This window comes from Pectinophora gossypiella, chromosome 13 (genome assembly GCF_024362695.1).
Source record: "Pectinophora gossypiella chromosome 13, ilPecGoss1.1, whole genome shotgun sequence".
NCBI classification, from domain to species: domain Eukaryota; kingdom Metazoa; phylum Arthropoda; class Insecta; order Lepidoptera; family Gelechiidae; genus Pectinophora; species Pectinophora gossypiella.
Window position 1 is genome coordinate 7474460 of NC_065416.1, and position 72089 is coordinate 7546548.

At 37.5% G+C, this 72089-nt stretch overlaps 3 protein-coding genes across 8 annotated transcripts; 1 reads left to right on the forward strand and 2 right to left on the reverse strand.

Annotated features, from left to right (window-relative positions):
- Positions 1–637: 637 nt before the first annotated feature.
- LOC126372223 (tripartite motif-containing protein 3-like) lies at positions 638–13838 on the reverse strand. 3 transcript variants are annotated; one of them, XM_050017889.1, is made up of 13 exons: positions 13620–13838; positions 12741–12934; positions 11298–11407; positions 8242–8876; positions 7620–7860; positions 6948–7110; positions 6125–6301; positions 5342–5445; positions 4057–4142; positions 2782–2940; positions 2307–2439; positions 1527–1780; positions 638–1079 (listed from the first exon to the last, which is right to left on the reverse strand). In XM_050017889.1, the coding sequence occupies exons 3-12, from the start codon at positions 11386–11388 to the stop codon at positions 1530–1532; spliced, it is 2040 nt and encodes a 679-aa protein (XP_049873846.1). In that variant the 5' UTR covers positions 11389–11407; positions 12741–12934; positions 13620–13838; the 3' UTR covers positions 638–1079; positions 1527–1529. The 3 variants fall into 3 exon arrangements, with proteins under 3 accessions (XP_049873846.1, XP_049873845.1, XP_049873844.1); XM_050017888.1 differs by lacking the exon at positions 12741–12934 and having other exon boundaries at positions 638–1074; XM_050017887.1 differs by lacking the exon at positions 12741–12934.
- A 457-nt stretch (positions 13839–14295) lies between these two features.
- Positions 14296–21096, forward strand: LOC126372231 (cytochrome P450 CYP12A2-like). 3 transcript variants are annotated; one of them, XM_050017905.1, is made up of 9 exons: positions 14296–14383; positions 17721–17860; positions 18230–18366; positions 18648–18760; positions 18856–18972; positions 19367–19639; positions 19755–19914; positions 20146–20358; positions 20679–21096. In XM_050017905.1, exons 3-9 carry the CDS (start codon positions 18298–18300, stop codon positions 21003–21005), a joined length of 1272 nt encoding a protein of 423 aa, XP_049873862.1. In that variant the 5' UTR covers positions 14296–14383; positions 17721–17860; positions 18230–18297; the 3' UTR covers positions 21006–21096. The 3 variants fall into 3 exon arrangements, with proteins under 3 accessions (XP_049873862.1, XP_049873861.1, XP_049873860.1); XM_050017903.1 differs by lacking the exon at positions 14296–14383 and adding an exon at positions 15716–15924; XM_050017904.1 differs by lacking the exons at positions 14296–14383; positions 18230–18366 and adding an exon at positions 15714–15924 and having other exon boundaries at positions 17721–17856.
- Positions 20982–23577, reverse strand: LOC126372243 (methyltransferase-like protein). 2 transcript variants are annotated; one of them, XM_050017923.1, is made up of 4 exons: positions 23373–23577; positions 22891–23043; positions 21891–22298; positions 20982–21399 (listed from the first exon to the last, which is right to left on the reverse strand). In XM_050017923.1, exons 1-4 carry the CDS (start codon positions 23456–23458, stop codon positions 21087–21089), a joined length of 960 nt encoding a protein of 319 aa, XP_049873880.1. In that variant the 5' UTR covers positions 23459–23577; the 3' UTR covers positions 20982–21086. The 2 variants fall into 2 exon arrangements, with proteins under 2 accessions (XP_049873880.1, XP_049873879.1); XM_050017922.1 differs by having other exon boundaries at positions 23222–23549.
- Positions 23578–72089: the final 48512 nt, after the last annotated feature.

The following is a 72089-nucleotide window of genomic DNA, read 5'->3' on the forward strand; positions in this document are numbered from 1 at the left end:
AGCGGACAGCTTTTATCACATAACAGCCACTGGCTGTACTAATAAATTACGAGTAATGAGTGATTTGAAAGCGAGGCATCCGCTCTGATAATCACGCATGCAAAATGAAGTTAATTTATAGAATATTGTCAACGTCATTCATTCGTTCTTGCGCAGTTTGTGCCAATGGCAACACTATAAATGACTTGCATGTACAATAAGCAAAGCACACGCTGTGCGAAAATTTCCAACACAATAAATTCTCCGTGAAATTTTAAGTAAATATCGAGTAGTGATATAAATAAATGCCACTGTTGACGACTAGTCAATTTGAAATTGTAAACGCCAATAACAAATTTTGTGTAAATAGTGACGAAGTATTCGTATGGATCACATTTTAAATTATGGCGTCAAGTTATATACCACATGCAGACAAAGAAACGATACTTGACGAACTTGTACTATTGACTGTAGAACCAAATTTCTAGTATCAAAATAAATGTTTATTTGTAATTCGTTTCGAAAGCATATTAAATTCTAGAAATTTCGTACAAAAAATAACGATATGTTCATTATTCGCAAAATTTTCGTTTTTTAATCTGCACGTATGTATTATTATATGAGAAAATCAAAAATCAGTCGCGAAAAAATATACAATTGCCGAATTATTCAGCATCGATGCCGTAAAAAAATAACATATCTTAACCAACTTAATACGAAATAAATACTGTAAGTACTAAACATATCGTAAACGATATATCGCAGTGCTTGCGTACAGTCAGCAACAAAGGAAGCATTTGAAAATCATGAGTAACATTTTAAAAATCCCATTTTAATCAACAACCTCACGCATAGTATGTGCGTACAATACTTAACAAACGTTCATGAATATAAAATAGGAATTTACTTCAATTTGAGAAGCGTGACCTGTGCGGATGACTGTGCGCGTGCGCCTGCTGACTTTGGTACAAGTACCTCCCACTCGCAGTCCGAGATATGGCCAACATTCGATTCTCCGTTACAATACTGGACTAGCATGAAATTCGATTACAGTTTGCCTTGTGGCGTTTTCAGTTAACCATCCACCTTTCTCTTCTAATCTGAAACGAACGTTGACAAATATGTTAGCCGTTATAACTGCTGTTATTATTCGATACTTCAGCGTCTATCATAATATAGTCTGATCGCTCGCTTATATACCGCGCCTATCGGCAATAATGCCGTTCACGTGAGGGCCAGTCTGTATGTAAAGAGCATTATTGGTACTCTTTCCCTTTCCCCGGGCACATACGTCGCCTCTTAAGTCTCAGCTACAGACAGTTACACCCTGGACATTTCATACAAATCACCTCGTTTTACACAGACACTACACATTGACGTTATCGTACTCTCGTATCTGTGTGTGTGAAGTCTGACGCCCACTGATGTTCGAGGTAAACCTAGCTCTGCCGCAGGTGGTGAGCGGAGAGTTGCCGTTCTATTCGTAGTATTATTCCCTATTCTATGGTACAGCTCGCGATCAGACTATAGTACATTTACGAACTCACCATTCACCAGTAGGTGTGCAGCCTGAGACAGTCCCCGGCTAGATCGCACAGCAGTACTCTCTTGTCTGGCAGTAGCGTAAGTCCGGCCACGCGACGCGGTTTCTTGTCCGCCAGTTCACACGCCGCCAGTATGCGGCCACCCTCCTTCGCCTCCACCACCAGCAGCGCCGGCCGACCCCGCACCGAGCGAGCGCACACTATACGACGCCCGTTCTCAGAGTTCTCTAGGGCTATGCCACCGTAGCCGCCCCGACCTGTGTAATCAATAAAGAAGGTACAGCTGCTTGTTATTTGGCCAGTGTTAATGTAATAGGCTAGTTTCCAACTAGACAAATCAGTTACTTTTTACTAAACGTCAAAACACGAAATTACTTTAGTTTGTATGAAAAAGCACACTGTGATGTCATAGAAAAACGTTATAAAATATCGGACTTATTATTACTAAAACTCTTAAATAAGTTAAATAGAAAAAAAGAAAAAGTTTTTCGTTAGTTTCAGACCTGTCTTTATTTAGTAATTAGAATTTTGTTAATTTATTTTGAACCTAGTTCACGACTCAATTGCGTAGACATTGATCGTGACGCGAAATATACAAAGTAGACTTCAAGTTAGGGAAAATTGCTAGCTAATAATAAATAAGTACTCGTTAAAATCTCAAACACGATTGAACAAGTTAGTGTAGAATGTGCATATCGTTTTATCTCACAAATGATTTTCACACTTTCTCGATTCAATTCTCGAGTAGGTTATAACAGTAGTAAAATCCATAGGATAGATTACCTTTAGGTACGGGCGCCAACGTCGTCCGGAGGTTGCCTTCGGCGTCGTATATCCGCACGGCGACGTCCGCTATGACTATCATGTCCTCTGCCAGCGCCAGGCCACCCACTAACCCAAGGTCGCCGTTGCCGATCTGAGATCAAAATTATAGGACTTTTCAATAAAGCAATACATACAACACATGCAGCGTGCAATGTTAAGTAGACAAATATCACAGATATTATATTCAGACGCAATGTTTAGTCGCAATTCTTCTTCTATCGTGTGGGCTGTGAAGTGGTTATTATTGAGCCGCCAAAGTCGTACGTAAGTCGTAAGAGATGGGTTCTTATTGCCTAGCGCCCATACTAGATGAAATAAGATGTTGGACAGTGTTAAGCTATACTATTCCTTCATCCGACACAACATCACATCCGTATGTGATATTTCAAAAGGGCGCTTACGTGGTTTTCCGTATAAGGCGGCGGTATAGTACCTCTAGTTCAATATTCCCGGTGCTGTCGAACACGAAGACGGTCCGGGCCCCGTTGTCGGCCACGGCCAGGCGCCGCGAGCGCGCGTCCGCGGCCACGCACACCGGCTCCACCAGCCGCTCCGACCTGATCGTGCGCACCGTGCTGCCCTCGTTGTTCACCTGCACCATCACATAATACAGTATTTCGGTGTGTAAGTAAAGCCTTACTGGCACAATTGGGTATTTATTTATTTAAAAAAAGTACAACCACAACACACAAAAACAAGATGGGCGGATGTGGTCAAAAAGGACCTGTGTATGTGCAATGTCTCCGAGAACGACACGTCAGATAGAGCGAAGTGGAAGAGAAGTACGAAGAAGGCAGACCCCACCATCAGATGGGAATAATAAATGCCAAGGAGAGAGAGAGAGAGAGAGACAACCACAACACACATATTGAGCTTATTCCACAACTTTACTAGGTATTATTCTGACTGATATGTGTAACAATAACGGTGTACTCGCAATCAATAAACTAATTTACGAATTCAACAATAGCAGAAAGGTAATTAAAAGGTAATTAAACTCTAAACTAAATCAAAACATACAAATAAATTTTGGTGGTAGACTTAAAATGTTAACTCAAAAAGTGCCGAATAATTTTAGACCTGAAACTGTGTAACTTGTCATGAAATATATCCACATCAATTCCAGCATTAATATTATTATACTCCTTAAGCATCCTCACAGTTGGTGACTGTCGGCCCAAATTTGTTCTGCAAAAGGGCGTGTAAAATAACCTACCAATTTTATTCCGGGGATATCTTGAGGGAACAGAAAGGGGGGAACATTCCGGAAGACCACCGCACTGTATAATGACCATTAAGAATTTTATGCAAGAATGGGTAGTTTCCTAGGTCAAAGATATATTATGAAATTCTGATTACTAAATAAACACAGATCTAAAGGTGACAAAAACCGTTTTCTTTTTTCTATTCAACTTGTTTATGTATTTTAATAATGAAAAATGTAATAATAAGCGCGACATTTTATCTTGACCACTGGTTTTCTAACACATTAATGATTCTACAAAATGTCTTTGTACTAGTTTACTGTATTTGTATGCATGTTTGGTAAATAAATAATTGTTATTATTTATTACACATGCCACTTTCATAAGTATACATTAACTGTACTTGTCTTGCAAGTACTGTTTACTATTTTAGCTTGCAAATGTATCAACAATCTCATGCCATGCTGGTATGCAAGCTGTAAGAAAGTGTAAGAAAATAGCACCTCGGTAAGCGTCCGCGTCCGCCAGTTGACAGCAACTACTCCTTCCGAGGTGACGGCTATCCCTGTACAACTCCGACCCGCTAGACCTGTAAACATTATATTTTTTTATTTAATCATAACAATGACATGACAACGAGTCATTGTGCATTCCGGGTTTTGGATTTGCCGCGATACTGTAGCGCCTCTGGAATGTTCGCGGAGACATGAGTGGACGGTTTCCATGCAATCTTGTGTAAGCGAGTTGCTTCACTGTTGGAACGAGTGCGTGGCAGCTCCAACAGAATCCTGAACGCGATTGCCGATAAATGTGATCCTTATTATGTAAACTAACTATGTAAGTTTTTGTTACTAACCTTATGGATCGTATGTATTAAAATATAAAAAGTAAATGTAATAAGTACCTACCTATGTTAATGTAAAATGTAAAATTTAATGCATCCTTTTTGACTAACATATAAGTGCTTTGGCGTTAGCTGTAAGCTTAGGTATATTGTGAATTGGATAAATAAATAAATAAATGTCGTCCGAATAAACATTTTTTGAACTTGAATTTTGAATTGTCGTGCTAGGATGAGAACGTATTCATTGTATATATATCCACTAATAAATAATTTACGATACGGCTCACCACCTATCACGTTGGCATACCATACAGCACCGTGAGGTGCGGATCATCTTGAGAGGGTTGCACCTCTGACCCCAATACTTGTGAGCTTACATACTTATGTATGTTGTTATGTTACTATTAATTCTTATCTGTATATAAATTATATAATTCTTATCGTATGAAAATCTGCGGAGCAGTTCAATACCTAGTTGTCGCACAGCGCGAAGTATATCGCAGGCTTTCACCAATACATTTTTGAATCTACGTCATTTCGCAAGGTGTTATAGCCGAGGAGGTCAGGACGGTCCATCTAGTCCAAATATACTATAGTATCCTTTTAATACGACATTTCGGCCACCCTTAGGTTGCTATAAATCACATACCTACCCCGGGAAGAACGCTGTTTTGTTTTCGTTCTAAATCATGCTTGATTCAAAAATATTTTATAACAATTAAATACCTACACGTTGTCTACGTTTTTCATTGACTTGGCCGGGAATCGAATCGGCTCTCGATACAAGAGGCGAACGACCTTCTAGTATATTTCGGGGATTATCTCAATGCGATTAAAGAATGAAAGCAGGTACTTATTAAAAAAAATGTCTTACGACCTTTACTTATATCTATGGCATTCGCAGGCACTAAACAAAATAATTGATTATTACATAAACAGCTTACCTTCATTGACGATATGATTCTTGAATGCGAATGTCTCTTCATCCAGCACTTTCACCCTAGAATTCCCTGCGTCGAGCACATAGATCTCTCTTCGCTTGGGACACCTGAAAAATAACAATCCGAATGTTATGAAGAATTTTGCATGCATCAAACCGGTACCCTCGAAGGGGTAGGCAGAGGTGTATGGTATACATATCTCTTCGTCAGCTGGCGAGCCCATAGCCACAACTCTTAGAAACCACGTGATATCAATAATTTTGAAGTAACAAGTATACAGACAGTCTAGCCATTTATAAACTCATGCCCGTTTAATTCCTAACACTGTGAGCAGTGCCACAAGTAATCAGAAGATAATTTTTAGCTATTTTTGATACGAAGTCCTAACGTGGATCTGCAGGGCTAACATGCGCAACGTGATAAAATTATCGATCGATTTTTATCTTGTCGAAATCGATAAGTTTGTTTTTTTTGTCAATAACATGTATGCCACGTTATTTTGTTGGTATTTTGACAAAACAACAGAACTTATTTGGGTTCACATATTAGCACCAATCGACAAAACGACGCAATTATATCGTCAGAATCGATAAAATGACCGTGACAAAATTTTATCACTTGGCGCATGTTAGCCCTAATGATGTACCATATGGTGACAGGTGATCAGTACTTCATCTACGTTCGTTCGTGTTTCGCTCGTACTTACGCGTAAGACGGCATTCGGTAAGAATGAGATTTTTGTTCATATTAATAACCCGGGCGCTCCACAGTGGCAACGTAGTATACCTGGCGAGCGCGACGGGCTGGCTGAGCTGGTCCTTGCCGGTGCCGCGCGCGCCCCACAGCAGCAGCGGCGCGGCGGCGGGCGCCACGCTGGCGCGCAGCGGCGAGTCGCGCACGCCGCGCGAGAACACGCACACGCGCACGCACACCGCGCCCGCCGCCCACGGACGCATCGAGATCCTGCGCCGGAGTCCACGTCATTAACAAATCTTTTATCCGCGCACGCACACGCTCAATGTTTGTAGCATGAGCGTTTAACTACCTTACATGTATTGTCTTATTTGTCATAAGATATAAATGCTACACTATCGTATTAGGATGGTCCTATAATGATAGATGAGTTTTGATATGTTAATAAATTAATAAATTATGCGTCCCCATTACATGTAAACTCAATGAAACTTCTTCCACTATCGCGGGGGTTATTATGAGGTGGATTATCGACCTCATCAGCCCTGGTGTCAGGGTTATTATTGAGTCGCCGAAGACCCCTGACATAACTTATGTGACGACAACGTCAATGAAACTTATAACACATCTTCGCGAAGCGTGGGGGGTTCAAGATATTCAGTCAGTCAGTGGGACGAACATAGGCTATGTTTACACTTTACAACTACTAGACTAACCACGCTGGCTCCATGCTAGCGCCCCGCCACAGTATGGCAGACCTTCATATTCCGTAGACGCTCGGCGCAATGAACATTCGTTCGACACAATGGGCCTAACATAAAGATAAGAGGAATCTATGCATAGTTGCATATAGACGGCAGTTATATCTACAGATTTAGGCGGAGCGTCTCTTCAGGTTTTAGGTCGGACAGTTTACCTATATAGTCCGGAGTCCAAGTCGACCACGTTGCAGGGCAGCGGCTGGTCGTCGAGCGTGGCGGCGGCCGACACGGGGTCGCCTCCAGTGCTGCGAGCCTCGCCGTGGTAGTCCACTGTACGGAGAGTGACCACCACCTCCAACCCGCACACACACGCCGAATCTGGAATTCGGTAGAATACTGAGTAAAAAACAATCCCACTTATCTACGGTTTCATTAGGTAATTATTACCTAACACGAACTGTAACGTGTATGAAACTATTGATGAATGTGGAGGAAGCAAGAGAAGTGTCAGGATCGAAGCAAATGGAATCCCATAGGACTCTGGTTACCTCGGTAGGAAATCATCGTCATCAGATCTCATACATCTTTTCCAGATGACTTATACAATATTTAATAGGCATTTTTCTTCATGACTCTATAAGCCAAGGTCTACCACACGCTCTGCAGATGTAGTCAGTGGCAGGACGCCCAGTGCCACTTTCGTGTCGTCTGGCCTTTTTCTCTGCCAACAGATCAAACCAGGCATTATCGTGGATTTTTAGTCCATTTTGAACTCTCCTGCGTCAACTGCTTCGATCCTCGGACAGCTTCTCCTCTTACATTTGATGATGTTTCTTCTATACTAAGATGGTGACTACTGTTAAAGAAACAAAATTGCATGTACTTACCAAGCTGCAATGTGCACAGTCCAGGGAAGGTAGTGCTGGTTCGTACGCGTCCGAGTTCGGCGAGCGCCTCGGCGAACCTGTGTTGCGCGTCGTTGTGTGCGAAGTCCACCGCTAAGAAAGCGTTCTCCCGCGGCTCTGCCAACGCCGCAGCGTCGCCCAGCCGTGCACCCAGCGCTGCCGCGCGGCTACTCACCTCGCGGACTTCGACTTGCTGCTGCAGACCTGAACATTCTGCTTCCACCTGGAATGTTCTTGTCGTTATTTGTAGTTTAGTTGATAGGGGTCGTTGTATTTGTTCGGATAGTCTGCGTTAGGTGGGCAATAAAATATATAATTATGTTGTGAATAATACCGTATTTAGTCACCGTGGTAGGGTTTCACAAGCCTTAATTTATGTACGTAAAATAATATTAAACCCAGAATCACGTTTTAGACACCACAACCACAGGGTTTGTGTCTGGTATTAATTAAATGTGTTTATCGCTTTCTACTAATATTCATATATAGTTTATAATGGTGACTATCATTTAAAGATCGTTGTATTCTTAATAATAATAAACAATTTATTTTAGTACTTATTATATTATTATGGTAGTTTTTTTTTTGTTTAAGTACAACTCACTTTCGTTTTTTCCGCATCGATCAACTTCAATTGTTCCTCGAGCAGCTTTCGTTTGTGCGTGGCGGCGGCGGCGGCGGCCGATTTGAGCTCGCTGTGCCGCTTGTCGAGCGCCGCGCGCAGCTCCGCGAAATGCCGGTCGATGGCCTCGTCCGCCGCACTGGCCGCCGCTTCCAACCTTCGCAGCTCGCTCGCTACCGCCTCCCGGGCTGACCCCAACTTACTCAAACATTCATTCGCTCTATACAACAATATCTCCGACATCCTTTTCAGTGCTATCGAAAACGGCACGACGGTATGATCGCAAGGCGTATCGCTGTGCGGGTCCGCACAATGTCTGCAGAACACGCAGTCGCAAGTCTCGCAGAAGAGCAACTCTCTGCCGGGATGTGAGCTGCACTGTGGTATGACTTCCCTACGCTGGCGGGCCATGAGATCTAGCAGCTGGTTTACGAGGAATGAGGGCGGTAGGGCTGGTACTCCGCCGCGCGGTATTGTTATAAGTTCGCGGCATATCGGACATCGGAAGCTACCGGCGTCTCTGGTCTGTGAGGCGGCTATTCGGGTGAGACAATGCAGACAGACTGTATGCGAACACGGCAGGAGCTTCGGGGTGTGTTCTCCACCGTCATAAGTGCCTGCAACCGAACAAAGACGATTAAACTTTATATGGTATCGCATCGGCGCAGGAAATACTTGGCAGGAAAATGAATGAGGTTGTAACGAGTACACAGGTCACGTCGTTTTATTATTGCTGAAGCGACGCGTTTACTGTGTATGGGTGTTGAATGCTTTATGTGGATTTATGTTAAGTCGTAAAGACATTGGGACTGAATTAGTAACTTGGACAAACCGTTGTTACATTTACGTTCATTAACGTGTGAAGTTCTCTAAGGAAATATAATGATTATGTAGGTTCTAAAATAAGCAATTAATTAACAGTGTAAAAGAACACCGGTGCATGTGCACAAATCACGACAGGCTTATGTTACGATAGTAGAATTTGATAACAATGTACCTACTGTGTATTTACTTGTAACCTATAGTGGTGAATAAAACAATGAGTAATCGTTTATAATGTTGCAAATATGCCAGTGCTAATATTTTATAGTTACATCGTGACTTGAAATATGTTAATGTTAGTAATGACGCATTTGTAACTGATCTGTCTCTCCTCGATAGACACGGGTGAGAGCCTTCAGCGCTCCCCATTTGTCCGGCCAAGTAGTTAATGCCATCTGCGGCAAATCTACAATAAGTCACGTCAAAAAAAAAAAAAAAAAAAAAAAAAAAAAAAAAAAAAAAAAAAAAAAAAAAAAAACCTCGATAGACACACATAAATAAACTCACGCCATAATCCCTATTGGGGTAGGAACAGCTTCAAGTCGTGAAACTTGCATACACTTTTCGTATTTATGTTATAAAAACATATAGAAAGTATGAACTGTAACTGTCTTACTTTAAGTAAGAAGTTCGGAGGGCACGTTAAGCCATTGGTCCCGGCTATTGACCGTAAAACACATCCACCACCCTTAGTAGACCAGCGTGGTGTAGTATATATTCCCGGTTAACTGAGGGAAGGCCTTTGCCTAGCAATGGTCCGTATATAAACTGCTTATGTACATATGTAATGTAACTAACTGTCGTTGACTTCTGTCATACAGCGCATTGGTGTACACTGTAATGTTGTATGTACCTTTATAAACAAATAAATAAATAATAAATAAATAAATAACTATTCAGGATGATATGGTTCCTTTACATCCCTGATTATGCATGATCAGTGATGTAAAGGAATCCATGCGCCACGGAGGTGTTTAGTAGGCAAAATTAATAGAATTGATGAATCGTAAATAATCGTGTCATAGGTACTAGTCTACAACTCACACCACAATATTAATACGAGCAAGGATATTAAATATTGATGACTACACATTGACTTATATTGCATCATCATTACTGCGCCATTGGTAACATCATTAACAAATGATGATGATTGGTTCAACTTCAACTTTTTACTTTATGGAAACCTGTTGCTATGAATAACAAAAGAACGTAATTACCTACTTGTGACTAGTATTGGATAATAGGTATATCGTTTTCTGTTGGCCGTAGTACCTATGAGAGGTCAACCAGTTCATAGAATCCAAAGTTCAGGAACAAGATACTGTACGTACAAGTAATAATTTAAGTTATCATTGCTAAGGCACATATACATACATATGTATGTGTATATAGATACATTTATGTTTGATAAACGTTAGAATAACTAGTAGAAAAGACTCGACTGTGGTTTCCTATAATTACGTCTATAGTCATTTCTAGTCTTACCTAGACTAGAAATGACTATTAGTGGAATACCTATTAGAGTTCTTTAAATAGCTAAATGTTTAGTTGGAACCTTTAACTTCTTCTTCTATCGTGTGGGTTATGAAGCGATTTACCAACCTCACAAAATAGTGTTATTATTGAGCTTGCAAAGGCCCTAACGTAACTCATGTAACATCTTCGTAAGTACGTCTATAAGTAGTAAACGGGACCAACGGCTTAACGTGCCTTCGGAAGCACGGATCATTTTACTTTCGGACGAACGGGTGATCAGCCTGGGTTGTCCTAATCAAACCAGGGCCCACAAAGTGATTTGTGCGATATTTTCCCCTCGGGATTCGAATCCGGGACTTCCGGATCAGGGCCAACACTCAACCACTGGACCACGGAGGCCGGAGACCTTTAACTTATTTCAATAAACTTTGTTTCAGGGGAACCCAGCTAATTCTTTGAAAGACATCAAAAGGCTCAGTCATAAACTATAATTGTAAAATTTAGAGATTGCTACTTAGCAATAAGACCGCCTAGTGTACTCTTTCTAATTCTCTCCTGTTTTGTATTTCCTGTATGTGCAATAAAGTATTATGTTGTAATGTTATTAAATTCCGGCCAAAAGAATGCCATTCGAAACAAGTCTACGATCAAGCAATTTTAGAAAACTTAACATTAAAAGTAAAACTTACTATAGTAACATAAGCCTCACAATTATAAGTAAAGAATAGTGTACTAACAGAGACAGGTGCCGCAGGTGAGGAAGCTCTCGTTAAAGTCCTCGTAGTTGATGGAGACGGTCTCGACGAGCGTGGAGCTCATGCTCGCCATCCCGACGCCCAGCCGTGAGCTGTACGTACATTACACGTCATACTATATATACTTCTTGTGCTCTAGCATTGTGTATGACAGCAGGACAGAAATATAGAGTACAACTTAGTGCGAAAGAGACTAAGAAAATGTACTATTCTGACAGCTGTCCTATGCACCATGCTATAGTGCAAAAGGTATAATATTGTACAAGAATTATGCCTACCGCAGAAAGTGAAAAATACTACGTTAATTTACATATCTAAATACTCATGATACAAGGGAGTATGTAGGTAAGGTTCTCAACAAAATTAATGATGTTAATAAATTGTTATAATAAATCATTATTTCGTTAATACTTCTTGTGTGTAAGGGTGGGTTCTCACTGAAACAGAGCAGAATGGAGATGTGTGGAATGGGCCAATCACAGAGTGAGTGACAGAGAGAGTGAGAGAGAAGACACTTTGTTAGTCTTTCCTTACAACTCTGCTCTGGTTTGGTTTAGAGGAAACCCAATCTATTAAAAAATATTATTGTATCTTTACCATCTGCAAACTGATATAATACCTACACAATTATGTAGCTAAAACAGACCGACTGTGCTATTAAGAAAACCACAAATTGTAGGGAAATTTAGTATTTTGTAGACATGCCAATTTATTACCATTTTAAAAATAATTGGCTGGCAAAATAACAAAAATCTATGTTACATCCTGCTCTGTCATGTAGTGTGATCACACGAAAAGTATTAATCAATTTAATTGATTAGAAAAAAATTGCATTGTATAGAATAGACATTCAGAAACTAAAAAATATATTTTATACTAAGAAGCTATGTTTATGCTAAGGTTTATAAAATGTTCCTCACATTATGAAGAAACTATTAACATCAGAAATATTATTTAATAAAAAGGGCACTAATTCTCTAGTACGAAAAAATATTCCAGTAATGCACCAGATATACACTATACACAGACAATTAAGTATAATAATAAAATACATAAATAAAAGTTCTTAACTAAAAAGCATCACAGTACTGATTAAACTGACTGCACTACTTAATTAATTGAATCAATGATAAGCATGTAATTAATTAAATTATAAATAAAGAATGCACTAAGGTTTAAGAATAATAAAGCGTGGTTCAGATGCATTATGTGAAAAATGTATAAACAAGTATTCAAATTAATCAATTTAATTGATAAGGAGGTTAAGTTTATAAATAAATTGTGAAATTTTCCTCATAGTAAACATGCCTGCAGATAAACAATCACAATCAAAGAGTGTCAAAGTAGTAAATTAGTTGATTCAATAGTGTCGACATAATTAGTGTGTTACATTACGGTACTATTCATTAGAGTAATTATTCTAACCTGGTGTCCGTCTGCTAATAAGTGATAATATGCTGAGCACTGTCATGTGTGCCCGTGATTCACCACATGGACCAGCCCTGATTTATTTCATTGCCTCCAATTGGATGATACATTTAATTAGCTCATACCATACTTTGTAATGCTGTGTCGAATTGAAGTTGTGGGATGTTTTTTGTTTACTGCTGGTTAGCAAACTGATCAAACAAATAAGTTTGTTTATTTAAGAAGGGGAAATACAAATAATTATAAAATTCTTTTGCAAAAATGTAATAAGATTAAAATATACTTTTTTTATGGAAATATTATTTATACATATATGGTATTTTATCTGTACTTGCCGCTGACAGTAAATAAATATGTAATGAAACATTTTTATATAAAAAGGAATAATAATCACTCAGCAAAAACTACAGCACAAAATAAATAGCTCCTTTGCTATAAATACAAAAATGTAGTACACACCATGTTATCAAGCTTAGCAGTTACTGTAAGTTTGAGGTGCTTCAGAAACTTTGCTTACAGATTATAAGCAAGCCCTGAATATGGGACATAGATAAGATAGGATAAGCCTCATCCAAGATGCAGCTTAAAATTTGTCAGATACTTGTGCAAAGTTCAATGATCCTACACTGAACACATCTCAAATTGGAAGCTCCTTTAGCATTGCATAGTTTAACTAACGAGTCATAAACATACTATATTTAGATTTATGATCATGTAAATTATTTTGCATTCATATAAATGGGTATATGGCAATACAAAGGTGCTGTAAGAGGTGTATTTTATTATACAAAGTTGAATATGGTACGGTCAGCAATAGAAAACGGACAGAAACTTAAATTAAGCATTATTTTAGAGAGAAAACTTAAAAATACTCACAGAAAAGAACAACAATACATGGACGTGGCCTCAGGGACTAATGAGAGACACACCTCGTGTTGTTTATCTCATTTTAGACGTTGACTCAAGCTTGCGATGAGCTTTATTGCTCTTTTAAGTAAATGAACCCGTGAATAGACTCGAAATGAACTGTGAGCGTAAACAAATTAGGTATATTTAACACGTTAGCACTTTCAAACGTACGTCGCTCGCAACTGTACTGTACTATAAATGATTTACTAAATATAAACTGTACTATAAATGATTTACTGACGCAAACAACTACATTAGGCGGCTTTGAAATGCTTATTTACTCTTGATTTATAAAACAATGTAAAGAAAACGCTCTTTCGTAATCGATCGATAAGTTGTGGGAAAACTATTCTCATCACAAAGAAACATTATACATAACACTGTTTAGAATAGATTTTAAGAGATATTTTGGAGGATAAACATAACACTGGATTATTAAAGCCTTTGAACAATTTTATTTTTGATTCTCACATATTTGTATGACTTTCTGTCCTAATATTTATCAAAACTATTTTGTGTCGACCATTAACCTCACCAAAACAACAACTGTCAAAAGACAGTAGTGACAACTTGAAGAAACAATTAATAGATGCGTTCAAGAAAATATCAACAGCATGTAAGTGAGTGACGCAGTTGAATCGCATGGCTCTTCACTATTGAAAGGCGTGAAAAATATGGATGGAGTAAAGAAAAAGTTTTTCGTGTGACACGGACTAAAGAGGACAGGATAGGTATAACCACGGCGGACTAAGTACAGATTGCAATGTCGGTTGTAGATAGTTTTCTTTTATTAAGTCGGTGAATAGGAATCGTCTTTAGTTTATTAGTATATGAGCACGTATTTATCATAACCAAACAAATTGTTTTTTGTGATATGTCCGCACCGGGATTCGAATCCGGGACCTCTGGATTGTGAGCCCAACGCTCAACCACTTCACAATAGAGGCTATTCATTAAACTACATTTAAAAGTATATTTGCGCCTAGTATAAATATTTAGGCAATAGCGTATTTCGTCGTAAATATTGATTACATAGAGCAACAGGATTGATTCGAAATTCCTTACCACTACTTGTATATCAATGCGAAATTCCTATTAATTCTAATCCATAATTCCAGGCTACGTTCCCCAGAACAATATAGATAGCGTTGTACAGATTTCAAATACCTATTTTGTCATTGTTCGGGTACGTAATTGATAATTATTCATAAATAATAAATATAATGTGACAGAGGCATAACATGAAACTAATTGTTGCTTGATGCCTATTTGGCTCACATATGGTATATAATAATGTATTATTTTGATCAGAATAGATGTGTTTGTGCCTGGGTGTAATAACAAGGGTCATCATTTATACCCAAAAACAAAGACAAAAGAGGTAGGTAGGTGATAGGTGTATGTCTGGTTATTATCCATGAAATCAGAAAGTGAATCGAAGGCAACTCGGAACAGCGCGATCTATATTAACGAGGCTGGAAAATCCCTCATCATAGTGCAAAAAATAATACCTACCTTCCAAGATTTTTACCTATAATATTTTGTACCTACCTATTTATCAACGTTTGCGCGAAGACACGTACCTACCATACATACATAAGATCACGCCTATTTCCCTTTGGGGTAGGCAGACGATCCTGACACACCACTTTTGCTTCTGCCACTTTCAACAAAGTCTTCACGCATGCTCGCCGGTTTTGAAAGTGCCTACTCTTGCGTGTAGAACGAGGAAATGAATATAAATAAAAACTGAAGTTAGGTAATCACAGCAACTGAAATTACTCGGAGTTTAGGTTGGATGATGTACCTACCTACTTCTGTAGTAGGTCTGCTGCAATATGTATTGGATTTTATAAGGTCTGCCCACTCCGATGTGCGTCGTAGTTGGTATGTAGGTAAATAATGACCTAAGCATTTTAATACAAAAACAAAACGAGTATTTTTATTTGTTTATCAACAAAAGTGCCTACCTAACTATCTACTAAGCAGATAAGATATTCAAAAGGCTATCTGGCTTGGTACCTAGGTATCCAAGTAGGTATCTACATTTGTAGCCGGCCTGGGCCGAAACAAGGTCAAACAAATTGTTCAATCTATTTATGAGAACGATCGTATGCAGTAACCCCGAAACCGCGTGAATTGCGAGACGTGTGTTTATTTATTTTATTAATTTATTTTTTATAATTGACTTGTGATTAAAGGAATAAATAATGAAGGCCAACGTTGTAACAAGTCGTTACGTATTACCAGCTGTCCTACAAAATGTTTACCAGTAAGTGTATTGTTATTATTTTATTTTAACCGTCAAAAGACGCGGGCGCTCGATTCGCACATAAACATAACATACATAATGCCGGCCGGCAGCTTATACGTACCTAAGTCGGTATATGTGTACCAATTGTATATACACACATCCCTCAGAGGGGTATGGAGCGTCCTCCACTAAGAAGCTCCATTGGGTGTTACATTACCTACGTAAGTATTTTGCTCATGTCGGTGTAGCACTTTCCATCTGTAAGTATATAACTCTCCAAGTTAGGAAATATACAGCAGTGGTTTCCTAAAATATTCTACTCGCAAGGAGATTTAAGTGCTACTTTAAGCAACCTATAATATATATACTAGATCTACTAAGTACGTAAAACTTTGTGTCTAGAGTCTAGCTACATACAGATCCGTCAGTGGTGTCGATTCGAGCGAACACCAGCTTAATTTTATCTTAATTTGACAGGACTAAAACTAGGTGCATCATCTCTTTATTGTACATATTGTAAGTGAACGACGGCACTAATTTATTAGCTGTCAAATTAAAATTAACAATTAAATAATATTTTGAATCTTAAACATTACAAATAATTAAAACTTGACTACTAAAACTAAAAAAAAAACAAAGATAGGCTCAATCAAAAATGCTCCCTTTTACCACCTCTCGATGTGCTCATCACGCTCGCAGCGTTACCCCGTTGGATGGCGAGGGAAATATGGATAATTTTGTGTGCGCCCGAATAGGAAATCAGAATTATTTATTCAACGTTATTATCATGAATAAACTTGTGGAAGGTGAATGTAACATTTTTGAATTTAAGTACGTCATTTCGCAAGGTGTTATGGCTGAGAAGAAGAAATGACAAGAAACTGCAATAGTAACACATCTTTTAAAAATCAATGATGGTATACATTACAAGTTATTTAATAACTAGAGGAACATATTCAAGACATTTTTATAGGCACAAGTGTATTTCATAGGAAACCCTACGGATTACTCAGTAGCCTTCATTAGCACTGATGATACTTACTTATACTTGTATTGATAACGTGTATAATAACAACATTATGCAATAATATACTGCATAACAACTATGATCATTTGTGCTGTAACGATGACGGTGCATAGGTATTTACTGCTCCTGAGTAGGTATGATAACATACCTGCCTACTCATAATGACAGAGTAAGATTTAATTGTAACTACATAGTACTTACCATATTCAGAAAGCCTTCAGTGCAACTCGTAGTACTATCTGCGTGGCCCACATGGAAGTCTAAATAGGCTCCGGACACAGGTTGGCCGCTGCAAGAATAATCTCTGCAGGTGGGGATACCTGGTTGATGGTTGCGATGATTGCGAGTGGAGTATCATCACAAACTATGGCTCACCTTTTGTGCTGTCTTAAGTGCCCTAACACCTGCACTATTAAAGACCTTTACGAAGCCACTGACAATGCCGTAAGCGTGGCCAATTATTGGTCAGCATAAATTTAGTTTCGATCGCCATCGACTCGCAAAGAAGAAGATCTACCTGATCCCAGTCTTGACATTCCTGTATCATCTCTACTTTTTTATGACGTTACTTATTTTAAATTTGCCGTAAAGGGCATTATCTACTTGGCCGGATAAATGGAGCGCTGAGGGTGCCTAGTTGGGGGCGAATCTTGGCTCAGGGCTTCGTCTGAGGGTATAATATTTGAAAAATAATCATCTCTGGATTAACACTGGTTTTATATTAGCTACAGGGAGTTTTCAAATCCTGTCTATACCCATTCACAAATATGTTTTTTTTATTTTGCAGACGCCCATCTCTTCGGTTGTATACGTCGCCAGCAACGCAGGCTTCATCATCTTCGGTGCAAGCTAAACCGTTGTCAGAAATACCTGGTCTCTCTTCGTTGCCCATTATCGGACCATTACATCATTTTCTACCAGTCGTAGGTTCGTTTAGATTTATAAGAATATAATGCAATCCATAGGAGGTAGGTATATGTCGGTGATTTAACTAACTTACGTAGGTTCTTTGTTAAATGTGCAAATCAGTTCTGCGAAAAACCTACGTAGTTAGGTAAAACCAGCGTCAAAATGTAATATCATATAATCCAGGATGGAATTTTCCATCCTAAAGGTGATCCCTGACGTAACATTTATCTGTTGAGCATTCGGTTAAATTCTTTAGTAGAACCTTACAGATCCAAGCATTCATCAGTGAGACAGAACCAATACTCATAATATACCAAAAAGAAATAGGTAGTTCATAAATAGGTGCGTATATTTTATTTCTAATTCCATGTAACTTTAACTTTCCAGGTAAAATAGGTCCACCAGATAATTTTGTTTCATTGCTGGGTAAGTTCCACGAAGAATTCGGGCCCATAATGAAGTTGGACGGCATCTTCAGACGATCCTGCATGGTTATAATCTTTGAACCGGACTATTATCACCAGGTTATACCTGCATCCAACTTATATTATTAACGCGAAACTATTGCTATGAGATACGTCATTTTTGACGCGCTGGTAATTGGAGGGATGGAGAAATACGTATACCTATGTAATTCTATATCTGCCTATACCTAACGAAGTCGAGAGTAAAAAACATCTGATTGTGTTATAAAATGTCTTTTTGCTCTAGTCCATCGCGTGTCCCACTTTTGAACAAAGGTTTCCCCTCTCCTCTTCCACAGTAAAAATATACATACCTAAGCGTAATATTTCCTTGTTTTCAGGTTTACAGAGCTGAAGACCCTAACCCTTTACGTCCGGGATTTGAATCGATGGTAAATTATAAGACAAAAGACAACATGACCGTAGCTGACGGGGTTTTTGGATTGACTATTTTGTAAGATAAAGTATATGATATCATTGATATGATATTTTACCCTGAACAGAACAGTGTAAGTGTGAGCAGTGTAATAAATAACCAAAAATTCGCAGACAGGGAGCGCAATGGCGACAATTCAGAACTAAAGTTAATCCAGCCTTACTGAAGCCTAAGTTGGTAAAACTATACGCACCAGCTCTCGAAGGAATTGCTAAAGATATGGTTGAAAGGTAAGGCTTAGGTGATCATTTGACGCACAATTTATTTATACTCAGTTGTTTCTATCTACCCTTGAAATATCATGATAGTAATCTTGTTCTGTCGTGTGGGTTGTGAGGTGGTTTACCAACCCCATCAACCCTGGTGTCAGGGTTACAATTGAGCCGCCAAAGGCCCGTGGACATGGCTTTTTATTAATTATTTACATTTCACGACTTTACAGTGCATAAGTGCCAATGCGCCGTGAAACTCACGACTCTCATGTAACGACTACTAACTTGCATCAGTAAGTAGTAACCGGGACCAACGACTTAAAGTGCCTTATGAAGCACAGATCATCTTACTTTCGGACAATCAGGTGATCAGCCTAGTAATAGTAATGAATGATTGTTTTACTTTTTGCAGATTAACGAAGTTATCGTATGACTATTTGGAAAACAACTTCGATGTAGAAATGACTAAGTTTTCTCTGGAGTCCATCGGTCTTGTTGGCTTGGGTTCACGGCTAGGAGCGTTAGGAGATGATATGACTGATGACCATCCGGCTAGGAAACTCATGAAATGTGCGAAGGATATACTTCAACTGTCATTCAAGTTGGAAGTTGGTTTAAGTCCCTGGCGGTACATCTCGACGCCGACCTACAGGAAACTTATGCGGACCGTTGATACGCAATGGGAGTACGTATTAGTAACTAAATTTATAAAAAAGATCCGTATTTGCACTGTTAGGAGCTCTGTCGACAGTCCGATCTGTGGTCCCACAAAAAAAGTAATAATGACCTTTGTGTTACAGAGTGAGTAAAGTATTCATTGGAGAAGCAAGAAAACAAATCACTGAAAGGGGCCATGATATCCCGGAAGAAGAAAAGAGTATTATTGAGAAATTGTTGGCTATCGACGAGAAAGTAGCAATATCCATGGCTAACGAAATGTTGCTCGCTGGAATTGATACGGTAATAATTAATCTAAAAGAAAAATAATGACTAGTTAACATAGAACGTTCCACGAATGCCCTTGCATTTTTTTATACTTACAGTTTATTCCGAGGTGCGCTTTGCCTAATTTGAGGCCTTGGCTTTCACTTATTGTTCTTCTAAAATAAGGTTTTAATTTAAAGTTTAATCACTTCCTTCAACGTTACCTGGCTTGTTATTTCAATCTGACACTATCTTTAACCATTCTAGGTAGCGTTTGCAACGACGAATTTATTATACCGTTTAGGTACGAACCCTAAAGCGCAAGACAAGCTTCGTGAAGAAATCCTATCAGGCGATAATAACAGAAGATATCTCAGGGCATGTCTTAAAGAGGCTCTACGGCTGAATCCTGTTGTATCGGCGAACTTGCGGCACACAGCAAAAGACCATTATGTTGCTGGTTATCATATTCCTAAAGGGGTTAGTAAGCTGTTTAAAAACTACTTAGAAACGCGAAAACTATGTTAGATAAGACTCTACTTAGCGTTTTTTTTTAACTATTTGTAAACACGTGTATTTGCTATATTTCGAATAATGCAGCTCATAAAAGTATTCAATATCAATAAAGTAATCAATACATAATGATAGTCTGAACGTAGGTATAAATTATTTACACCAATCCGCAATGGAGCAGCATGGTGGAGTATGCTACATACCCCCTCCGGTTGATAGAGGGGAGGCCTGTGCCCAGCAGTGGGACATTATAGGCTGTTTATGTATGTTATGTAAATTATTTACAGGTTGACGTCGTAGCTCCGAACGAATATCTATCGAAGCTCGAAAAATACTACCCTCAGCCAACAGAATTTATACCCGAGAGGTGGCTGGTTGAAAAGACACATCCACTGTACTATGGTAATGCCCATCCAATGGTCACATTGCCTTTCGGCTTTGGAGTGAGGAGTTGTATTGGAAGGAGAATTGCCGAGTTGGAAATTGAGCTTTTGGTTGCTACATTAGTGAAAGACTACTTAATTAGATGGGAAGGTCCCCCATTGAAAATTGTAACTAGAATTATGAATAAGATGGAAAAGCCATACAACTTCAGATTTGACCGTATAAATTGATCTTTATTTGTTTGTACAGAACATTTAAATCAATGAAGCATTTCACTTACACTTATGAAAAATGGAAATATATACTTATTGTTATAAAGGTTTTCTATATTTCCCTTGAATCCAAACTCTATACATGGTTAGCATTTTCCCTCTGTTTACCTGCAGTCTCCGGTCAATGAGATTTTGTTCTTCTACAAAACCAGCGTCCTTGAAAAGGTTGGCGATTTCTTCTTGAGTGAAAAAATAAACCATAGTGTTGTCTCCTCTAGCGTAGAAGTTGTCGGAGATACATCGCCCTTTCTTGAAGCGAAGTTGTGCCAGGTCGTACTTCCCGTAGTCTCTAAACACGACGAGCCCTCCAGGCTTTAAGTATTTGTGTATTTTCGTGATGACCGACGGCATCCTGAAATGAAAATATTCGTTTTGAGTGACAGAATTTACCTCTAGATACGTTTTATTGTAGTTAAACAGAATGACTTAGAAGACAGGAACGTTAGGGAAAGAATGTTAGACAGCCTAACTCAAATTGTATGTGTTACATACAATACAATATAAATTTTTAAGAACATTTAGGGCCATGATTTTTCTTGGAGTAGATTTAGACGGTTGAGAAATTCGCTATAACAATATATTTTTATAATAATGTCTAAAAATATGTTTCAAAATGTAACTATGTTACTAACAGAATAAAGATATTTATTTCGATTTGAATATTTAGAAATCTTAATTAATAAGGTGCACTATTTAATATCTTTGTTTATTTACTAACATCAGCTTATTTTAAAAAGAAAAGAAATTTGTAAAACATTTTAAAATTGCAAATTATGAATGTAACATCAACAAAAAATCTGGCACATGTGAGCATAGCTCAAAAATAATATACATAAAACTTACTTTGCAGGATCAATGGCTGATAAAACAAATATCAGTACAATGATATCCAATGAATTCTCTTCAAATGGTACATCCCATTCTGGGGCCGTGGCATCAAGGACAAATACATTACATCTGTTAGTGTCATAGAGTTCATTTTGTTTCATGATGTCTATAGCTGTTGTTGAGAAATCACATCCATATATGAAGAGGTTAGGGTCAGTACTGTATTGTAGAATAGGGAATATGGTATTGCCAACACCACATCCTATTTCAAATATGTATCGTTTCTGATTGCTTGTTTGAGAAGGTTCAGTGTTTGGTGTAGAATTTGGTTCACTCTCAGGGTACACTCTAATTGGTGCCGATGTGTTATCTGGAGCCAGTTCAGGGAACTCAGTGAATAACCAATGGCGGTCTTTGAAAAATCTGAAATTTTGGAAGAGAATAACGGTTAGTTGTGTTGTGTTTATACAACCTCAATCAAGACAGCACTATTTGCATAACTATTCAGCAGGATCTGCACAACAACCGTGCCACGCGGGGCGAATTATAACGAGGGCTTTGCTGAATAACCATGCAATGTTTATCTACAAAGATAGCATTGACTACATCTATTGGTTGTTGAGCAGAACACACCGGTTTCTAAAAAGGCACATAGTTGCAATGCTACCTACAATGCTTCTCTTTATTTTGATCTGAATAATAATGGATGGAAGATGTGTTGTGCCTGGGTGTTATAACAAGGGACATCATTTATACCCAAAATCAAAGATAAAAAAAAATGCATATGTCTGGTATCCATGAAATTAGAAGTTTTAATGAAGGCAACATTATACAGCACAATCTATTTTTTTTTGGAAACTTAGCCTGGAAATTGCCTCATTCTCAAATGAGTGAATCAATCAAAATATCTTTATAGTAATTGTAATGAATAAAAATAAATTAATATTGATGTATTTATTGATAGGCTATAAATCTATTTTAGGATATTTTACGTCATAATATAAGTCAGATTTACCTATTTTGGTGTATATCATAGAAGGCATCCCAGTGTTTATCGGCATTCTCCTCAAGATCCTTCAGCCGTTCCTCTGAAAATGTCACCTGTGAGTTCTGTTCTACCTTCTCCCGAGCTGTCTGCTCCTGCTCCTCATCCCATTGGACGTTATCCCTGAAATAATAAACAAATCTCTGTTTTATATGTGAAAGATGTCCGTTGTGATTAAGTCATTTTGTGTGTAGTAAAACAAGAACTCTGATATTTAAAAATTACCTAATAAGAATTGTAATTTTTTAGAATGTTTCTAATCCTAGGTACTAAATTTAAGTACATGAAAGTTATGAGTTACCAGGCATTAAAAAGATAGACTTGTTTACTATCTTCTAAGAATCGGGAACCACCAGGAGGCTTTTTCCTGTGCCTTGTTTTTTCTAATTTCATTAATTTTGCTTCAGGTAGTGTTTTTTTACAATATCTAACGAAAGTAGTAAATACGGTACCACGCATTATGTTTGAAGACCTCGTCAGCATTTTCCAGAAATCTGTTACCGAATTGTGGTCGTTTTTCAGTGTCACTGTTATCCATTTGTATTTTACTAGATTCACACAACTTATTAAGTTCTCTTTATCTTTATTTTCGTTTACCTAAACAGTAAATAGGGGTTATTTAAACGAAACATAACCTAAGGACCAGTGACAGTGACGTTTGACATTAACAGCTGATTTTGCTTTTTTTACACGTTCTGCCTATCGATTATTGGCCAGTTTTTATTTTTTTACTTGTATTTATTTCTTTGATTAAATTAAAGTAGTATTTGTTTATTTTGATTAAAAAATGCTTGCTTTGAATTTAACTTTTATTCTCATCTGGCAAGCGAATGATTAGCTATCAAAGACCAGGACTCTACAAAAAGGCACTAGCGTGGTTTTCATGGATTTTCACTATGAGATGACGATAAGTAGGTAGTTACTTTGATATCTATCTACTATGTACTTGTAGAGGAAATAAACGATTTACTTAGGTACTTATATACTTTATATTTATACCTACTTAGACAGTTTCATACTTCAACTACGAGTAATCATTACTTACTACGCTATTCAGATATTTCAGTTTCAAAAGTTTTGTAAGGCAGAAAGGAGAAGCCAATTACCAATTTGCTGGCGAGTTCGAAGTTATTGCGCTATAAAAGTCGTTTAGATGCTGTTTTTGATCAGAGTAAACATCATAAAAACGATTCCACGGTCATTAACGACTTGCCACAAAACGAAAGCGGTTCGTTTTCTATTCAGTCTTTTTAAAACTGGAAACTTTTTCTTCTTACTATTCAATAAAAGGTTATGTAAAATCACTATTTTAATATATATCGAAGTGTGATGATTTGGTTCACAAGACGGTTTTATTTGTCTCGTGGTTTCTTAGAAAGCTACATTTACTTATTATATAATACAATTGCATTATTTATCATCGAGAGCTAGTAGCGTACATAAGATCCGAATTACGAAACATAATGGATGTTTACTGAGTGAAGTTGATATGAATTCGTCTACACCCGTATATCACTATATCGACATGCATATCTATCTCCCGGAAACACACAGCGACAGTTCTCAAATCTCACGTGTAACTTAGTGCAACCAAGTTCCGTTTGTTTGCCCGCGAGATAGTGTGCACCGCTACACAGAGTTGCATGTTGCACTCGTACTGAGTTGCATACAACTTGCCCGATTCATATTGAGTTGGCAAAGCGACGCTTAGTTTGCTATATTAACTGAGACCGAGTTATTATCGAGTTACTGACTGCCTCTGAGAAAGTTACTGTGTTGATAAGTGGTTTTGGGCTAATAATATGAATTGTATAAAAATGTATAGTATACCATTTTTGGCGACCCTTTCGGCTGTAAGATGTAGGACGTAGGCGAGATGCAATGTTATGTTAAAATATAATGAAGCTGCCATATATATCTAATAAATTTAATTACAGGGAGGTAGGTACCCGTCTACAGATAAACTTATAACTAGCCACAAACTTCATTTCATTCATAAATATGCATTCACTACAACACTTAGTACTTAAACTTGCAATATATTTAATAATAAGTAGTAATAGGTAGGATGAGGAGCTCGGTGGCGCAGCGGTAAACGCGCTCGGTCTGCGATTGTTGAAGTAAAGCAACTTTCGCAGAGGCCGGTCATAGGATGGGTGACCACAAAAAAAAAGTTTTCATCTCGAGCTCCTCCGTGCTTCGGAAGGCACGTTAAGCCATTGGTCCCGGCTGCATTAGCAGTCGTTAATAACCACCAATCCGCACTGGGCCCGCGTGGTGGTTTAAGGCCCGATCTCCCTATCCATCCATAGGGAAGGCCCGTGCCCCAGCAGTGGGGACGTTAATGGGCTGATGATGATGAGTAATAGATAGATATCTTCTTCTATCGTGTGGGTTGTGAGGTGGATTACCAACCCCATTAACCCTGGTGTCAGGGTTATTATTGAGCCGTCATAGGACCCTGACCTGAGTAAGTAGTAACCGGGACCAACGGCTTAACGTGCCTTCCGAAGCACGGATCATCTTACTTTTTGGACAATCAGGTGATTAGCCTGTAATGTCCTAACCAAACTAGGGATCACAAAGTGATTTTTGTGATTTGTCCCCACCGGGAATCGAACCCGGGACCTCTTGATCGTGAGCACATCGCTCAACCACTGGACCACAGAGGCCGTAGAAGAGGTAGATATAATAATCGCTGTAGTGACAGCTTGCCCCTATGGTGATTACACGTATTATTCTATGTAGGTACCTATACAATGTAAAGGGGCAAACTCAAGCTCACACGTAATTCATACTGGGATGGGCAGAGAGAAGACAACTCGCTGCAATTATTATTACGAAGTCCTAAAATAGATGTGTATAAATCATTACGGTTATTAAGCACGTGATAACTCAGTTCGGGACTTACATCTTAGTCGAAAACCTTTATTATACCATGTTTTATGAGCAAATAAATAATTTTGATTTTGAATTTGAAGTTCGAATCCCTGAATTCCAAATTCGAATTTATGAGTTTTAATTCATGTTTGGATCATAGATAATCGATATTGACACGTGGTTTCCAAGATTTATACTCGGTTAATGGCAACACGGTGGCCCCTTCCAGGAGTGAATGTATTATTGCACCAGAGTGTGATCTGTTTGTGAGTGAGTGGACGTATAGGTATATGTGTGTCGCGACTTCGCGAGTGTCTGAGGTTCTGCGAGATGATGAATGATGTGTGAAAATTAAATATGTTTTTATATTGTTTAAACTTAAGTTTCATATTATGTTTTTTATTATACTGTTTATATTTAAAGTTTCACGGCGCATTGCCGCTTCTGCACTGTAAAGTCGCGAAATGTAAATAAAATAAATAATAAATTACTATAAACATCTCTGCCTACCCCTTTGGCGATATAGGTGTAAGTCTACGTTATGTTATAAACCGTTATGATTGAATAATTTTGGAGCCATCTCGTATCATACTCATAATCTCTAATTAAGTGGAACTGAGTTATTATCGAGTTACAGACAGCCGCTCTAAGTAAGTTAGCTGGTGTTGATAGCCCGTCGAGTCCTTTTGAACTGCTACTGAAGTGGCAGTGTAATCTAGTATAACTTTATCGCCGGTCAGGCTTCGTGACTAGGTCAAAGATCAATTTATGAAACGCTGATCACGAAGCGAAGTGTAAAAAGGTGTACCTACTACATAAGTAGGTAAATATAAAATTAATACCCTATTTGTTTTTTGAACATTTTAATTTTCAAAACAAAGGGGTTCTTTCCGACCAAGTAGTTACCTATTGCCATCTGCGGCAAATCTACAATAAGTCACATAAAAAAAGGGGTTCAAATTCAAATTAAAAAATATACTTATTAATTCAGTAGGTACCACAGTTACACTCATCGTCATTTTTTATTAACGAACGTCTCATCCGCCTAAAAGGACTAAGTACAGCTTCTCACAAACTGTATAGCTGTGGAAAAGAAGCTGCAAAAATAACCCTCAGTACAGGGCCCTAGACGTTCTTTAAAAAAAACATAAAATATTGTCATATAATTTAGTAATTTGGCTGCCTAATATCAGTTCCCAGACAAAGTTAATCCCATGCAATCATATCTTCTAAATTATGACTAACCTGTTTCACACAGAGTCTGTTTAATTCCTGTCTTAAAGCTGTTCAAACGACATTAGGCTGTACGTGGAAGTAGGCAGAATAAACTAATCGCGTGGTTTTTACATCGGTTATTAAGTTTTTTTTTTACCGCGAATGCTGCTTTGCTGAGCCTTTCGAACAACTTGTCAATATGAGGATATCATTGAAGCGTCCAAAGTAATTCCCAAAAAACAGCAGTATCCGTGAGGCCCAGTTCCGTATTTTTAACAATAATAGAATCGAGCGACCTACTAACATTAGACAGCTTAAAATAAACATATACTCGTATTTTGTTTTATTTTCCTTCAGTAGCAGATTGTTTACAGTAAACCAATCTACTACCTCTGATATGACGCTGTTTAGTAACATCGTCAAATTAATCTTGTCGTCTCTTTACTTTAAAAAGTAAGGAGGTACCTACCATCTGCAAATAGCACCACTTCTAGTTTGGTAGGTAGAGGTGTATCTTTAGCATTATGTACCCACTCTTCGTCAGCTAAGTTCATAATTAAGTACATATAACTATTTCATTTTTACAAAAGGATTTATTTTCAACAACTTATTATTTGTAGTGTAGGTACCTACTTATTTAATACTTAACTAATATGAAAGGAATGTCTGCTTACTATGACAAATTAACCCATTCAAAGGAGTATAGGATATTCCTAAAAAGAATGGTCGAGTGTTTTCCAATTGTTATTATTTATGAAGTATTTAAAAAGCGTAAATTACCTACGTAAAAGCCCATGCTAGCGTAGCTAGCGTAGTAAAGCAGAGCAGATAAGCACTGGCACACGGGAAACTAATGTTTTTTTCAAAACTAATATCTCCGTAGACTTCAAAATTGAAACGTAATCTGAATACAAACGAGATGAAAATGAGGGCATTCATATCTTCGCGCATTGGTTCGCGCGGGCGATGCAATGGGACGTGAACGTTCCGTTGCACGCAGCCGGCGGCGCTGCATTTCCCAACGCATCCGTTCAATATCCGCGGAATTGTTTGTAGAGCCACCCCCTACCCCACAGCCCCCGCCGATACCACCGCCTCTAATGGAGCTAGGGTGTCTAGAAATAGACTTCTTTTTAAAGATCAAAGTTGAAGGGAAAATTTTTCAAGCTGAGAAATCACGTGTCTGCTGAAATAGATTGGAAATAAAAAAAAATATATAGTAGTTCGTCGGATACTGAATATTTATTTTTGTATGAAGTCACATTGAATTTAAATTAGTATTTAATATTTATAAGAACTTCAAGAAACAGGTTTTCTTCTTTTCGTGTGGGTTGTAAGGTTAATATTAGTAATTACATATTATTAATTAATAGGCTTCTCTCGGCCGTTACAGATATCTTCCCAATCAAGAAGAGGAATTTCTTCATTTAAGACGTTACGGCGCTGTGGTAATAAATTACAGCTCATACAGATATCTAAGGCATGTCTATGCTATTTTTTATAAAATATAAGGGTAATTTTGTTCTAACATTGTGACAATACACAGCTAGTATATCTACGTTAATAACCGCTGTAATAGCCACTAACGTCAAATCAATTCAACCAAGAGCAGGCCATGGTAGTGGTGTTATTTTGTATGGAGATTTGAACTGTCGTTATGTGGGTACTTTTGGAAAATTGAGTCCGTGCTAAATATACTTTGCAAACCTTTATAATGCTAATAACTTTTGGTTCTGCGTACTGGGTTCCGGACGCCCTCATATATTTAAATCTTGAATATTTAAATTTAAAGTTTCGAACCCAACTCTCAATAATAAGATGGAAGTGTAAAAATCCCATGAAACCGTGCAGTATCGGTCACACGTCGGTCGGGCGTCGGGGTATACTTGTGTGGTATTTGTAGCGCCCATCTGTTGCGGTCAAGTGCTCCTTCCAGCGAGATGCCCTCTATCCTTCAGCCGCGGAATAAAACGATACAAAGTGCGATGCTGTGTACTAGTACTTCCACTTCCACTACCCGGGAGAATAGGGTTATCTAATACAACGTCGGGTTTAAGAGGAATTGCAGTAAATTTAGATTGAGGTCGGATAATAAATGGGTGTTTGCTTGGTTTCTTGTTATTTGTTAGTAAAAATGGAAATGGAAAGTAGTCGCATCCAAAGTTTTGTAATACTTAACCCTTTCACGGGCAGAGACCATAGGTCATTGATGGTTCATAATTGATAGTATGACACCTTGGAATCGGAACGTCATTAGACGTTCTGTCCTTGAAAGTGTTAATACAATACCCAATCTTAGCTCTATAATAATATATATTAAGTCTATAGACTCGTCTAAAAAAGCACTTACCTGAAATAAACGCACAAAAACGATAACATTTACATGAAAATGCTCAACGTTTGACGAAATGCTACTGTCGCTCGTCGGACGAGGCACGACCCATCACATCGAACACATATCCGATGTTCAGTTCGACAACTATACATTATTAATCCGGGAACACACGTACGAACTTTGTTGCATTCCATGATACGCAACAACTGTGCGTAACAACTATGTACTTAAATAACGAACATCGAAGCTTTCGGCTGTTCTGCATAAATATGTAGGTACATTTGATGTTCTGTTTCAAGCACATTCTCTTGTTTGTATGTGAAGTTTTTTGAAAAAACGCGACGTATGTTTCAGGCAGTAGTCAACAAATTCGGCCGAGCTATTACAGAAACAGCTCGCTCTATCTTAAACCCTTATACGGAGTGCGCGTGGGAATTATGGCATGGGACAATAATATTATTGGGCATGACATCGGCCAAGGGCTGCACATTGGCGCGTTGCCAAAACACAATGTCTCCATGCAGTTACATCTGCAGCAGGAGCCAGTAATCTTAGCAAATCCTCACCCGCGTATCAGCTTCTGTATTTGAATTTATGGCGTTCTTACGCTGATGCGACAATGTATGGAAATGTATAAAAACATTTACACTTACGTGGACCGTTCTCTTCGCCGCCTTAATTACTGAAATGTACCGGTAACGACTTTCGATCATAAACTGGAGCCGCTGTTGATTATTGTAGTAGGCTTCACTCTACCGACTTAAATCTACATATAAGTATGTAAGTAAATAGGAAATTATATTATTTACATATTTCATTTTTTTTTAATCTCATTGACTATTTACCGAGGACGTCCTTGAATTATTTCAATTCTGAAAAATTATATTCCTATGATACAACAAAAGAAGATTTGTTTTAATTAAAAGATATATTCCTGTAATAATGGTAAGAAATCAAAACCGCCTCATCTGCCAACACCAAGAACTCTCCGAGACAGTAATACCACGCAGCAACAGAAATATATCTTCGGATTGTTTCAATTAAACGTCATTAATAATTCTCGTAATTGAGATAATTACGGAAGAGTTGGTAGCAATTAGCGTCAGTCGGAGTAGAGGGTGCTCCGTGCGAGGGCCATCTGGCTGCCTTCCAGTGCGGCTCTTCTTAACACGAGAAAATTCACTCGCTGCCGACCAAGCGGGGATGGGAGACTGAGCTCGTAATGGACCGCGTATTGCTTTAATCGTTTATTACGGTTACGCTGATAAAAAATATGAGCTTGAATAAAAATGAATCTTCATGACATTTGTAGTGAAACTACGAGTTCAAGAAGTTACGATTTACAGTTTGTCTAAAGTCTTATGGGAGAAGTGTTGGTCAGGAAATAGAACGTACCTAATTAAAATAGTGCACCTGGTAAAGTTTAAATAAGCATTGAGGCTTCCACTCTGATCGCAAGTTGACTTTTGTCATGACAAACAAGCAGTATTCGTAAAATTTTCCCGCTTGTAAAAACGGTCGGATGCTTATCAAAACTCGGCAATGAAACGGACAACGTATTACTTCAAGTACTTACCTAGTATGGGATAACTCATCACGTTGTGTTAAATCGACATTTTAGGAAATCACTTTACTCATAACTCAATGATACATAAACATAAACATACCATTTTATCTAGTAAATGCCGCATCATGACTCGTCTAAACCTTATCGAATGACCATCAGTAAGTTTACTTTTTTACTCGAAAAAGTGCCCAATCATTTATTGGGGTAAAGTTGTATTAGGCGAACTAAATGCGTTCCAAGCATGGATAAGCATGAACTAAAATGCTTTTAATGTTTCACGCTAGTTATTCCGGGCATGTAGTAGAAATCGACTCATCTTGTCTTAAATTATGGACCAATTATTATGTAGACGATGGTCTGGTACTCATAAGTACCAGTGGTAGCAATCTATTGAATCTACACTGGTGGACAAAAAATCGACTCAAGTTTTGTTACCAGGAAGTTACAAAATACTTTTACGCAAATATATTTTTTTTCATATCGTTTTCTTTTGTTTTCTGACTCTGAATAGCTTCCTCTTCAAAATTATATCTACCACCTAATCATGATTTTATGTAAACAGTTATTAAAAACTTACAGATATATAAGATATATCTACTTATTGCAGGAATGTTATCTTACCCAGCAACATAATTTAGAATACTTAAGTCAATGTTTTAGTCCACCAATGTATATGTAGTCTTTTCTATCAAAGTGACATCGATAAAAAGGGAATTTTAGTTGTGCTCTGTTTAATTTGTAGTTTTTTCTACACAATTCAGTGTCAGGCAAGAGTCTATGTATCTTATTTAAGTATCTGCCTGTCGACGTTTATTCCTTTTACAGGTCATAATTTATGAATAGTTTCTCCTATAAGACTGTTCATACCTAGGGCGTAACCGTTTCACAATGACAATTTCAGTCGAAAGGAATAAAATCTGGAAGCGCTTGTGTGAACTGCAATGTACTAGAACGATCATTATGCGAAAATTCTTGCGCAAACTGTAAAAGATTTTCGGAAGCTCAGACAATGCATGACCTATGCCGTTTGGCTCGTATGTGGCCTCCTTTGTTGCTTGTAGCATATTGTTATATTTTTGGTTTTAGTTACCTTGTGTTGAAAATCGTAGCCAAAAGTTACGTAGTCCCCTTACTTAATACTTTTAGTCATTGAATTGGAGGGAAGTTTATCCAACCCATAGCGGCAAAGCATGATGAATTAGTAGGTATGTTTCTTGTCCTCATTAGATTGAAGATGAAGCTTTTTTCATCTTTGCCTATTGTACTCTGTTTCATTTGTAAACTTTAATAACTACTGAAATAATGATAACTTAAACATAATTTAAGCCAAGTCGAAACCTGAAATATTAAATATGATTCGATTTCTCGAAACCAATGTATTTATGTAATATCATAACTCAACACTATTACTCTATATAATATGTATATATTTTTTCATAAGTTATATAATAACGTGTGTTTTATAGATTCTACAAAAAATAGCAGTCTCATGAATTATATTAAGTAGGTACATACGACTTGACTATCCTACAGCGAAGTACACAATAGCAATATTTTAGTCTAGACATATGGGTTAGTTGTATTGTATGGATTGTATTCTGGAATTTCTGGATTAATAACTACCGCTACGACGCTACGCTGGCTGGGATCCAGCGTAGCTGTCGCGTAGCAAATATTGGCTACGCAACCGTTAAACTACGCAGATTTTTTGTCCTCTCGCCGTAGCACAATGCAGCTACGAATGCTGTCCTTTTTTGATAGAAAATGTCAATTGTAGTTGGGTTGACTCCGCGTTTTTTTTTTCTAAAGCGGAGGTTCAGTATGATACCGCGTCCGGTTTATAAATGTAGACCTGGCCCCTGAGCCCAATACCGTTGTTATTTTATAACCTGCTATCTTACTAAACGGCGACACATTTTATATTAGTGTTGTAGTTTTCCGGGTGTGTGTAAACATGGAGGCTCGCTGTGTGCTCGGGGGCTGATGTCTGGATGTGGGTTGCAATAGACTGTCGGTACACAACAACGGTAAACTTCACACGTAGACATACCCGTGGTGGAAGGTCGCTTGCAAATAACGTTACTTTGATTTCCGACGCGGTCGTATCACAAATGTTTGGTAGTTTACATAGAGAATAAAAATTCTGTTACCTAGGTACCTATCTTACAGAAAGTTTTATAAAAGTAATATAAATTCAAAGCTAGTTTATTATGCAAACACATTTTTATATTTACTTATTTAAATAATTTACGCTGTTTTTTTTCTTTGTTATAACAAAGTTTGTAACTGTGCAAAATAAACCATCTATATTCATATTTTCACACTGATACGCTTGATATTACAGAGAGGTCCATGCCAAAAATCAGAACGGGCATATTGCTTTTTCTACGTAAGTATTATATTTTAACATTTTGAAATACATATCATAATAACAAGAACTCTGTGTTTTCATATTTTTGAACACAGCCACAACAAGTATAAAGTCACCAACAATTTGTGTTTCAGTAAAATAATAGATGCATTATGAAACTTAATATCAAGTTAGTAAGTATGTACAGTGATAGAAAACCATACCATCATCTAGGAGACATGCCCCTCATAAAATAATATAACATTACTCATCATCCCCCTAGCATTATCCCGTTTTTTTCACAGGGCCCACTTACCTAACCTGAACTTTTGACAGGTTCGGTTTTTTACAGAATCAACTGCCTGTCTGACCTTCCAACCCGCGAAGGGAAACCAGCCCAATACAGGTTAGATCACATACCTCCGAAAATGCTTTTCTCGAATGTGGGTTTCCTCACGATGTTTTCCTTCACCGCTGAGCACGTGATAATCTTTTACGATCCAAACATTAATTCGAAAACAAATTCGACAATAATTGGTTTAGGCCTGTGCTGGATTCGAATCTCCGACCTCAAAGTGAGAGGCAAGCGTTCTATCAAGTGGGCTACCACGGCTTGTTCATGAACAAATCAAATAACATTACTATTAAAGTTAATTTGTTCCTAACTTTACATTGGTTTAATAGATAACATAAGTAGTAGTTAAGTACTACACATTTGAACCAGGACCAAATAAGTGAAATCTCTCAGTATTTTTACCCGACTTCCAAAAGAGGAGGGTAATGTTTTAATCGAATGTACTTTACAGAATTATTTTGCTACATAAACGCAGTGGAGTAGGAGTGGACATATGATTCGAATATTTAAATAGCAGGCAATATTAAATCATCACACGCGGTAAAAAAGCCAAAACCTTAATACGAAGAAGATTTGAAGTGATATTTACGCGACAATGCGTCCTTCCTGTCAGGGTTGTTTACGAGGTCTTAAGCCGGTTCTCCACTAAAGTGTTGAAGTGGGCAACCGTCGCTGCCTGTGTCGAGAGTTACCCTGGCGCATTTCCAAACTATGCACAGCCTGTCTCTACATTCAGTTTTGTATCGATTTGACTCACTCAAACTGTAATTTCAGTTCCAACTTGACATTATGGAGTCGTATCGTTTGCAAAGCTTTTAGGTATTAGATGTGGTATACTTAGGTATTGTATTTGTTATTGGGTATAGTCGATTTTGTATTGTAGTAATGTTTAGAAACACAAAACTAACGAGAAAAATAAATGAAAGTTTCTTTTATCTAGTTTCTAAGGTCGTTAAGTAATACCTGGTCTGTTGTTAATTTAATAGAACAGTTGTGTCATGACACGGTCTATGGACCGTCTGAGAGGAAAACTTAGAATGAATCAATCATAGTTTATTGGCACCGTATTGTCGTAAAACTTGACGAGTGACTAATACGATAGACGTGTTATGGACGGGATAGTGGTATAAATGAAAGATAATTCTCAGATAGTACTTCCTCGCTATATCCTAGGTATAGATATGTAATTACTTTAACACAATCACTGTGGTGTCGCTCTGTTTTGTTGTGTATAATTACAAGCGTAATTAAATATGTATATTGTATTATTGTATAGTAGATATTAGTAGATTGACGTCATCGCCTTTTAGATCTGATTTTATACTCCACCCTGCCTACAAATTAATTTTCCATCATAGTCGAGTTTAAGTTAGTAATAGGTAAAGCGCCGATCCATCCTTTGTACGAGGAGTTTGTCTACCTACGCTAATTTTGTTACTTTGTTACTAGTAACGTGACAGCCGTCTAGACATAATACGATAAAATACCCTTTAATTTATCACTTTAAATTTGTATTATCTTTAACGTCGTTATCAACCGTAATTAATAAATTTGTTTTTTGTTGAATAGAACAACAATGAAAATACTTATATTTATCTTTATTTTCTTCGTGCATTTCTTTTGTGTGCAATAAAGAGTTCCTGTATTGTTTTGTATTTTTATAAACGTGACTAGAAGGTAGTGCTAAAGTAACATCATCATCATTAATTTAAGATACACGCTCTTGGCAGTGTAGCATAGTCCATTCTTGTCTATTAAAGGCCAATTCTTTGACTTTCTTCTAAGATACGACGTACGCCTGCTTTTTAATTTATTCCATTTAACTCTCTCTCCTCTCTTTCGTCTTCCCCTTCCTCTCTTTCCTTCTAGCTTCCCTTCTTAAAAGTCTTATTAAGAGTCCAATCATCTTGCTTCCTCTTTGTTCAATAACTCTCAATATTTATGTTTTGTTTGTGTTTACCTTTCTAAATTCTTCTACATAGACGTGCGAAGGTACGGAATAAAAAAGTTGTTACAAACATACCCTAACTTAGGAGTCGTATACCAAGTTTGGTTACAAGTTGTCTTTCTGAATACTTGTGACTGTCCATCTCGATAGACTACGGGCGTGTGTTATGATAAAAAGTTGAGTATAAGTATTACAATGTCAGATGTAGACTACCTACTTATGTCTTAAAATGTATACAATACACATGATGCAAAAGGTCCCCCGTTTAATTCCCGATCGCGCCGAGCAACATTTGTTCCATACGTAAATATTTATTCGGATTGTTTGCGGTCGTCTTTGTGCAGTCAATGCATGTGGCCTTATTTATTGACTTTATTTATTTATTTCTGAACGATTGTTGTGGTATGCGTTGTCTTATGTATTTCGCTCCCAGTTTCTTGACTGCATGTTTCTACGCTGTGGGGCGACAAGTAACCATGTGGCATGTTGCTTACTGTTTATGGTGTCTCGCGGAAGCCGTTGTGTCTATCAGCATGCAGGTGTGTTTGGCGTGATTATATCGGTGTACGCAAAATAACAACCTCCGTGGTCTAGTGGTTAGAGCGTTAGGCTCACGATCTGGAGGTCCGGGTTCGATTCCCGATGGGGACATTGTCGAAATCACTTTGTGAGACTGTCCTTTGTTTGGTAAGGACTTTTCAGGCTTGAATCACCTGATTGTCCGAAAAAGTAAGATGATTCCGTGCTTCGGAGGGCACGTTAAGCCGTTGGTCCCGGCAGCCGTAAAAACACCTCCACCAACCCGCATTGGAGCAGCGTGGTGGAGTATCCTCCATACCCCCTCCGGTTGATTGAGGGAAGGCCTGTGCCCAGCAGTGGGACGTATATAGGCTGTTTATGTATGTTTATGTACGCAAAATAACAAGTTCAAAATTATTTTCAACATTACCCCCATGAAAATAATGTTACTTATATGCTTTATAACACTCACAATAGCGAACTTGAACGCGTGTATGTACTCGTATGTGCAGCTAACAGTTATCCTGGCGGCATTAGGAAGCTTCTGTCATAATCCAAAGTTGCTAGTTTAGCCGGGTTAGTCGGAGTTAAGAGTTTGCCCTGGCTGTTTACAGACACTCTAATGCAAGCAGCATTTCAATAAAATAACACCAAATGTATATACGTGAGACGCTCTTCGACTGTGTGTCTTCAAAACTATTGTCTCCCTATTCCTTGTAGGTAAGTATAGTTTGTGTAGTTGTGAGGTTACGCATACAAAGAAGTTCGATTTAAAGATTGTAGAAAACAAGCATCTGTGACATCGGTATTCTTTGAAATGACATCAAAAACATTCAGCATTGTTTTTAAGTTTTTCTTCATAGGTATGTAGATCTTACCTTCCTAAATTCTTTCTTTAAGTACTTATTACCAAAATTTCGTCATGTAGAACAAACTTTTAAAACGTTTTTGAAATCTACGACATTACCGTCAACGATCCCACAACTACTAGTGATGTCTATGAGATACGGGTAGGTTTATATTTCACAATGCATTACTGGGGACGCGCCGGCCGCGGCCCGCACGCGTCTCTGAAACTTGAGTGGCCAACTTCGCCGCGAAACTTCCATTTTCATTTAATTCGCCCGAAACGAGCGCGGCTTACAATATTTTCTGCAACTTTCGACTCCAGCCTTCGTTATAAATTCGATAGTTAGTTGCGGCGGTAACTTACCTACTACGCTATTACTTGAAAAACGACTTCCTACTTAATTTAGTTATTTGCATGATTTACTTTAAAGTAGTTTTAGTGTTAAGTATTTATGTTGTATTGGTTTTCGAGTCAGGGAAAAGCCGTGGAATTCTTCAATTGCCTACTTATTAAAATCTGAAGAAGCAGATTTGTAGTAAACGGTTTTCAATAGAACATGGTCATTGAAGCGTGAGCATAGCCTTCACCACCTGGGTACTTCCTTATCGTACCACGTGCGTATGTACAAGGAACGTGGCAAAGCCTTTTAGTGATCCAGAGGCGCGTTCCGGCGAACGATAAGGGCTGATCTGCGGAAGACAGCGGTGCAGCGTGCAGCAGACGCGATCGATACTGCAGCGCCCCCCCACAGGGAGTGGGGCTCGCCCGCCCCCCGGCGGCTGAAACTTTCGCGATAAGTACGGAACTAGCGCGTGGCGTACGCAATGCAATATTGTTAGCCGGTTACGAGTCTGAAACAGCGGATATTAAGGCCACAGAGACTCTGCTGTACCGTTTTTACATTGTCTGTGAGTTTGAAGCGAATACGAGGGTGCTTTGTATTAATTAATACCTAGTAGACGCAGACGTAACGGCTGTGTGCGTGCGAATATAACTACCACTCTCTACATTGGGGTAGGTCGCGTCGCATGGCAACCTTAAAACTACTTATCTATTTTACTTGTTGCACAGAAATTCCATTAGAGAAACATTTCTTCTCAAATTATCCAATAAAGCTATTTCGGGGTAAAATTGTTGGGTGAAGTTGTGGACGGGCAAGTTTGCGTTCCCGCCTCGCCGGTACAGTTCGCACGAAGTTTGCGCGCAGATGTGACGACTTTTTATTTATCTCCCAATAAGATTTGCCAAGTTCAACTGTTATAACAAAGTTACTCGTAACTGCAAGGATGTACTGCTGCTACAGATACACTAATGTTGTTTCAGTAGTAGCAGCTGAGCTTGTCTAGACGATAGAAAATGTATGCGGCATAACATGTATCGTAAACGATAGTCGGACCGTTTGTAGTTTATCGTTGTTGGAGATACAACAAAAATATTCAAGTGGAGCGTTTACTTTTAGATTTTCTGTGATATAAACGTTGAAATGTTTTTAGCATACCACCTTTGTGTTCTATTAGTCTAGTCAATTGGTCGCAGAGTTTTAAAAATTTATGATTTCGAGCAGCAAAGATACGAAGGGTCAAAGTTTAAATTCGGAAAGAGCAGGTCAAAATCTATAAAATCACCAATTTTAAAAATTCCTAATAAACCAAGCAAAACTACCAAATGATTGAGCTACCAAATGAGAGACCTAAGTGTTGGTTGATTTAGGCCGTTCTATTCTCTACGTTAATCAGAATTGGTCGAATTAGTGTCCGTATCCATGAATACGAAGAGTTGGGGGAAACGGTACAAAAGTACAAACACAGAATTAGTCGCCACTATATCAGACAATTAACTATTAAATCCAATTAGAACATGAGCAGGCAATAGTCTAGGACACAGAGTATAGAATAAATAATTAAAACACCGGAATAGGCGCCGAAAATATGTCTGCGCTGCCACAATAATGGTCGTTTACCGCTATGAAACGCGCGGAGCAAAATAATATTTTGTTGTAACAGCAGATGGGTGCAATTACACAGTTTGTACTCGGTTAATGTTGCACTTAAAAACGTTTTAGTGTAGGTACCGCGGCTTCCGCTGTTTGACTGTTGCATCGTTGCAAGTTCTGTTACGGATACTGCTCGATGTCTCGTACTGGTGTAATAGATGGAATTCGAATGCTTTATTAGACAATAATAATCGTATATCAATGATTATTAGCAATTATTAACAACTATATAGGCGTACTTTACTTGTTTAGTCCATATGGAGAATACTAAAGTGGTATTTTGCTTTATTTTACAGACTTATACACATTGTCACAAATCGTCTAAAAGCAGTAACTTTAGCAGTAACATTATGAGAGTTCTCATTATTTTTTCAAACGCAGCTGAACCTTCACAGTGCATCAGCTTTCGAAATGAATACGTAATGACGTTGCTATTTTCGATATTATTGCAATTCGTGTATTTCAGTTTTGCACTTGCTAAGGTCTCAATACCATCTATTTCGTTTCAGGTTTAAAAGTTCTGACATATTCATTAAGTATTAATGAATAGAAATACCTTTATCTACATTCGACATCAGAATTTCTCCAATATCGGGCGAGGACATCTTATCGAAAAAGGGAAGACGGAAAACCGAAGGAAAACGGTGGGGATCGTGATTTCTTTGACGAGATGTTAATAAATGGAGCGCTTACACCTTATAATTGGGAAAAACTGTCGCGTCGCCCTCTCAGTTACAGATGGGAATAAATCTTTATGTAGACGGAGATCGGTAGCCAGATATAGACTTAGGGAAGTATAGCGGCCCTGATAACGGCAAGGGTTAACACGAAGGTTGATGGAGTTATACGACTGTTGCATCGAAAACACTACTTATGATTACTATTTGATTAAAGTAGATTTTGATTATTGCATCAATGATGTAGGTATGTAGTCCGCGTGAAATATATTTCGTTTTCCTTTGGTGGCCCGCGTTGATTTACATTGTTTAATGACTGTCAATCGTTAAATACTTAACTTTCTAAAGTGTGGTGTGATATGTCCAAGAATTTGATTGATTGAGACTAGTGCTCTGTACAGCCTATGACGGCATTTTTTGTGAATAATTATTTACTTACATGGAGATAAATTCTGGATAGTACTTATATTTTTGCCTTAAGTTTTAGGAGGCGTCACCCTCTGAATGCAGCCCTGCAAGCGGGTGCTACACGGCGGGTAACTTATTCAAGGCACGCGCCCACTCTGTCCTCTGAATATAAGGAATATAAGGCGTTGCGGCCCATTTATTGCACGTCGCCACCGATGTTCGAACAACGCCACGTAATGAATGGGCGACGGCACTTCAGGCAAATTTTAATTATGTCTGGTCGAGGAACGCCGAATAAATAACGGACAAATGAGGCCCCCAATTGCGCTTCATTATGAGCATTATAGTGCTTTGTTTTTTCAACTAGATATTACAAGCTTATCATCATGTACGTACACAGTCGATTCAATATAATATAGTTTTGTAACGTCTCGACGAAGAAATATGTGCCGTCTATAACTCTACATAAAGACACTGCAAAATAAAAATAAAGTGCTTGTCGGTGCAGCGGTCACCCTTCATTTCAGCCAGTGGTAAATCCTTAAAACTTACAGATAATAAAAGTATTTTAAACTGTATTACTGCCATGTCTTCGAAATCTGTTTTCAAATATTTAGTAAAAAGCGACGCGCTTTTATCGATATTACATATTTGACTAAACAGAACCACAACAGATGATATCATGAGACCTGTAATGCCTAATTTTTTTGTTGTGTTTTAGGACAAATCATCATGAATTTGAGTTGTGACTGTTCCTAATTTTTCATAAGATAAAACCAGCGGATTTCAACAATATGCTCGAGATAATAATAGTAGGTAAATTGATTCTACGTTTTTCTTTTGATTTCTGGCCATGGATAGAACATTCATTAATTTTAATATATTAAACTTTTAAAAACTCGTTGCAGGAGAACCATTTATAGCTTCCCAACAAGTTTGGTCGGTAACATAGCAATTATGCTGTTTGCAATCCAAACAAATCACTTTAAATGCCCTATGTTTGCTGCAGTGCGCAGTACGATGAATAAATAATGCAAACTTTTGATTCAGTACTTTAAATGAACTATGTTTCTTAAAGAACATTCTGCATACTGGTCCGAACTGGATTTACCACCCGTGGATATTATAACGACTTATAAACGTTGTGTAAGTAAGTGCATACGTGTGTAACTGTGTAAGTAAAGTAAAAACGTTTATAATGTAGTTTTATTTAGTGAGCATCTGACTCTTTGTACAACATACATTATTACATAGGTTTGAAGTCCGAATTTATTTGAGTATGTGAGCCATTGATGTATAATGTGTTACTATAGACGTGCACCCTATATTTATGGATCCGAAGAGTAGTTTCTGCTACTCACAGAAAAGTATACCATTGATTAAAGGAACATAATATTAGACAGCGCGTCGAGTCATTTTTGTATGAAAACCGTTGTCGTCACAAGTTTGACGTCGATGATGCCGAAGTTGGGCAAACTACGAATTTTTTACTAGGTTTTTGACGTTTATAATATACTTTTTTGACATTTGCATGGTAAAATTTTAGGCGAGACGCCTGAAAGGAAATCGTCCTTTTTTGTTCTGTGGTATATACCATTTATGTACCTCATATGTTACCATTGATAAACCTATATCATACCTCCCTAACGTTTCTCTACTCGCTCTTTGTAAATTGTTGAACTTCTATATTTTTGGTAATATGTGGTAGCCATTCGAAAATAATTCATCGAGAGAGCGTTATCACGTTCGTTACACGCTAGAGGAAGTCGCATAATGTATTCTGTTCACATATGGCACTCTTCGTGAAAATGAGACGCACGTTTGTACACAAAGCCGATAACGCATACATAACGTATTGTGTACCACCATCCTTATTTACTTAAGAAGACACCAGCTCTAGATGACTTCCTGCAAATTGAGTACGAAATAATAAAATGAGATTTTCCACGAACGCATCATACTTACCGCTACTTCATTTTAGAATTATTGGAAAATACTTCTGTAGCGATCCCGCAGAAAATTAAAAGTTATAGTCACTCGATCCTTTCAGTTTTATTAGGTAGAGAAGATTTTCAATCGGAGACTCCACGGAATGGTTTCGATTCGAAGTGATGTGGAAAACTTGAGTGGTTATCTCAAGTGCAATGCGGTGATGTGGTGCTCGCGAGGACTGAAATAACTTTTATTTTTACAAGAAGCAGGAGCCCGCTTGCTGCTTACTTATGCATAGTTTCAGATAAGTTTGCATGATGTTGCCGGTCCGTGTGTTCGTCTCTCTGAGCTCCATATTTATAGTACGCAAAATAAAATGTTGGCTGTCGTCGAAGGTTGATAAAAATGCAAACCGTAGCCGCCGGCTTGTCGGTCCTGACGCCCACGGAATATGGGTATCATGTATGGAGACAAAATTATGTGCGCGTATCAAGACTACAAACAATTTGTTTAAATAACTATGGTAGTCTGTGTGGCTGTGCGATGAAGGGGTGGCGGGTGCAGGGGGCGCGTGGGCTCTCACCTGGCCGTCAGGCGGTCGCAGGTAAACATTGTAACGTGAGCGGACCACGTGGGACGCACATGCCGCCGCCGCGCCGCAGCTGCAGCGCCGCAGCGCCGCGACGTCGACGACAGCAGCTCGCGGCACGGAGGAGGTCCCATCTCCAACAGCACGCAGCCTAATGATTTTTATTTTACCCAGTTTTATTTTATCGAATTTCCAGTGAGGAAGCGCAGTTGCCGAGTGAACCGGTGGGCGTGTTCCAGACAGTATTGATTTTGTTTTGTTGTTTCGTTCTAGAGGCCATTAGTTGTGGGAGTGTGAGCGGGAGAGCGGTAGTGCGGAGGCCGGTGCTAGTGTAGAGTTTCCGCGTAAAACCTACCGGGTGTCCATAACGGCGTATGTGCGGGATGAATGAAACCGTGGTGCGATCCTGAAGCGACGGCCGCTGTCGACGCATCCGCTTCCGGTAAATCCGCTCTACAACTTCATGCACTTAGTTTTGTTTAAAACTATTCCTATGTATTACTGGTTTTAAAAACGAAGCAGAGTTTTATTTATCGAGATGCAAACGCAACTGTGTATTGGAACTTTTCTATATAACGAAAAAGAGGAGTACTTTGCGTTTGTTGTCACGTACGACGTATATACGGAAAATATAACTGCTGATATTGAATGAGAATTCCAAAATTGACGAGACTATCATACGAAGCGTCTCCAAAAAACTTGGCTGATTTATATAAAACCGTAGGAGAACAAAATTTATAAGATGGAAAGGGTATGCAAAGTTTGCTTACTCCATAAGTATATTTACAAAAGGGAATTTTTCACTGTTGATCGTGTGCAGAAGTTTGTGCGATATTTTCCCAAATACCGCGGCTCTGGGGAGGCGGGCAACTTTTCTCAATACTCGAGTACTTACGTTCGTGTAAAAATATTCATTTTGTCGTCGTGTACGCCTCGCAAGTATGCTCACAATTCTTTTATGCCTACGTAACTTCGTGTGGAGATTCGGTGTGATTACAAGAAAGTACTTGCTACAGATTATTTGTAATAAGAACGTATTTACTAACGTTACATTACGATTACCTACAGTTTTGTTTTTAAGATATTTATAGTTACTTCTCCGCTGTAGGTCTGATTTAAATGAGGTAAATAAAAAGCGAAGGTGCAGGTCGTGTCCTATCAGGAGGTGTAGGTTTTGGCGGGAAGAAGAGAGGAATGGCGATTACTCCACCGACAAGAGAGCAGCTCTTAAATAAAGAGAGAGAGAGAAATAAAAATCTATTTATCATTCTAGATAGGTATGTCGTCATTATAACTGTCAAGGCCTTCGTATTAAACTAGATATTGTTAATAACCTATAGCTAATTGGATAATAGTTGTCAGCGAGCGTTATTCATACACATACAACCAAACATGCCTACACACGTATCATATAACTACATCGCTAACAAGTCTCCCGACTTCGTTGACGCAGGACTTAATTTACGGCTAGTGTCGAATTCACCCCGTTATAAGCGTGCATTTACCATCTTTAAGCTATACTTTACGTACACCTACTAAGGGATTCTGTGAGGTGAGATTGTGGTCAAACGCAAACGTATGTTGTGTTTTTAATCTTCTTCTATCGTGTGCGTTATGAGGTCGATTACCAACCTAAAGAATAAAATAAATAAGTAGGTAAGAATAGGTACTTAGACAAATATACGTAATAACGATTTTGATATGTTGTTGTGTATTTTAATTTTACAAATAGTTGGTAAGTAATGGTGCTGATTCCTGTAGACACAAGACCAATTCCTACCTAAAATTGACGTGTGTTCCATAAATTTTAAGTCTGTCGATTACCCGTTCTTTTCCTTTTCGGCGGATAAGAAAATGACAGGTATAACTTAAAGTAAAATTAGGAGGTGTCTGCAGGAATCGGGCCCTATTTATGAGTATTAGAAATCTTATTAGAAAATAAATCAATTTTACCTCACTCAGCCGATGCTGCACATTATGGGTAATCCGCATAAACTGCCCACGCTGGTTTGTCAATCCAACGATTAAATCATGATCCAAGTCACATACCAACGTTACAAAATGCCAAAGAAATTCGGAATTGACAAATTAATTTTTCAATATTTTTGCAACTTGACCCTAATAATTAAAACTTTACATTTCAAGTGGGGTCAATCTCATTTCAGAATTTGTTGCCGTTAACTTTTTATTTAAGTAGGTACTTACATAGCTGATGAAATGTTTCTTTAAGAATAAATATATGAATAACTGTAATATCTTTACATACCCCCTTCTGAAAAGTATTTTTTATGTTTTAATTTTGGGATGTACTCGTGAGAAATAAAACATACCAATGAACAATATAACAAAAGAAGTATTAAAGACATGATTCTAATGATAAAAGGATATAGAACGTAAACAGGATTTAAACTTAACTGTCTATTAAGTTAAGCAGCTTTGTCATAGTAAGTAGTGTCAAAAAGTTGTATTTTAAAGTTAGATACATAATGCCCCGATTCCTGCAGACACCTCATAATTTTACTTTAAGTTTACCATGTGATGTGATGTGTCATTTTCTTATCTTTATGAAGAATGAGTAAATGAATGAATAACCCGGGCGAATCAAAAAGGTATCTCGTTGGTATGCAAACGGTTGACGAGTGCTGCCAACTTAATTCTGTCGGGTTATTAGCCAATGGTGCTAATTCCTGTAAATACCATCTAATTTTATTTTAAGTTATATCTGTCATTTTCTTATCCGCCGAAAAGGAAAGGGACGGGTAATCGACAAGCATAAAATTTATGGAACACACGTCAATTTTAAGCACAAATCTAAACCAACCGTCTAAAAATTTTACATCAGTCAATAACCCGACACGTTCATTTACTCATTCTTCCTAAAATTAAGAGCTGTGAATCATCCGTCCCTTTCCTTTTCGACGGATATGAAAATGACAGATATAACTTAAAATAAAATTAGACGGTGTCTCCAGGAATCGGGGCCAATGTAATTTTTTTATAGAGTTGTTTTAGACTTGTGTTTAAAATTGACGTGTGTTCCATAAATTTTATGCTTGTCGATTACCCGTCCCTTTTTTTTTTCGGCGGATAAGAAAATGACAGATATAACTTAAAATAAAATTAGTTGGTCTACAGGAATTAGAATTAAAATTAATAGTTATTGACTGCACTACTCTGGTAGTGTAGCCGCCGCGAGCCCATTTTATCTTGGTACGTGTTTCAAACACCAAAGACGCATCACCGGTCAACATTTGAATTACTTATCAACATTTGAAAAGTCGTTTTAAAAAATATTACTTACCTTAAGCGTCAGCGGCCTTACATACCGCTTTTTATTTTACATCTAGCGTTTCAACAAGACGAATGTACTGACGCTGTACTAAAGACGCTAAAGTAGAACAACATTTGTAAAATGTACTTAAGTATATTATTGGTAAGTATTTATTTTTCGTCATAGCTGACTAGCTGGTATTTACACTTGAAAGTCCACTTCTTCCAATAATAGACATAATAATAATATTTTTATTGACAAAAATATCGGTACATACTGTTCCTTAAGTTAAGCATAGTTGACATGAATATAATTGAGTAGGTACCATAGCTGACTAAGTATATAAATACTTGTATTTCAGTCTATGATGCCTCTCTCCTGGAGAAAGACACAAAAATGTAGCCAGCATACAATCCTATGTTTCCGACAGAGTAAACTAAAAAGTAACAATAAAGTTTTTATTAAACAAAAGGCTGTGACATACTCATCTATTTGCTCTATTTTTCTTACTACTTATATTATAAGCATCAATCTTACAGACGAATTGCAAATGAATTGAAAAGGAAATATGATAATATAGGTTCACGCAGTACACTCTACCTCCAAAGTCTTTACCCTACCATAATGTTAGCAGGTAAAACTTGGTGCTAATAGCTGAAGGAGTAGAATAGAAAGTAAGTACTTACCTAAGAATAATCGAATAGGGGGTAATAGCTTATTTCCAGATAACAAAGGAACCGGTCAGGCGGACTCGAATCGGTAAATTGCTCTCACTTGCCCAGGAGAGGTCATTATTGTTAATTAATAGCTAATCGTATTTTTGCCCCGTCAATACACGATTTTGAATCTCTCGTTTTGACTGATCGTGTAATTAACTTTTTAATATAAAGGCGATTTGCGGCTTAATAGCTTACTTGAGGGTGCTCGACTTTTGTTGAGTTCGTTTGATATTGAACGATTTGAAATATTTCAGAATTATAAGTCCGATAGGATCTCTGAACGGGAAGATTGGGGAAAAACGACGCATTCCGCTTCTCCGTTCGTAGCTGTGTGTTAGATGATGTGTTGTATGGAATTTGCATTTTAATTCCTGGTAGTGTGTCGTCGCTTGAGGTAGTCGCTAACGTTGAATAAAAAAGGCAATTTTTTTATTTGCTCATAACGAATGGTACAATAAAGACATTAGCGTAAACAGACAGGTAATCTGAAGCCCGAGTTACAGACGTGATTAGTTAGGTTATCTCCTCATAACCTACTATCCCCTATAATTATATTAAGTATGCCCTTGAAAGGACATAGAGTATAAACGCTAAGTAAAATTGATTGCTTTTGTTAGCTATAGTACCTAATGGTTGAATCATGACACTTTTATTGCAATTCCAAGATCAGTAACTATGGTAACTGTAAGAAGCCTGTCTATTTCTATAAAAAATGCCTGTTTTAATTTTATATGAAAATCTTTTCAGAAAATAAAATGTTATCTTTATTTTGTGTCAATGACTTCGAAGCTTTGACTTACCATAGTGAAAGCATTTTACAACCTGTGTGGGATGCTTTCGCAGAATATTCTAGTAACTCTTAATTACACGTAAGTAAAGATTATTACATTTTATCCAACGTATTTTACAATGTTTTATTTTACTTTTCAATGGAAAAAAGTGCTATATGGAGCGGAGCTTTAGCTTTATTTTTTTCTATTTTTAGGCTTTACATAGGATATTAGCAATTAAACTTTCAGGCTAAGTAGTATTGTATAAACAGTGCATTTTAAGTAGGTACTCAAACATAATCAACATTAACTTGGGAGGTTTTAAATTATATTTACTTATATTTTACTTATTTTTGATATGCATCATATTCCAGTAATTTATTAATATAAATGAATGTATATGAAATACCAGACATGCTTATGAAAGGGTAATTCTATGAAGAATTCTTTGTGACGTGACTCTTTGACAAATTCATCCTCGGATGGCATTCACTACGAGAAATGGGGTGTTACGTAGCAATCAGATTGTATGTAGGTATATGTACAGCGTCAGCTACGGTGATGTTTGACGAATTGGTGATGCCGCATATAGGCATATACGCTTTGGAGGTTTAAAAAGGGAGCATCTATTTTGGGATTTTCCGAACTCTTCTTTTGAATAGTTTTTTGCATAGATTTTCACGCGATGGAATCACGTTGCACTTGCAATTAACAGCCACGTTGAGGTATCAAAGTGATATATTTTGCTCCGGGAACAGTTCGGGATATTGTACAAAATGTTTCAAACATACACTACGCACTACATAAAACCCGCGGCCGTAATCCCAGCTATTCAGCAGGCCGTCTATCTAGGCGGCGCTACAAGTTGTCGAAATGAACTTGCAGTCGGTTTTGGCTTTTAAGTTGTTAATAAATAAGCTAGACTAATATGCTGTGTTTAAAGTGGAAAACAAAGAAGGATATTTCGTCATATCATATTTATATGATTCATCGTATGGTGGTTGATGTTCAGTTAAGATAAATAAGTATACTTTATTGAGCACAACAGACACAAGCTACAGACTAGCACAGAAGGCGGCCTCATTCCTTATGCAGCAATTGCTTCCAGGTATTCAACCCATCGCCCTTATAATATTCCATCATGTTAAAAAAGAATAATCCCTTTAGAAGTTTTTATGATACGTCCGGAAAGATAGAAGCTGAACGCGTCCTGTGTTTCCTTTAATATATTTTAAAACCTGATTTTAAGAAAGTATAACTCAATCTGGCCGCGCCAGTAGCCGGCGAGTGTGCAAGTTGTTCCGGTGGAAGAAAATATAATTTCGCATTTGTAGCGACACTTGATTGTGCGCGGCGGGGATACGCGCACTCTGTAAACACCCAAGGCGGCTGATTATATTTTATACCTCCAGCTGCTCTAAACTATGAAATTGTCGAGAGAAAATCTTTTAAAAGAAGCAAACTTTCGCCGCGTGTAGCGATAAAATTGTGTAAGGAAGGGGATTTTCAGCGACGTTCTCGAAAATGGAAAGCCTAACAAGTGACTGTAATTAAGAATAAGCAATAGTAACAGAGAAAGGCAGTAAAAGATTGCAGCGTCAGAAGTGGACATGTACAAGTTTCAGAAAGTAATTTGTAGTCGCTTTTAGCATTTACTCACGATGAAATATGATGCATTTTATAGTGACAGTTTGCGTACCTATTATGATCCATATTTCTATACTCATAAGTCAAAACCGTCCATATTTCAAATTGTCGGAACTACACTAAGTAAGTAGGTGAATGTTTGATTAGGTTTATTTCATGGAAATCGTGTTTAAACGATAGGAATCGTAAAGTTCGAAAATGAAATGTACGTCGCTATTCTTTGATGTAAGTGTTGCAAGTGGTTGAATACGTGTGCAAGAGCTGCGCATAAGTCTAATATAATATATTATTTCCATAAAACTAGCATTCAGTTTATAGAAAATGACAACTGCAGCTACAAAAGCGACACATATTTCTAAACCTATTAAATTGAATGAGGGAAGCGGTCGCGGTCGTATTTTCAATCCCGTGCGAGCATACTCTTATTTCAGTACCGACACTACAACGCCATGTGTGTTCCCAATTTGAATTTTTATAGGACGGCTGCGAATTTGTTGAATACCAAACACACAATACAATCTAAGTTTACGTCCTACCGCGCACTTGACGCGTCCATGAAATATTGTCGAGTGATTTCTTTGATTGAAAAAAGAAAAACACTTTTTGCTTCCTGAATTTTCTTTTTATTCCAAGAAAAATAACGATTAAGGTTTCGAAAGATTTCTCGGAATATTTATGTTTCATGATTAATCTACAGTGTTCCACCAAGTTCACAAAGCCTTAGTGTAGGAATTGTAGTTTTAATAAATATAAAGGAAGAAAAGTCTGAAATGACCTTTATTACCTCCGAACAACACAATACTCGCTGAAGGCGAGCTCAAATAAAAGATTGGATTTATTTTTCAAGAGTATAGTACTTGTAAGTTGGAACCTGATTCCACATTATGAAAAGGCATTTTACGCAGAGTTCTTCCCACACATTACTGCTCTAAATTTTTATAATAAATCAGCGACACCTATTTAACCCAATTCAAGTCTAATTTCTCGGAGACAATGGGAGCTACCTAGCCCGTGGTCGCAATTAGTGGAATGGCCACTGAGAACAAACGCGGCCCAACAAAAGAGTCGAGCTTTCGAGGGCTCTTTCATTTCTTCCAAATGAGCAAACTACAGTCGCGAAGGGAAGATTTGCTGTGAAGAATGAGAGAGCGCGGCTTCGGTGAGTTCATATACGTCATAAGTTTTAAGTCTTTACTCTTTGTTTTACTTTTCATTGAAGAAGCTTTGTGTTTCAGCTCGCCTTAGTTAGTATTCTGGGTATGTTTGTATCTTTAGCGGAGTATGCTCAATGTTCTGACTCTATACAACAATTTTCCCGCTGAGGTTGTATAGAAATGAAGCACACTTTTGTTCATTTCGCCCAACTTCATCTTTCTATTCACAGTTGGAACCTGGAATATGACATTTTAGTATTTTGTTTTTATCATAACTGTTTTAAAATTTTTGCTACACTGTTCAAGTTTATAAGTACATTTTGATGAATTTTCATAGCGTGACATGTATTGATCTTAACACAAACAGAAAAGCTATTTTCAGACCTTATAAATCTTGATTTGATGTCTGTGCATTGCGACATGTTTTGTAAAAGACTGTGTGAGTGTACTGAAGTTATTTTGGTGAAGGATGAAGGGCGGGCGAGTGTGTGCATTGTTCTTTCCACCGCCCGTTTGGAAAGCACTTGTATACCGTTGTTCTAATCAAGATAACGCAAGGGGAAATATTCAGTTTTCCTTATCACTTATGAGTCAATAAAACTATACCAAAGCTATCTGTGGATGGCAACGTTTTATCCCAATTTTTTTACAAGCTTAATCTGTCTTCGGTTGTTCAGGTTTCTACCGAGCTGATGAGATTTACAAATTCTGAAAATCGATTAAGTAATCTGTTCGATTAAATATAAACTTGGTTCTTTTATAAAACTGCTTGTAAAAATAGTTTTTCAATGTAAAGCATGACACACAGCATCACTTTACGTCGGTTTTGCAAGTTTTTATTTTTTTATTTTAATTTGTGTGCAAGTGTTTATAGTTGATGACAGCGTCGATGGTGCAATAAAGTAGTCACAAAAGACCTTATTTTAGCAGAGTTTGCATGCCTGCAAAAGCAATTCGAACAGGCATAAATCCTTTAAGTTGGACGTGCATACAATTTAGCAAGTCGGTAATTGTACACACATTATTATTCCCCCGGCTGCAATGCGAACTTTACCTATTGTATCTACCTGCTCTACGCAATATATATATATATGTATACACACATCTATAGTAGTTTATGACCGCGGCCTTGCACGGGGCGAAATTTAGCGGAATACCACATCAATTACAACGCTAAAATTAAAAATAACACATAGTTTTCGCTTTGATACAAGTTCACGTGGAATGTGGATGGTTTAAACAAAGACACCTTATAATTAGTGGTTTATGTGACGTGCAAAGTACGTACAATTTCTACCTACGTACCTATAATATGTAAATGTTAAAACGATGAGTTTGATACTACTGTTATACTTTCTATTAAATACGTGGTATACCTATCAAAGGTAAGTGAAGTGAGCAAAAGATACGTCAAGTCAAGCGGACATTTTTTGAAAATATTACAATACTTAATTATAATATACTTTTTGATGGTGATGGTGACATAAAATTACAGATAACTGGACTACACGAGTTCTACCCACACATGCATAATTTATACGTAAAACGTGCAGAATAATAAGAGGTATTATCACCTAGTAGGGATAGAATTGAAAGTGTTATGCGGAAGATGGAACCACGAGTCGTCGGACAGCGTTCTATAGCTGGAAACCTATCTGTTTAATCCTTTAAGTGCTCTCTACTCAACCTTAGCCCAGGATCTGTGGAGCTGCGACAGAGATCTCTTTAATCCGAGCTTTCAGAACACAACTGAATGTAACCGTGCCTGTCTATCGGAGACAAGCGCATCGGAGCGAAGTGCCGAGTTTCCGTTTGCATACACACGGTGGAACATAAGCCTACTGAGGAAGGATTTTTTAAACTTTAAACGCTTATGTTGTAAGTCTACTTGTTTGTAGATAGAGGAAACAGCGCGTTTACCGCTCTTGTATAAGATCACATACTGGTGTAAGTTTATAATGATTTCAGCTCGCGGACACTCATAATGCTATTCCTCGTATTATTGGTATCTCCTACACTCTAAGGCATTTTATTATTGAAATGTTGTTATTGAAAATTAAACAAATGACTAACTGAAGTAACTATTTACTATCACACTATAGTATCATACTAAAACTGTGAGTATTTTATTGAAAATTCAAGATTCCTCCACGAAATAAATTAAAAACTTTAGCCGTAGCAACACTTACCTGATGACGTCAATATCGTTAGATTTGTCGCGCCCGCTGTCGCTAATGAGAATACCAGGCGTTGTATGTTATTATACCATGGAATGAAGGAGAATATTTTGTATTGGTCCTGGTTCATTAGAGATTCTTGCAAAAGGTGATGGTGAGATTCCGCAACTTGTGTCTAAATCTTGCGCCGAAAGTATTTCCTATAAGTACCCTACGTATAGGTATCACTTATAAAATGCAACATCGTTAGAATTCAATTGTAAACTTCGAAGGCATGTTGTGTGAAGCTTCAATATGTATAATATACACAGAACAAGTGAAGTATGTCTCTGGGGAGGAGCGAGGGCATGAACCGAGGTGTACTGAGCTGCACTCTGAGAGGCAAAGTTTCCGCTTACGTACACTGTAACTCTATGAAGGTACCACAATTTATTGTTAAGTTATGATCGGTTCATTGTTCTGGTTTCTTAGATAGCTCCTTTTAGGAGTTACGAGTGTCCCGTCGACCTGTACTTTTTTGTAGTTTGAATCTCTACCTGATTCAATGCAGACTACGAGTATGTACAAATCTGTACACCATGCAAATAAAGAATATAGAATATTGAATATTGAATGTATGTACGAGTGTCCCGTCGACCTGTACTTTTTTGTAGTTTGAATCTCTACCTGATTTAATGCAGACTACGAGTATGTACAAATCTGTACACCATGCAAATAAAGAATATAGAATATTGAATATTTAATGTATGAATTTTTTTTATGATTTAACCATGTGGATACTAACCGACAACCACGCCGGCGTGGTCGACGATTTACACTAGGATAGATAGATTATTTCAAATATCTTCTCAGACTACGCCTTGAACCGAGGTTCAGGCGTAACAGGGCACCCTCAGTACTGTAGTCTTAAAGGTGAGAGTCCTCTGTGCCCTCATTTGTCCAGCCAAATAATTAATGCCATCAAAGGCAAAACATTTTTCAGGTACGTTAAAAAAGAAGATATTTGGTTTCCGATTTTATTTTATTGCTCAAGTACGCTCAAGTATGTTACGTAATGAAAAAAAAAGCTCTCGTTGATGTCTTTTCTATGGGATATTTTTTAAGTCATGTTCAATACTGTTATTATGAATAATATTAAAACCACAACCTATTTATATATAAGCAGCGTTCTTAAACAACATTTATATCTAGAAATATAAAATAAAAAAATAATACAAGTACCTACACACGTGTAGGTATTTCTAATAGAGAATATCTATCCTTCCTGCGCTAATAAAGCTCTACAGTTGCCACTGCGCTGGTGTAAACGTAATAGAATTATCGTCGGCTTAATTGTAACTCTAAACATCATTGGAACGCTAATAACAACACAATATATAAGCATACCCGTGGAAAGTAGAAACATAACTTGTAAGGAAACTTGCAACTATTGTTTATTATGTATTACTTTATCTGTTTTAGTTAGTCATCACAGATCCCTAAAACCTCAACAATATAAATAACATAAAATAGCACCACGGCTGAGTCCCTGAAGGGGTAGACAAAGGTGTATAGAATATACCTATACCAACTTCTCTCCAGCTAAGTTTAGATTCATATAATAGGCAGCGGATCTATTTATATTTGCTCTGGCCACATTTTTTTTTTAATTAGGATGGGTTTGCTCTTGACTTCATTCTTCCACGAGGAGAAGAAGAAACGACGGTGGAACGAGCTTACCCAGAAAATGCCTATTCACCCGTGACTTAAAGGACCTCAGGTTATAAGATACAGGAAACACCGACGCCAGCAGCCCATTCCATTCCTTGGCTGCGCATGCGCACAGCCAAGGAATTAAAGATGAAGCGAAGCGCTTGGTGCGGATTAGTGGTATGTCAACCAGGTAAGGATGGTAAATTCTGATTCATATCAATTATCTATGATTCAAACATGAATTCAGTGGCTTAAAGCCAGAGTCGGGATTCGAACCCGTAACATTACGATGTAAGTCCCACCTCAGTCAATTAATCAATCAATAATTTTATTGTACAACGACATATACACAGGACATAAACATACGAATAAAAATAAGCACAATAGGCGACCTTATTGCTAAACAGCAATTTCTGCCAGGCAACCTTACGGTGAAAGAAGTTTATGCATACGTTTAGTTTGCGTTTGTTTATGATGTTTATATTTATGCTACTCGTTTCGTTACAACATCAATTATGTTAAACATTACGATGATGCTTGATTTTTTTATGTACAGTATAACCTAACCTAACAGTACTCTAATATGCCTGTCTTAGAGTTTTGATGTTAAACAGCCTGGTACATTCATAACTTATTTTTTTTTTTACCTAGAACAAAAGATCTCTGACCAGTGATCCGACTAACTGGTTAATTATTTAATCATAGAATAAAAATATTTCCTTTTTTTCTTACTGAATTGTTGTTATTTTCAATAACAATAGCTTTACTCTCTTCGTCTTAAGTTCTAATAAAACAAGTAACAATTAATTAAATGGAGATTATAATACTCTCTTAAACAACTCTGTGGCAGTATCGAGAGGCTTACAAATAGCTGAGAGAATCGAAAAAAATAAGTAAAATTAGGCATTATATTTTTAGAATGAAATAATCCGATCTGACTGGGTTATTTTTAGTAACCTTTTGATATACGTTTTAAATTATTTTAACGGTATTCTAATATTCAACGTATAAGTGCCAAGTTTCACCAGGGAAAAATAGCTTTGTTGCATGTGTGGGGCTATATATAGGTCTATAAATGTTTCACTTTGCCATGACATTATGGTGAAAGGGATCGCCAATCAGATGTTTTCACAGAACGCTCAAAGTGAAGGCGCTCTGAATATTTAAGTACAGTATTTTTGCGTTTTCTTTCTTTCTCTAATGTTTGATAAAACATTTTGCCCGGCCATTTAGTCATGTGACATCCGAAGCAAAACACACAAAAAAAACTCGTCAAAAATAGTAATTTTAAGTGGTAATCGTACGTAATTAACAAATGGAATTCCATAGTATCTGCTTACCCCGGTGGGAAATAGGCTTGAGTTTATCTATGTATGTAATCGTATGTAATAGACGAGGACTTAACCCTGCTATATGCTAGTACGTCACGCACTTAGCCGGATTTTGATGTCTGTCGCGTAATGCATGGCGCGCTAATCAAAATATATTGCCGAGTCCTTTTATATCCGAGTCGAGTGTCCCATTGTGGTAGTTACAGAGGCACTCCACATATTGGGGAGGCTTAACTACTAGGTACCTGGTGATGGGAAATTGACAAGAGAAGTCTGCCATTTGTACGTCAAAAAGAGGCCAAGTCAACGTCACCAAAATAAAGCATTCAAACACATCAAATTAATAAAAGGAGAAAATATATCTCATACTTACTTACGCCAACATTCAAATATACATGAAGTATAGTTATAACAATGTACTAAGATATAGATGCCAGGTACAGAATATAAATTAATCATGTACACTTACTGCTTATTTAGTTTACATCTAGCACATAAAAACTAGAACATTTACGAGTAACTATGCTTATATTGTCTCTGTCTACCTCGAAACGGGAATAACGTGAAGATGCGATAGCACCGCGTAGTGCATGGCGTGGCGTGCTAATCAAAATATATGGCAGAGTCCTTTTAAACCGCGTCTCGCAGCCGAGAGCTTACAGTTGTGCTTTGAGTCAGGTAGTCGCTCAAAGCTTGCACATAATGGCGGAAAGTATTCAGAAAAATATCAGAGTTTTCTGCGTCTATCCAAAGTGTACTTACTTAGAAAAGAGTATTTTAAAAACTACTACGAAAAAGTGAGAGCATAATTTGATTTCAAATTTCAGACCAAGAATTCGTCATGTGAGTTTAGAATACGGCCCAAGTAGGTCTCTGGTTCCCGTCTGAGGAGTTACGAGAAAGTCTTGCCTTCAGACTTACTCGCAGCTTTTCATGTGTTTAGGCAACAACTCAGCCTTTGAAGTTACTTTGTCGCTCCAGCAGAATTTAGAGTGTTTTGCTCTAAACTTAGATTGGTTGAAAAGTAACGCCTTTCTCACTAAATGAAATACGTTACAAGTTTAACAAATTCGTAATTTCTAGTTTCTTAATATAATAAATTAAAGTTTTCAGAATGAATACTTGAATACCTAGTTACTCAAAAAGCAAAACTCGACTTTACACAACAAAAGTGTGATGAAGCTCTGAAATGTTTTTAACATCATTTGATTCAATGCTGAAAGCAATATATCCAACTGCGCAATGTTATTGAAATAAAAACCAATATGTTACGAAGTGTAACTTTAATCTCATTACAAGTTTGGCTATAAATCAATTATTGGCGGAAAATCTCGCGAAGCGGGCCGGACGGGGCGCGCGGCGGCAGCGGCGGCGGGCGGCCCGCGGTCGCGACACGCTACGAAGTACGAGCGCCCCCGCCCCCGCCGCCCGCGCCCCTGTCGCACGCCTGTCGGTACTTTGCGCGCAGTCGTAACGATTCCCGACGGTGGCGCCGCGCGGTGGAAACCCTCAACATTTTGACAGGCGACTAAAATGGCCGCGTGAACACGCGACTTGCCACGCGAAGTCACTACGTTACTACACGCGAATTTATTACCTAACGCTTCTATACCAAACTATGTTATAGTGCTCTTCTCGACTGACAAGGACTGTTCGTGCTAGCGATAAATATGGCCCTACACCTCGAGACTGCGTTGCAGCGCAAGTTGAACTTCAAGATGACCACGGTAAGTGCATGCCGCCCGCCTTGCGTATCGATCCGGCTCCGCGTGGCCGGAACATATGGTCGGCTACGACATCGTAACGACATAACCGGCTGTATTTAAACACTTAACCCTTCCCTAACACACGACTACCGGCTGATTCGGTAATATGATGTAACTTTTTCTTGTTTTCAACTATAGTTTGTAAACTCTACGCATGTAAACACGTAAATAAACACTTGTTAGAAACACTTCGCCGAAGTTGTCGGTAATAATTTCGTAATATTGCGTTCAGGTGTTACGGGTACTATGGGTAGGCTTCGTCGCGTAATAGAAACACGTAAACAAATAGAACGAGTCGGCGTCTGTTGATATTTTATGAAATTATGAGATATTTTTGATATTTTTATGAAGTAGGGCGGCGTGGTGCCGTCGTAGATAGTAGGATCTGTATATTAAGAGCGTATAGGTATCTAGTTAGTACATAGGTAAGTACTAAATTTAGAATGTTCTTTAAATGGCTTTTATTATGAATAGAAAGCATGAATGGGTATAGATTTAGGTACGGTATGGAAGTTTAATACAGGATTTTGAACATAAAACGGGTGTTAGTATATGCAGTATGTCATTGCGTAGGTAGTAGAATAGCTCCGCTATACTATACGCCTCCTCTTGTTGAAAGGTCACTGCAGAGGTTGGAGTTTAAACTCATTGTACACGTGTTTAAATGTCAATACATTTGCACCTTCAAAAGAGTCTATTTACGGAAATGCGCTTGAAGTTTGTTCAAGGAAAGCTCTACCTACTCGCACTGAATTATGGACTTTCAAGTTACATATACGATAGCATCCTTGCGCTGTATTACTGTCAGGGTAAGCCGAGTTAACATTTTTTTTTTTTGGGTGACTTATTGGCTGATTTAACAATTCAACGTACTTATTATGGGATTGGTTGCCAATACAGAAATACTACTGGAACCTATTTGGAGAGTGGATTTTTTGTAATGTTCGAGTTTGACACCGTTCACATAGAATTCCGCGCGCAGAAGCGTACTTAGCATGGTGTCATACAAGATGTCGCCTACCACCCCAGAAGCCCCCCGATAGGTACCTTCTTTGTGTGCTTTGAGTTTTAAGTACAACCTAGACGTCGGGTAAAAGTTCTTACCCATATTGTATGAACCTAATAAATAATTAGTGTAGTGCACATCTCAGATCTTCTAGTTTAATTTACTTAGTACAGACTATCATCACGCTATATCTATTTCGGTGTAGGCAAAATACTAACAATAACGCAACTCCTGTGTGCGTAGTAGTTTTTATTGTTGCTTTTGTTTCTTGTGTATTACTAAAATTATTTTGTACCTACTAACACCTATGGATCCAAAATAAACGAACTAAACATGTATTAATTCATTAATACTTATTTTATTCTACTACTTCGAAAAAGAAAGAAGGTCAGATCTAGACAGAAAACGTGATGATCTGAAAGCCCGACCACCTGCGGCAATCACCTATAATTACGTAGGGGGTGTGCTGACGTGTCCAAAATGTGGGCGCACGTTTTCACATAAAATTGGCTATACGATCCATCACAGAGCACACCAGAGAGCAGACTTTCCAAGCTCTTGAATGACAACCGTCAATGAATCCACCAGCTGTTGTCGCTGTAGTCGAAATCGACTGTGAAGCATCATATTCTACTACTACTATTTGTTTATTCGAAATACTTAAATCACACTGACTCAAAAATTTAGTAGCGTTTTAAATCAGGTCGAAGATATTTAGACGGCTTGAAAATACTGGTAACTGATAATAACCCCCGAACCCAATAGCCCAGTTCCCTTTGTTCCCATAATCTGCAATAGTCTTACACGAACCGGGGATTGTCTTTGGGTGCACTCCCATAGTGCATACAGGGATAATCGCCGGTTGGTGTCACACCACATTTAGAATAAATTGCCTCTACGTGTTGGCTTCGGCCCCACGCACGCCTTCCAAAAGTCCGGGACTCCATATGCCCGAGATATAGAAACGACATACATAATAATAATAATAAAACACTTTATTGCACACAAAACATGACAGTAACTAAGTTACTAGTTGAGAGACAGAAGTAAGAGGAATGGAGCATGGAGGAGCTTGCATATTGTCTCTAGTTCGTAAAGGGATTCCTGTGCCGGCTGTTTATAAATATATTTCGTAGGTATTTACAAGCTGCTTCCTAGTTTGCTAGCAGATTATAATACCTACCAGAAAATATAACTCCACATATACTTTGTGTAGGTAAAGGTCTGTGGTTTTCGTGGTAAACTCATATTATTGCTAATGAAGAGTAACTTGCAGAACTGCCACAAAAGTAAAAACGTTTTCCAGAGTTTCCATGTTGTAACTTTATCCTAGTTTTCCTTAAACACTGTTTATTATTCGTATTTCATTTATGAATTTTCAACACGATATTTGTATATTATTTTTACAATAGGATATCCATAATGATTGCCCTACTTATATCGAAAGGTCAATTGTAATAAAAATATCTAATATTCTTATTCATTAATTGCTAAATATATTATATTTGACATTTTACACCAACGCAGTGGAGCAGTGTTATTCTGTGTGATAGAGTGTGTGTTGTATCGCCATTTGATGAGAGGTTTGTGCCCAGCTGGGATATATAAACGCTGTTTATGTAGGATTCAGTCTTTGTAATACAAATTAATTAAGTACATTCGTAAGAATAAAGCTGCGTTCACAAGTGGCAATGTTTATAATCGGGTGTTAATCTTAATAGAAAATATAAAAGATTAAAAACTAAAACCCGACTACGGAAAAATCACGCTCTCAAAAAAAAGAACAATATTTTTTTTCTGATGATATTCCAAATAGTAATGTTTAGGAGATAGCCGTGGTCGAATGCTAATATGTCCTAAGAGTTTGTTTACCACGGCAACATACATAGAAGTCAATCATTTAACCCTACTTTTTGCTTCAATGCAGTCGGGTAAAAACTGAAAGGGTTCAGATATGAGATGAGGTACATGTTGTTAACTATTTACGACGTACTTAAAGAACAAAATAAAAAAAAAAAACTTGGGTACTTAACTAAAAGCCTGCCCAAATTTTCATCCTCTTTTCGATGTCAATGAATTTTTCAAGTAGTCACATTCGTTCGGTGAGCGAGGCGAGAAGGGTACAAACTTTCTTGAGGTTGGTTTCATATATTCCGTGAAGGGAACTGGTAAGGGCAGAGGACAAGCACCATTTAATGTAAGGATTCGACCCTTCCGTTTGGATTCACGTGAATGCTCACCTTAACACAAGATATACATGTACAACTTGAGGCCAACTGTGGATTCAGTGATTTTATGACTTTCCCTAGGGGTCTATGTTGTTGCGAAGTTGTCTTTTTTCTGGTAAAAATGTTTTTGTTATAAAATATCCCTATACTTATTGGAAACTATGTTTTTCTAAATGAGTACAGGATGTGGATTCTATAGTCTCTGCTTACCCCGATGGGAAATAGGCGTCAGTTTATGTATGTATGTAGTGCAGGATGTGTCATTAACGGCAAATGTTAACAGATTTCAACAAATAGAGGATAAATTATTCGAAAAGAAACTAAATAAGTATAGTAACCTGAGCAGTTTTGAACCGTTACTTTTGTACGTGATTTAATTTTTTTTCTTGGTACAGACTCTTTTTACTTATTTATTGATTTCGTCATTTTCCCGTACACCCATAGCAATAAACGTAAGTAACGTTTAAATGTTAAAGCTGCGCCTTACGGTAATATACTATTAAAGCAGATTAATGTTTTATTCCACACGCAGTCTCAAAACGGGATGACGGCGTGGAATTTGTAATTTACTCGTGGGTACGCCTTACCAACCAGCTTTAAATGCTTAAATTCTTGGCTTGTCATTGTTACCTGTACAGGATTACAAAGCTTATCGTAAACACGAGTAATGCGATATTTTTGGTTAAAAATATTATACAATTAACCGTTGTTTTTTAATAATTTTGGATATGTTGCAACGCTGTGAGTTGCGTCGCGGCACTTTGATTGCGTGAACCTTTTGGCAGCGCTATCTTTGGCATAGGCTGCTGACCAATGTACAATTTAAAGTTCACTAACCTAAATAGGAAATGAGCCAGCATCTGTAGGGCTTTGAACTAAGTAAGGAAACGCTTATCCATGCTTGTATGGATGTAAGATGGATTATTTACGAATCGAAGCTGCACGCTCTTATTTATCGCCTTGCCGTGGATTGCTCAACGTAATAGAAGTGTAAGGGCATGAAAGACGGTTCAAGCAAACCGCATCTGGTTTCAGGTCGAAAATAATCACAGAGAAACACAATCCTTTACATTCAGCAGTCACACGCGGTTTGAAAGGAAAATGATCAGTATTCAGGAGCGTTCATAAATATTTTCCCAAACACCATTGTATAGACATACACAACACATATAAATGGAGCATTTTTAGCATTCAATCGTATACCTTCAACAAAAGAAAGCTACACATAAATCACACGTACCTTTTCCAGAAACGTTACTTGGGGATTGAAAAGATTTCCTTTCATAACAGTTGTTCGTGCACCCACGTAACTTACAACTTTTTTGTATAGAAGGAGAAATAATATTTTGGTAGGTAATTTGTTCATGGGCAGATATTTTTTCATTTCACATTGAGAAGTACTGAGTATAAAATTTTACCAATAATATTTTGTTCATTTATATTTTTTTCGTCCTACAATATTGTTTTTATATGAATGGAGGCAGGTACCGTTTAGATGAAATACATTTTATAGTAAAGTCATGAGCAATAATAATGTACCCACTTTAGAACCCTGTCGCCCTATCATATTTAACATGTAATGAGACTTACTTACGTTAATGTGACATGGTATCAAAGTGTATACATATTACTACTCGTGACCGTACATTATAAAAACAGTTACGTACTTAATATAGTACATTGACACGTGTTATACGAGACAAAAGTCTGGCGGAAGAACGGCGTAACTAAGGAAATATCGCAAGAAAAATTGCCCTATGAACCTTGAATACCAATGACTCTGATATGCCTAGCATTTTCATATCGCTGTTATATAGTATTACCTTTATGTAGGCTGTTACGCTACATCAGCGGAATGTTTCCTTGAAGAGTTTCGGCAGTGGAAGCCGATTAGTTGTGCCTCGGAGTACTTAGCCACTTGTTTGTTGTTAATGAGCACCGCTGCCAACTTGTGCCTCTGCCGTCTCAATTAAGACTGCGAGCATGACTGTTGTCGTCGGTTTGGGACTGTTGTCGTTGCCGGTTCCAGACTGTCTTTAGTGACGTAAGAAGCTTTTACGGTCAGCGGAGCGCGACAACTTTACGTACGAGTAGTGCGTTGCAGTTTCAAGATTTATGCCAATACGTGTCCCCGTTGCATTGGCTAGTCCTTCTGTTATAAAAGTTGAGTTTTCTATAACACTAACTGTGAACATTTGTCTTACAGAATGCAATTCTTTTTAGAATTCTCAACTTTAAATAACGAAATAGATCGTTGATTTTGATAAAACGACCTATCTCAATAAAAGATATTTTTGAAGGTATCTGTTATATTCAGAATTTGCTTTTCAACTGTTTTAGGACAGTAGTTAAACAAAAACTTTACAAAAAAGTTTATTATAAAGTTAGTGATTATTTAGAAGATATGAATGCATGGGATTAACTGTCTGACAACTGATATTAGGCAGCTAAATTACTCAATTGTACTTACGCAATATTTTATGTTTTTTTTTTATAAAGAACGTTTAGGGCCCTGTGCCGAGGTTTTTCCCCGGCTGTACAGGTTGTGAGAAGCTGCAGTAGTTTTAGGCGGATGAGACGTTCGTTATGTAAAAATTTACGATTCAAAGTGTAATAAAGACATTTTTGAATTTGAATTTGTTATATTTTATATCATAAATCTGGAATGACTTAATTAGCGTAACTTTTTTTCCCTTACAAACCGAATTACAACTTTATTTATATTCAGTCTGTACAGTACAATCTTTAGTGAGCACTAATAGGACCAGTAATAGCGCGCGTAAACAGTGCGCAAAGGGCAGATCAATCATCAACATCAAAAGCAGTTCATTGCAAGTTCTGAAAATGAATTCGGTTTGTTTAGAGGTTAATTAGCTACGAGACTTGTGTCCATTCTGCGGGGTCTTTGGCCTTCCACGTGCGAATACACGCCGCACCCGCTAACGGGACCCACGTTCATAATTCCACTTCTCTCGTATTCATCTTAGTATGCGTACGCTAGTGCGTAAAACTCACATTTTTTACTGGTAGAGTAAACAACTGCATTATTTTTACCCCAACCTCCATTCATTACGACCCGCATAGAATATCTAATTAGATACGTGTTTTTAAATGACCCTTTATGCATATAATTAACAAAAATTTGTTTAACATTTTGCTGCTGTATTTACTCTTTACTGATGTCTTAATATTATTGTAGTTCTTCAACTAAGTCTCGAAAGGGCGATGAACTTACAACGTAAAAAAATAAGCCTATATAAATCATGAGTTCGTTCATCTATTAATTACCGCTTATCTGAGTACCTTCAGCTTTTTTTGATAGGTAGATAGATGATGTAGTATGTAAACAAAACGGGTATATTTCATTAGGGAAAAAAGTGATGCGAAAATGTACTATACAAACCTGTTGTTCTATGATTACGTTGATAGTTTAAAATTGTGTTCGTTCTGAAAATCGATTTGCAAAGCGCCGCGCCACATTCAGCGCCGTCACCCGGCTACAAATAAAACAGAATAGAAAGTCAGTACACATTGTAAAGGTCGCGTTATGATGTAAACATGATTTTCGTTTCCCATTTTAACACGGTGAAGTGCAAACATGCCTGTTTACAGATAAGCTCCTCGATGATGTGTTTACATACACATAAAGCTCCACTACAATACATAAACGAATAAATAAATATATCAAACAAATGTCGTAAAAATACACTTTCCTCGGTTGTAGTTTTTTATCGCTGGTTTTATAGTGATCCAGGCTTTGTGCCATATAAGCTTTCTGAACTACCTACATTTTCGCGGAGGAAAATAGCAGATTCAGTGAACTACTATGTACATTGTAAAATGGGAAATATGTTGTTATTAAATTGCAGTATATTTAACGGTATAAAAAGGGGCAGGGGAAGTGGTATGTGTGGCGTGGTAAACTGCGGTAGGTAAACATTTAGCTGTCAAGGTGAGTTATAAGCGAATACAGTTGTATAAGTATTATTTATTGTTATTATTTATTTATTTATGGATCACTTACAGCTATGCACATTATAACATTTTAACATTAAGTATTTACAATATTAATAATAATAAATCGATTTAGAATTTGTAACATATTCTTTGTGTAAACTTTCTTATTTACTTAACTTAGGAAATATGTATACTTACGCGTACTTATTTAAATGAGAGTCGTTCGTCTTTCATTTTGTAATATTATATACCTACCACATACACAGCCTTCGTGTTATAGTGGTTAGAGTGCTAGGCTCACGATCTGGACGTCCGGTTTCGATTCCCGATGGAGACATTGTCGAAACCATTTTGTGAGACTGTCCTTTATATGGTAAGGATATTGCAGGCTTGAATCACCTGATTGTCCGAAAACGTAAGATGATTCCGTGTTTCGGAAGGCACGTTAAGCCGTTGGTCCTGGCTATATTAAGCTGTAAAAAACACCTCCGCCAACCTGCAGTGGAGCTACGTGGCGGAGTATGCTCCATACCCCCTCCGGTTGATTGAGGGGATGTCTGTGCTAAGCAGTGGGACGTATATAGGCTGTTTATGTTATGTAATATACATACCTGATAATGTTCTTCTCTCGTGTAGGGTGTGGGATCAATGACCGACCGCATCAAACCCTGGTGTCAGGGTTATTAATTTGAGCCACGAAAGACCCCTGACATTAATCATGTCCACTCATACTTATTAGCTGCAATTTAAGTATATAGCCGGAATCAACTGCTTAGCTTGTCCTCCGAAGCACGGATGATCTTACTTTCACTGACAACCCAAACTAAACTAGGGATCACAAAATGTTTTTTGCTATATGTCCCCACCGGGATTCGAATCCGGGACCTCTAAATCGAATCGGTTTGGCTTGGATATTATATATCGTTCAAATACTAGTGTATTTCGTGCAGTGAAACTAGATTCGAAACTATTTTATTCGAATAAATCTCTGATCTTCAACTCCAGTTATTCGGATAAAAATACTCGTTGGAACTTACTGCAATGTCCATTGATGTGTAAAAATCTGCATCTTTTGAATCTCGTTAGTATAGATATGAGAAATACAATACATGTAACATGTACATTATGAACCTATTAATATGCATGCTATTACACGTATTTTATGGTAATGGCAATATTGAAAACGCTATTTCATGCCTGCGGTTATGTCTTTGTAATGTTATTAAGTACACCTTCATTTTATTACGAACGACAAATAGTACTTTGTGTATTTATTTGAAGTAGGTAAATGTAATTTTATGTATAAGGCCTGCCTAATTTATACGTGAAGAAGGAATGGTTATACATTTTTATTTTGTTATCTTACAATTTATGACAGGTACTTTCTTTAGCGTTATAGTGTGGTCAGAAGATAAAGCTGAAGTCAGCAGCATTGCCTAAACATACTAGCTTTTAGGTGTGATTGATTTAGTACCTAAAGAGCAGATCCGTATGGACAGACGGCTCTTTCTTTCTGGCGCCAGTTTCTTGTTTGTTCGCATGCACGTACTCATTCGATAAACTAAGTACACTACAGTGCATCGGTCACGAGTGCGATGTGCCAACGAGTATTTAAATTCGCCTATAAATAGCGATATTAAAATCCGATCGGGTGTTGAACCGCGAGGCGCCAAAGGGGCGCGCGCGCCGGTAATTGGCTGGTTAATACCACTTGCAAAAAACCCTTCACCGTTGTACGAACCTAGTATGTACTCAATGTATCTTCGTAAGAGGTGAACATACTCTATCTTGATAGGTACTTAAATATGAATATTTACAATTGAGGGCTATGAACGTGGTGTTTAAGCAATGCGATTAGCGTATGCCTCAGGCTATTGACTCCCGGAAGTTAGTACCTTGAATGGAAATCGGATAGACGATTCATTACAGCAGGTTTGAAACTGTCAAAATAGGAATCCATTATGAATTTTAAATGTATTTGATATGGTATGTTATTCTATTTAACAACTGACGACATAAATGTTGCTTCCGTTTGAAATCTATAGTTTTGTTGATAAGACTTTTACACACAGGAGTATATTTAGAATAGGCTTAATTCTATATTTTACGTGGAGGTACTTATCATAAGAATTTGCAAATGGAACGGCTTCAATAAAATAAAATAATATTGACGACACCAATATTATCGGGAATCAGGAAGAGAAAACGAAAACTTAAAAAGAAAACGCGATTCAAAATCATTATCAAGCGCAGAATATACTGATAAGAACTTCCAATCAGTGTATGTAAACGACAGTAAATAATCTTTGAATACGCGAGCCATGTCAACGGACAGAAGCGGACGCAAACATTCCACAGATATAAATATTATGGATTGTTATACCGAGCCACGTGTTTACCTCGTGTTAGCGTCAGTGTTAATGGTTCCAAAGTTTTGTATTGTTTACGTTTGTTGGAAGTTAATGTTAGAGAGTGCTCGATTTTATCCCTCGCATAGGAGTGTATTATAAAATTCAATTTCTACTAACTTTTATATGTGAAACTTACTTTTCAAGATGTTAGCTTTACTTGTGGAGGTTTTAATCAATTTAATGTTCCCTTCCTGTGGAACCTACGCCACGCAGAGAACAACTATAAATCCATATAGTAAATATTTGTTTTGTTTTTCTAAATGTGGCAAACTATAGTAGAATAAAGTTATTCGTTTCTAATAGTAAATTACACTAAATGTGCCTCATTAGTTTTATTGTTTCCTACTAGCATGTGAATTATTTTGATACTAAATATCATTTTTAACTCTGATTCGTTTAAAATAAATTGTCTTACTTAGTACTAACTTAGTACTAATAGTTGTATATTAATTTCGCACTTCACATCCCGTATTCTGTTTCCGACTCAATATTCCTTAATTTTGTAGGCGTCTCAAGCATCTGCTATTGAATAGCTGGGTCACGAATGTCTTCGCAATAAGGCCTCAATAAAACTACATGGTTTACATCGAATTCTCTTTCCAGTTGTAAATAAAAGTCGGGCAATTTTTCTATACTCGACAGGTATTTCATTTTAGAAAAGTAAGGCACATTTATATTTCCTTTCACATACAGGGGAGATATTCATGAATTGATCGGAAATCCTATAGGTATTACGAGTGATGTAGATAAAAATACGTGCAGTTTCAATAATGGGAGTAAGTAAATACTTAATCTGAATATTTGTAATGCTATCACTTTTGATGTCAACCCGATTACTCTAGCCATAGCGGCAGCCAATCAGCTCGCGACACCAAACACTTCAGGACCCCGATACCGACCCCGCCGGCGTGGTCGACGATTTCCCTCATTCAGGGCTTATCGCTATCGACCCACTAGGTTTGATTAATTCTTTCAAATATTTTTCCTCTCAGACGACGCCCTGAGCCGAGGTTCGCGCCCAACTGGGCACCTTCAGGCCTGTTGTCTTAAACGTTGTACCGGGTGAGAGCCTTCAGTAAGTAGTTAATGCCATCTGCGGCAAATCTACAATAAGTCACGTCAAAAAAAAAAACAAAAAAAACTTCTGATGTCATTAATTTTCTTTACCAAATGTAATAAACTGCACTGAGCCGCACTGAACAGAACTGTACTTACTATTCTACATCCTAAATGGCATGCAAATTCAACAGCAGCCAATAAAATTGTACCTACCTTTATGTCTTCCATCCCCGTCGGTAGTAAAGGAAATACAAATCCCTCTAGACATCGGGTGAAATTGAAAACATTTGAAAATATTTGACGCGCATTTGAAATTTACTTTGAATTTTCGGTACAACATTTTTATTTAGAATTTACTAAAAACGTATTGCAGGTAGGTACTAACTTGAAGTAAAGCTGTTAAAGTCTATTGTTTTTTTTTACATATATTACAGGAAAAAAAAGGAAACATGCAAGATCCATCGCTGTAAGTATAGTATGTTTTATGATTAATAGTTTTTTTTTCAAAGCTCAGTGAGACGTCAGTATTTATTTCATTTTGCGATGGATGTACCTCTGACTAGCCCAATTGGGAAAATAGTCATTAGCTTATGTTTTGTTTATCATGCTTTAATGAAGTATTAGAAAAAAACGAGATCTTATACTTGACTTCTATTTTTGGCTCTAGGTGGCTATAGTGACTTGGATATCTAATAGGAAAATGTGCATCATCTTGGGACACATCGTCACTTACCATCATCATGTGAAATTGTAGCCAAACATCGCAAATCATTTTCAGTATTTCAGCCCCAGACTATCTATGAAATCTGATTTACAAAACATGTATGCACATATTGTACGTACTTAAATGGATATTGCTTAAAATTATTGATTCGCAAGCAGTATAATTTCCAAGTTAATACCAACTGAAGATGATTAATCGTCTACTGACAGACGCCGTAACCGTAAGTGATGCTTGTAATTTATGTTTAATGCTAAACGCGCCCACTGTGCGGTGCAGATTACACCAGATTCATACTAATGCAGCAGACTACGTCTGTAATTATACATAATCTATGATATACATACTATATTGTGAACATGACTGATTTGGGGAAGTTTCTTTTTAGAAGTTTTGTTTGCAATAAACTCTGTTCAAAAATATCTAAATTTACAAAGAAATCTGATTATTTTAACTCATACTTATGTGTTTTCGTTGTGTTATGAAATATAATACAATCTTTTTATCTGAAAATGTTATTAATATTTTACATGCAACGTATATACCACTGGTGCTCAAACTCAGCTCAACATTTTCTACTTTTTTCATCCATCACGGTTTATTTTTAAACAAATTTGAAGTTGCAGTTCATAAACAAGCCAATTAATAAAATAAATGAGCATAAACTAGTTACAACTGTTCATCTGTGCGGATGATGGATAGTGCCGTGTCTCACAGATGCGACGTAATCATTGCCAGGACATCTGTCTGAAGCGAAGGGATTTTTGTACATTCATTTATCTGGATTATACTTATATGGAATGGGCTGATAGCTGTGATATTTTCCTTGAAGCTGATGAGTTATTAAAGGAGGTAAGTATATAAATAATAAGAATAAAGATAAACGTTGACTTTTGCTCCTTAGTGGGATTATTATTAGCATAAAGTAAGATTAGCTTTCGATACTTCTAAGATGTATCTTAAGGTAAGAGCGGAAATTGAAACTGATATTGAAACGCGTCTTGAGGTGTAAATTATATTCAAAATCTTTAAAATGGACAGGAAGATGTTATAGAGAGTTCGATCTAGGCTCAACGTACCCCAGAGTTACAAAACATAAACAAAAATATGACCATTTGTATACCAATGCTCAGTAATATACTTTAATATAAGTACTTACTAAAGTACGCCAACAGGCATACTTACCTGACCAAATTCAGTGTTTATATTTAAAAGTATTCACATTTAATGTACACTTAATTTAATGTTGAGTTACTCAAAACTGTCCGCGTAAAATCGTTTTCTCCAATACAGCTTCAATTGGACGGACCTTATCAATGGCCGAACCAATAATTGCACAAATTGATGCACTTTCGGCGGAATCACGTTGGTTGTGTAAAGCGGGCACAACACAGATTAACAGCGTTGACAACCGTTCGGATATTCCATTATCTGTGGTCGTTAATTCCTCTCGCTCGCGGCCATCTGCATACTGCTCGCTTCGTGTTCAACTGAAATTATTTCATACAACTGCCAATAGATAAAGTTAATTAAGGGCTCATTCAAAAGATGTTTTCTGTGTAAGTACGTTGTATTATGAGAAAGATTGTAAACAGAAATTATGTGTTTAGTGGGTGTTATTGTGCAAAATAGAGCAGAAATGTGTTTCACGTTTATTTAATGCTCACGCGAAAAGAACATAGCATACTTTTAATACTCAGAATTGGGTATTTTCTCTTTAATTGCAATCTTATCCTCAGTTTATGTTTCTAAGCGAGGATATCTATTTAAGGATATCTTTAAATATTGTACGCAAGACTATCAGTAAGACATAAAATGTGTACTTTATGCCCACATTACATAGGTAGGTATTTTGGTCAAAATCTTATACCTACCTAATTAACATTTTTAAAATATATTCAGTACTTATACTATTTAGAGAGCGTAGGTTGGATACCGTGAACAGTATTTAACCCTGTGACATTTTCCAGCCTTTCATAAAAAAGCTTTAATAACGTCAACTTTTAATTAGAAATGCCTTCGGCATACATGTTTTGAATACAAATGTGTACGTCGCGGAGTGGAGCGTTAGTGTTAAAAAGATAAGTATTATGTACCAATTACATATATCTTTAATTAGATTTAGACGCGGATTTTATTTTGGTCGCTGGAAGCCGCTGGATGCGGGCAGAGCAGGACCGATCGTCGTGGAGATCCTTGGGGGAGGCCTATGCCCAGCAGTAGGCGTCATGCGGCTGATGATGATGATGATGATGAGATTTAGAGCCAGTTATACTTACTGAAAATATTCAGGAAGTAAGTAGGTATTATAAGTAACGTATTTACAAAACTTAGAATTTAATTTCTAATACCTACGTTGAAGTTCAAATGGCGTCAACAACATACGAATAGTTGCTACAATATAAATACTAAATACTTATTTTTACTGTCGCACTGTCTGAATAGAAGTTGAATCGAAACTTTTATTTAAAACGAATGAAGTTTCCATCGGTATTGAATGCGAGTCTGCAGCGCATGGACAATGGTGCGCCCTTAACCTTTGCATGGCGGGGGCGGCGGGGCGCCCGGGGCGACGGGGGCGACGCGGGGGCGACCATCTGCCCGGGGCGGTGTTTAACTAACGAGATCGCCGTAAATGCTCTATTGTATTTCATATTCAGTTTATTTGTCTATTTCAGCGAGGTCTCGGCTCAAGCACTATTCATCCACACTTCTTTTGTAGGCAAAATAAATTCAGCGCTATTCGAAATCACTCTCTGATTTAAGTGTAGGTAAAGTAGATAGGTATATTCGGAATATTTGACAGGGAATTTTTGGGGTTTTACTGCTAATCCTTTAAGCTTTTTCCAAGAAAGAACTTCAATTTTGTACAGTGACTTTGACATTAAGGGGAGTAATTGTATAAAATCATAATATATATTGCACCATAATTACTACGTAGAATAAATGCTTATCATTCCGAGACATGAGTACAGACTACAGACTAACAAAAGGTCAGGGAAACACAATGCCTTTATTATTATCGTGGCACCACAGTTCCAAATGGTCATTGATCATGATATATTAAATTTTATAAGCTGACTCGTAGAATGTTCTCCTTGCACATTCAAAAGTCGGTTCGCATATTAGTAGGCCTATGAAATTGTCATCAGATTTTTGTATTTGTTATTTAACTAGTGCTTTAATGGAAAAGGAGAACTTACGCGCTCGATACGATCCCAAAGACCTTTGAGTAGTCTCTACCAACTTACAGTAGCGACATTGAGTGTATGAATGCTGAATAATCTTAAAGTTAATAAGGAATAGCTTCTGGTCAGTATCGAGACGTTCATATATGGAGTATTTGTGCAAATGTACCTATGATATATTTGGGTATAAATAAATGATTTCCGCCGCGTCGCTACCAGCGTCGCGTCGCCGTGACGCGAACATCCGCAACCGTAACCACAATGTTAATTCAACCTGAAAATAAACCTGCGTGCTTCAAATTATTTATCAGGAGGCTACATTCGTACAGGCTGTCCTGGCGACGGGTACAGCTATTATTATCGGTGATAATTTATCGCTATACTTAATCAGATACTCGTGTACGGAGTTAGGAAGCAACTGAGTGACCGTTAAATATGTGGAGGTACACGCTAT

Coding starts and splice junctions, on each gene's coding strand:
- LOC126372223 (XM_050017888.1), bottom strand. CDS start 13,639: ATGTATTGTTGTTCTTTTCT. Junction 6,302..6,947: donor TTGGACTCCGGACTATATAG/GTAAACTGTCCG, acceptor ACTCCGGCGCAG/GATCTCGATGCGTCCGTGGG. Junction 1,781..2,306: donor GTTGGCGCCCGTACCTAAAG/GTAATCTATCCT, acceptor TTGATTACACAG/GTCGGGGCGGCTACGGTGGC.
- LOC126372231 (XM_050017903.1), top strand. CDS start 15,863: ATGAAGGCCAACGTTGTAACAAGTCGTTACGTATTACCAGCTGTCCTA. Junction 18,761..18,855: donor GTTTTTGGATTGACTATTTT/GTAAGATAAAGT, acceptor AAAAATTCGCAG/ACAGGGAGCGCAATGGCGAC. Junction 18,973..19,366: donor GCTAAAGATATGGTTGAAAG/GTAAGGCTTAGG, acceptor TACTTTTTGCAG/ATTAACGAAGTTATCGTATG.
- LOC126372243 (XM_050017922.1), bottom strand. CDS start 23,403: ATGCTGACGAGGTCTTCAAACATAATGCGTGGTACCGTATTTACTACT. Junction 23,044..23,221: donor GTCTATCTTTTTAATGCCTG/GTAACTCATAAC, acceptor TTATTATTTCAG/GGATAACGTCCAATGGGATG. Junction 21,400..21,890: donor TCAGCCATTGATCCTGCAAA/GTAAGTTTTATG, acceptor TTTTCATTTCAG/GATGCCGTCGGTCATCACGA.